The following is a 72,089-nucleotide window of genomic DNA, read 5'->3' as shown; positions in this document are numbered from 1 at the left end:
CCTTCTTAATCAATATGGAGGCTGCCCACTCCACATTACCTTCTTTTCAAGGGCCTGTTTCCCTTGCCTCCATAACTGTTGTGGGTATTGACAGCCAGGCTTCTAAACCCCTTAAAACTCCCCAACTCTGGTGCCAACTTAGAAAATACTCTTTTATGCACTTTTTTTTAGTTATCCCCACCTGCCCAGTTCCCTTTTCAGGCTGAGATATTTTAACTAAATTATCTGCTTCCCTGACTATACCTAGGCTACACCCACAGCTCATTGCTTCCTTTTCCCTGAGATCAAAGCCTCCTTCACATCCTCCCCTTGTATCTCCCCACCTTAACCCACAAGTATAAGACACCTCTACTCCCTCCTTAGTGACTCATCATGCACCCCTTACCATCCCATTAAAACCTAGTCACTCTTGCACCGCTCAATGACAATATTTAGAGGCCCTAAGAATCACAAACTATGCTCAGCTCACTCTCTATATGTCTCGTAACTTCCAAAATATATTTTCTTCCTCATGCTTGATGCATATACTTTCTGCTCCCCGGCTCCTTCAGCTGTACTCACTCTTTGTTAAGTCCCACAATTACCATTGTTCCTGGCCTGGACTTCAATTCTGGCCTCCCACATTATTCCTGTTACCACACCTAACCCCCATGACTGTATCTCTCTGATCCACTTGATATTCACCCCATTTCCCCATATTTCATTCTTTCCTGTTCCTCACACAGATCAAGCTTGATTGATGACAGGAATCCACATGACAGGCCTCTCTGCATTGACTAATATTTCTTTTGATTTCTCTCAAAGATTACTCATTGTTTACTGAATGAATTTTGCATATTTTATTACATTTATACTTAATGGATTCAATTTTATGGGTAGTATTTTAAGTGGTGTTTTAATATTTCAAATTCCAATGATTTCTATTCATTATTGCTGATATACAAAGAATCAATTGAGTTTTATCTATTGACCCTCTTCTTTGCTTCTTTTTATCTCCATTCAGGTATGGGAAGGTTGGCTCTATTTCACTTTCCCTTCCTGAGATTACCGCCTGGATTAACCCACCATGAATTTCAGAGATTTTCCCGGGCTACCACCAGAGGGTGGACAGAGCCTATGCACTGAGCCCGCAGATCCCCCAAACGAACTCTCTGAGGAGCAGGGGGTCCTCACAGTGCCTCGGACAGCGCTTCTTTCTCCTCAGGACACACCAGAGACAGGCCGTGGTTGCAGGGTACCTGGGGACACCGGTGGCACGTTCATGGTGAAGACTAACCCTACTTCATCTCAGGACCCGCCCGAGAGTTCGCGGCTTTGGCATACCCGGGGTCGCGTCCACCATGAAGATGAAACCTCTTTCTCTTCTGGACGTGTCCAGGAGTGTCCGTTGCTACAAGACTTCTGGTGCTATGACCAGGTGAGAACACAGACGTCTCCTCAGGACCTTCCCAGAAGATGACATGGCATTCAAACATCTGAGGGCCAGGTGAGGAAAAGATACCTTTTCTGCAGCACCCAGAACTGAGGAGGCACACTGTCCTGAGCCTTAATTCCCAGCCCTAGCCTCCAATTCTGACTATAAGAAAGTGTCCCTTGAGTGAGTCAGTGACCACACATTGTCACAGCTACCAAAGTGTGGTTTGCAGATCATCTGAGCTTGTTTCTAGGGGAGATTCTGTTACAGAGAAAGGAGAGGTGCTGAGTGGAACCACTATGACTGGCTGAGGACAGGGGAGAAATCACAACCTCCAACAACACTTTTTTTCGTGCTTTAATGACTAATTTTTCTTAGAGAACTAAAGTAGTTCAAACAATATAGAAAAATTTTAAAGTAGGTATATGAGAACTTGAAGTATTATTTAAGTTTAAATATATGATATATGAGTGGTTAGCAACATTTTTTCTTTTCCTGAGACAGTCATAGTTTAGCTGAGAGTGGATTTCTAATGGTGATGAAAATGTCCACTTTATGAAGATTGATATCCTACATTAGATGAGATGTACTAACAATATCAAATTTTGATATTATACCATAAATTAATTGAAGAATTCTGAGCCAAATATGAGTGACCAATGGTCCATGACACAACCCTACTCAGGAAATCCTGAGAACATGTGCCCCAGGTGGTGTGTACACAGCCTATATTTATGCATTTTAGGGAGACAGGAGACATCAACCAAACATATGTAAGAAGTACATTGGTTTGGTCGAGAAAGGATGGGACACTTCGAAATAGTGATGGTGTGGGGCTGCACTTTCAAGTTACAGGTAGATTTAAATATGTTTTCATTGGCAGTTGTCTGAAAGAGTTAAGTTATTACCTAAAATACTAAAATCAACAGATGGGAATGATTGGGTTACAATGAATAGTAAGTGCTGTAGAGACCAAAGTTCCAAACTTCTATCATGATGATGAAGACTCCATGTAGTAGGCTTGAGAGAATAAAGGTAAATATTCCTTATCAGACTTAAGGTATGTGTTGCTGTTAATGATGGTCAACTTTTTCTAAAGTTCAAAAGGGAGGAGCGTGGAATGAATCACGTGCTTTCTTGTCGGGAATTGAACCACTTTTAGAATGCCCTTGGTCAAAAGGAGGGGTCCATTCAGATGACTGTGGTGGGTGGGGGGAAGTGAGAGTTAATTTTTTTTACAAGTGTTTCACTTCTATTTACAAAAGTGTAACCTATTAAATTGTTATACATTATAATTAGACTAACAGAAAAAAGGGATTTTTTAAATCAAAAAAAAAAAAAAACACTAAAAAACCTAAGCCACCACACCTTGCCAGATTTTTCATTTTCTGTTTTTAAAGTTCTCAGGGATGATTTCCTTGTAAGTCATATACTTGACTCGTTGACCATCTGGGTATACTTCTGTTGCTTCCTCAAATATTGTACCTAGTAACCTCCCAAAATTGTTTTTAAGTAAATTTCTTAAATTGTAGCAGTAAACAAAATGAAAAGACAATACCAAAATTGTTTTTAAGTAAAGTTCTTAAATTGTAGCAGTAAACAAAATTAAAAGACAATATTAAACAATACTGAGTTTATCACAGGACATAAAATTTTCAACTTATTCATTTTCTTTTTTTTTTTTTGAGACATGGTCTCATTCTTTTTCTCAGCCTGGAGTACAGAATTTCCGTCATGGCTCACTGCAACCCCTAACTACCAACATCAACTGATCCTCCGCCTTAGACTCAGCTATCATCTCTGGCTAACATTCTGTATTTTTTCGTAGAGACAAAGGTTTGCCATGTTGCCTGGACATGTCTCAAATGTCTGGACTCAAGTGATCTGCAGGCCTTGGCCTCAAAAAATGCTGAGATTATAGGCATTAATAAAATGTTTATGTTAGTGTTAGATAAAAATCAATCTTTAGGCTAAGTTATGAACATGTATATAATGCAATTTTTATTTATGCCTAATTTTCATCATTTTCTGTGTCAACATAAGTCATTTTAAAGCCACCTTCAAGGGATAAGGCAAAATCACCTATGAATTGGCATGTTTGTTTATTTCTCTGTTTGTGAAAATGTCCTTAGTTTTTTCACAATGCAAAAGCATTTCAACTCTGTTATGCAAAACACAGAAGAGAATCTTCTTTGCAATTAATTTTATAGTTACTTTGCATACAGGAAATGTGCTGTCTATAAAAAAGGCTAACTGAACTACAGATCTTAAACATTGAAAAAAATTAAGTTTATTATAATTTATGTTATCCTATTAATCAATTGTATTTATATACAATCTTGAAAGTTTACAACCATCAACTGTTCTATGGCAGTTTCAGGTGAAATGGGAATTTAGAAATTTCTGTGCAGCTGCAGGTGTAGTGAAACAATTAGGTAAAATATGTCCATGCTTTTGGCAGCACTTGTGAAGGGATAGCTCCACATTAACCTCAGTGCTTTTCTTCTCAGCAAAATGACCTGAGCCGCTCAACATGACTTTCATTGTTGCTGATGTTCACTCATGTTCTCTTTTACCATAAATTTATGACTCTGAAGATATCCATTTGACACTGTGGCATTAGGGCTTTCAAAACCACTGTAGATTTTCTACTCTTCATCCATTATGTATTTAAGTAATTCTGCTTTGACTCCCCCAGAATTTGAGTTAGTCCCCCAGACAGTGCAGTACAGGTCCCAATATAGCAGCAGAGACTCCATTCCAAGGCCATCCTTCACAATTAGCTGCATGATCTTGTGCATTCCAGGGAAGCTGGATGACACAAAGCTTGTTGTTTTACAAATAAAATTATTGTGTTACTTTCAGTTTCATATGGTTTATTTCTAGTGTACAGAAATAGATTTTAGTGTATTGATATTTTATACTGTATGTTTGCTTAATTTGTTTACTAGATTTTATTACTTCTTGTTTTCTTATGATTTTCTGTATATGAGATCATGAGACCCATGAGTATATAGTTTTACTTTTATTTTTCCACATATGAATACCTTCATATATATTTTTCTTTTCCAATTATTTTGGATGGAACTTCTAGTACTGTATCAAATACAATGATGAAAGTGAGCATCAGTGCTGTGCTCCTCACCTTAAAGATTTTGTTCCCAACAATTCAGATGCTGATTGTTACAGGTTTTGAATAAAGACATTTTATCATGTGAAAGAAATTTGAAGCATGGTTTATTGGATGTTGTTATTATTAAATATGTTGACTAACTTTAAGTATTTTCTGTAACAGTTGAGATGAACATGTAGTGTTTTCCCATCATTTAGTTTACATGGTATGTTGAAAAGGGATGGCTTCAGAATGTTAAAAAACAAACAAACACATAAACAAAACCCCTAAATTTTCTTTCTTTTTTTATTTTGTTATTATTATGCTTTAAGTTTTAGGGTACGTGTGCACAATTTGCAGGTTAGTTACATATGTATACATGTGCCATGCTGGTGTGTTGTACCCATTAACTCATCATTTAGCATTAGGTACATCTCCTAATGCTATCCCTCCCCCCCCTACCCCCACCCCACAATAGTCCCCGGCGTGTGATATTCCCCTTCCTGTGTCCATGTGTTCTCGTTGTTCAATTCCCACCTTTGAGTGAGAATATGCGGTGTTTGGTTTTTTGTCCTTGCGATAGTTTACTGAGAATGATGATTTACAATTTCATCCATGTCCCTACAAAGGACAGGAAATCATCATTTTTTATGGCTGCATAGTATTCCATGGTGTATATATGCCACATTTTCTTAATCCAGTCTAATGTTATTGGGGATTTGGGTTGGTTCTAAGTCTTTGCTAGTGTGAATATTGTCACAATAAATATATATGTGCATGTGTCTTTATAGTAGCTTGATTTATAATCCTTTGGGTATATAACCAGTAATGGGACGGCTAGGTCAAATGGTATTTCTAGTTCTAGATTCCTGAGGAATCACCACACTGACTTCCACAATGGTTGAAGTAGTTTACAGTCCCTCCAACAGGGTAAAAGTCTTCCTATTTCTCCTCATCCTTTCCAGCACCTGTTGTTTCCTGACTTTTTAATGATTGTCATTCTAACTGTTGTGAGATGGTATCTCATTGTGGTTTTGATTTGCATTTCTTTGATGGGCAGTGATGATGGGCATTTTTTCATGTGTTTTTTGGTGGCATAAATGTCTTCTTTTGAGAAGTGTCTGTTCATGTCCTTCGTCCACTTTTTGATGTGGTTGTTTGTTTTTTTCTTGTATATTTGTTTGAGTTCATTGTAGATTCTGGATATTAGCCCTTTGTCAGTTGAGTAGGTTGCAAAAATTTTCTCCCATTTTGTAGGTTGCCTGTTCACTTTGATGTTATTTTCTTTTGCTGTGCAGAAGCTCCTTAGTTTAGTTAGATCCCATTTGTCAATTATGGCTTTTGTTTCCATTGCTTTTGGTGTTTTAGACATGAAGACCTTGCTCATGCCTATGCTCTGACTGGTAATGCCTAGGATTTCTTTGGGGTTTTTTTATGGTTTTAGGTCTGACGTTTAAGTCTTTAATCCATCATGAATTAATTTTTGTACAAGGGGTAAGGAAGGGATCCCGTTTCAGCTTTCTACATAGGGCTAGCCAGTTTTCCCAGCACTATTTATCAAATAGGGAATCCTTTCCCCTTTGCTTGTTTTTCTCAGGTTTGTCAAAGATCAGATAGTTGTAGAGATGCAGCCTTATTTCTGAGGGCTCTGTTCTGTTCCATTGATCTATATCTGTTTTGGTACCAATACCATGCTGTTTTTGTTACTGTAGCCTTGTAGTATAGTTTGGAGTCAGGTAGCAGGAAGCCTCCAGTTTGTTGTTTTGGCTTAGGATTGACTTGGTGAGGCGGGCTCTTTTTTGGTTCCAGATGAATTTAAACTATTTTTTTCCAATTCTCTGAAGAAAGTCATTGGTAGCTTGATGGGGATGGCATTGAATCCATAAATAACCCTGGACTGTATGACAATTTTCACAATATTGATTCTTCCTACCCATGAGCATGGAATGTTCTTCCATTTCTTTTTATGCTCTTTTATTTCATTGAGCAGTGGTTTGTAGTTCTCCTTGAAGAGGTCCTTCACGTCTCTTGTAAGTTGGATTCCTAGATATTTTATTCTCTTTGAAGCAATTATGAATGCGAATTCGCTCATGATTTGGCTGTGTGTTTCTCTGTTTTTGGTGTATAAGAATGCTTGTGATTTTTGTACGTTGATTTTGTATCCTGAGACTTTGCTGAAGTTGCTTATCAGATTACGGAGATTTTGGGCTGAGACAATGGGGTTTTCTAGATATACTCTCATGTCATCTGCAAACAGGGACAATTTGACTTCCTCTTTTCCTAATTGAATACTCTTTATTTCCTTCTCCTGCCTAATTTCCCTGGCCAGAACTTCCAATGCTATTTTATATTGGAGTGGTGAGAGGGAGCATCCCTATCCTGTGCCAGTTTTCAAAGGGAATGCTTCCAGTTTTTGCCCATACAGTATGATATTGGCTGAGAGTTTGTCATAGATAGCTCTTATCATTTTGAGATATGTCCTATCAATACCTAATTTATTGAGAGTTTTTAGCATGAAGTGTTGTTGAATTTTGTCAAAGGCCTTTTCTGCATCTATTGAGATAATCATGTGGTTTTTGTCTTTGGTTCTGTTTATATGCTGGATTATATTTATTGCTTTGCATATATTGAACCAGCCTTGCATCCCAGGGATGAAGCCCACTTGATCATGGAGGATAAGCTTTCTGATGTGCTACTGGATTCGGTTTGCCAGTATTGTATTGAGGATTTTTGCATCAATGTTCATCAAGGATTTTGGGCTAAAATTCTCTTTTCTGGTTGTGTCTCTGCCCTTCTTTGATATCAGGATGATGCTGGCCTCATAAAATGAGTTAGGGAGGATTCCCTCTTTTTCTATTGATTGGAATATTTTCAGAAGGAATGTTATCAGTTCCTCGTTGTTCCTCTGGTAGAATTCATCTGTGAATCCATCTGGTCCTGGCTCTTTTTGGTTGGTAAGCTATTGATTATTGCCACAATTTCAGAGCCTGTTATTGGTGTATTCAGAGATTCAACTTCTTCCTGGTTTAGTCTTGGGAGGGTGTATGTGTTGAGGAATTTATTCATTTCTTCTAGATTTTCTAGTTTATTTGTGTAGAGGTGTTTGTAGTATTCTCTGATAGTAGTTTGTATTTCTCTGGGATCAGCGGTAATGTCCCCTTTATCATTTTTTATTGTATCTATTTGATTCTTCTCTCTTTTCTTCTTTATTAGTCTTGCTAGCATTCTATCAATTTTGTTAGTGGTCTATATTTTCAAAAAACCAGCTCCTGGATTCATTGATTTTTTGAAGGGTTTTTTGTGTCTCTATTTCCATCAGTTATGTTCTGATTTTAGTTATTTCTTGCCTTCTTCTAGCTTTTGAATATGTTTGCTCTTGCTTTTCTAGTTCTTTTAATTGTGATGTTATGGGGTCAATTTTGGATCTTTCCTGCTTTCTCTTGTGGGCATTTAGTGCTATAAATATCCCTCTACACACAGCTTTGAATGACTCCCAGAGATTTTGGTATGTTGTGTCTTTTTTCTCATTGGTTTCAAAGAACATCTTTATTTCTACCTTCATTTCGTTATGTAACGAATAGTCATTCAGGAGCATGTTGTTCAGTTTCCATGTACTGGAGCAGTTTTGAGTGAGTTTCTTAATGCTGAGTTCTAGTTTGATTTCACTGTGGTCTGAGAGACAGTTTGTTATCATTTCTGTTCTTTTACACTTGCTGAGGAGAGCTTTATTTCCAACTATGTGGTCAATTTCAGAATATGTGTGGTATGGTGCTGATAAAAATGTATATTATATTGATTTGTGGTCGACAGTTCTGTAGACGTCCTTTAGGTCAGCTTGGTGCAGAGCTGAGTTTATTTCCAGGGTATCCTTGTTAAATTTCTGACTCGTTGATCTGTCTAATGTTGACGGTGGGGTGTTAAAGTCTCCCTTTATTATTGTGTGGACGTCTAAGTCTCTTTGTAGGTCACTCACGACTTGCTTTGTGAATCTGGATGCTCCTGTATTCAGTGCATATATATTTAGGATAGTTTGCTCTTCTTGTTGAATTGATAATTTTACCATTATGTAATGGCCTTCTTTGTCTTTTTTGATCTTTGTTCGTTAAAAGTCTGTTTTATCGGAAACTAGGATTGCAACCCTTGCCTTTTTTTTGTTTTCCATTTGCTTGGTAGATCTTTCTCCATCCTTTTATTTTGAACCTATGTGTTTCTTTGCACATGAGATGGGTTTCCTGAATACAGCACACTGATGGTTCTTGACTCTTTATCCAATTTGCCAGTCTGTGTCTTTTAATTGGAGCATTTAGTCCATTTACATTTAAAGTAAATACTGTTATGTTTGAATTTGATCCTGTCATTGTGATGTTAGCTGGTCATTTTGCTCATTTGTTGATGCGGTTTCTTCCTAGCCTTTATGGTCTTTACAATTTGGCATGGTTTGCAGTGGCTGGTACCGGCTGTTCCTTTCCATGTTTAGTCCTTCCTTCAGGAGCTCTTTTAGGGCAGGCCTACCCTAAAATGCTGACAAAATCTCTCAGCATTTGTTTTTCTGTAAAGCATTTCATTTCTCCTTCACTTATGATGCTTAATTTGACTGGATATGAAATTCTGCATTGAAAATTCTTTTCTTTAAGAATGTTGAATATTGGCCCCCACTCTCTTCTGACTTGTAGAGTTTCTGCCAAGAGATCCACTGTTTGTCTGATGGGCTTCCTTTTGTGGGTAACCTGACCTTTCTCTGTGGCTGCCCTTAACATTTTTTCCTTCATTTCAACTTTGGTGAATCTGACAATTATGTGTCTTGGAGTTGCTCTTCTCGAGGAGTATCTTTGTGGCATTCTCTGTATTTCCTGAATCTGATTGTTGGCCTGCCTTGCTAGATTGGGGAAGTTCTCCTGGATAATATCCTGCAGAGTGTTTTCCAACTTGGTTCCATTTTCCCTATCACATTCATGTACACCAATCAGACATAGATTTGGTCTTTTCACGTAGTCCCATATTTCTTGGAGGCTTTGTTTGTTTCTTTTCATTCTTTTTGCTCTAAACTTCCCTTCTCACTTTACCTCATTCATTTCATCTTCCATCACTGATACCCTTTCTTCCAGTTGATCTCATCAGCTCCTGAGGCTTCTGCATTCTTCACATAGTTCTCGAGCCTTCGCTTTCAGCTCCATCAGCTCCTTTAAGCACTTCTCTGTATTGGTTATTCCAGTTATACATTTGTCTAAACTTTTTTCAAAGTTTTTAGCTTCTTTGCCTTTGGTTTGAATTTCCTCCTGTAGCTCAGATTAGTTTGATCATCTGAAGCCTTCCTCTCTCAACTCGTCAAAGTCATTCTCCATCAGCTTTGTTCCATTGCTGGTGAGGAACTGCATTCCTTTCAAAGTGGAGAGGCACTCTGCTTTTTAGAGTTTCCAGTTTTTCTGCTCTGTTTTTTCCCCATCTTTGTAGTTTTATCTAGATTTGGTCTTTGATGATGGTTATGTACAGATGGGTTTTTGATGTGGATGTCCTTTCTGCTTGTTAGTTTTCCTTCCAGCAGACAGAACGCTCAGCTGCAGGTCTGTTGGAGTTATGAATGCTGCTGTCTGATCATTCTTCTGGAAGTTTTTTCTCAGAGGAGTACCCGGCCGTGTCAGGTGTCATTCTTCCCCTACTGGGGAGTGCCTCCCAGTTAGGCTGCTCTGGGTTCAGGGGTCAGGGACCAACTTGAGGAGGCAGTCTGCCCATTCTCAGATCTCCAGCTGCTTTCTGGGAGAACCACTGCTCTCTTCAATGCTGTCAGTCAGGGACATTTAAGTCTGCAGATGTTACTGCTGTCTTTTTGTCTGTGCCCTGCCCCCAGAGGTGAAGCCTTCAGAGGCAGACAGGCCTCCTTGAACTGTAGTGGGCTTCACCCAGTTGGAGCTTCCCAGCCACTTTGTTTATCTAAGCAAGCCTAGGAAATGGCAGGCACCAGTCCCCCAGCATCGCTGCTGCCTTGCAATTGGATATCAGACTGCTCTGCTAGCAATCAGCAAGCCTCTGTGGGTGTAGGACCCTCTGAGCCAGGTGTGGGATAGAACCTCCTGATGCACTGTTTTTTAAGCCCATCGGAATAGTGCTGTATTAAGTTTGGAGTGACCCATTTTTCCTGGTGCCGTCTGTCACCAGTTTCTTTGATTAGGAAAGGGAACTCCCTGACCCTTTGCATTTCCTGAGTTAGGCAATGCCTTGCCGTGCTTTGATTCACTCACGGTGCACTGCACCCACTGTCTGTGCTCACTGTCTGGCACTCCCTAGTGAGAGGAACCTGGTACCTCAGATGGAAATGCAGAAATCACTTGTCTTCTGCATTGCTCACACTGGGAGCTGTAGATTGGAGCTGTTCCTATTTGGCCATCTTGGCTGCCAGTGAGCATTCTTAAAGAAAAGAATTTTCAACCCAGAATTTCATATCCAGTCAAACTAACCTTCACAAGTGAAGGAGAAATACAATCCTTTACAGACAAGCAAATGCTGAGAGATTGTGTTACCACCAGGCCTGCCTTAAAAGAGCTCCTGAAGAAAGCACTAAACATAGAAAGGAACAATCAGTAAGAGCCACTGCAAAAACATGCCAAACTGTGAAGACCATCAATGCTATGAAAAGACTGCATCAACTAACGTGAAAAATAGCCAGCTAACATTTTAATGATGGCATCAAATTCACACTTAACAGTATTATCTTCAATATAAATGGGCTAAATGTCCCAATTAAAGGATAGACTGGCAAATTTGATAAAGTGTCAAGGCCCATGAGGGTTCTGTATTGAGGAGACCCATCTCACGTGCAAAGACACACATTGGCTCAAAATAAAGGGATGGAGGAAGACCTACCAAGCAAATGAAAAACAAACAACAACAAAAAAAGCAGGGTTTGCAATCCTAGTCTCTGATAAAACAGACCTTAATCTAACAAAGATTAAATGAGACAAAGAAGGCCATTCCATAATGGTAAAATGATCAATTCAACAAGAAGAGCTAACTATCCTAAATATATATGCACCCAATACAGAAGCACTGATACTTGTAAGGCAAATTCTTAGAGAACTAAGCAGAGACTTAAAATTCAACACAATAATAATGGGAGACTTTAAGACCACACTGTCACCATTGCACAGATCAACAAGACTGAACGTTAAAAAGGATAACCAGTACTTGAACTCAGCTGTGGACCAAGTGGACCTAATGGACATCTACAGAACTCTCCACCCCAAATCAACAGAATATACATTCTTTTCAGCACCACATCACACTTTTTCCAAAATTGACCACATACTTGGAAGTAAAGCATTCCTCAGCAAATGTAAAAGAACAGAAATTATAACAAACTATCTCTCAGACAACAATGCAATCAAATTAGAACTCAGGATTAAGAAACTCACTCAAAACCACAAAACTACATGGAAAATGAAAAACCTGCTCCTGAGTGACTACTGGGTAAGTAATGAGATGAAGACAGAGAGAAAGATGTTCTTTGAAACCAATGAGAAGAAAAGACAAAACATACCAGAATCTCAGGAACACATTTAAAGCAGTGTGTAGAGGGAAATTTATAGAACCAAATGCCCACAAAAGAAAGCAGGAAAGATCTAAAATTGACAGCCTAACATCACAATTAAAAGAACTAGAGAATCAAGAACAATCACATTCAAGAGCTAGCAGAAGATGAGAAATAACGGAGAACAAAGCAGAAATGAAGGAGATAGAGACATAAAGAAAAAAACCTGTCCAAAAATAAATGAATCCAGTAGCTGGTATTTTGGAAAGATCAACAAAATTGATAGATCGCTAACAAGGCTAATAAATAAGAAAAGAGGGAAGAAGCAAACAGATGCAATAGACATTCCCAAGGCTAAGCCAGGGAGATGTTAAATCCCTGAAAAGATCAATAACAGGATCTAAAATGGAGGCAATAATTAGAAGCCTACCAACCAAAAAAAGTCCAGGACCAGGCGGATTCACAGCTGAATTCTACCAGAGTTACAAAGAGGAGCTGACACCATTCCTTCTGAAACTATTCCAATCAATAGAAAAGGAGGGAATCCTCCATAACTCATTTTATGAGGCCAGTATCATCATGATACCAAAACCTGGCAGAGACACAACAAAAAAAGAGAATTTTAGACCAATATCCCTGATGAACATTGAAGCAATAATCCTCAATAAAATACTGGCAACCTGAATCCAGCAGCACATCAAAAAGCTTATCCTTTATAATCCAGTTGGCTTCATCCCTGGGATGCAAGGCTGGTTCAACATATGCAAAACAATAAACGTAATCCATCATATAATCAGAACCAAGACAAAAACCACATGATTGTCTCAATATATGCAGAGCAGATCTTTGACAAATTTCACAGCATTTCATGCTAAAAACTCTCAATAAACTAGGTATTGATGGGACATATCTCAAAATAATAAGAGCCATTTATGACAAACCCACAGCTAATATCATATTGAATGGGCAAAAACTGCAGCATTCACTTTGAAAACTGGCACAAGACCGGGATGTCCTCTCTCACCACTCCTATTCAGCATAGTTTTGGAAGTTCTGGCCAGGGCAATCAGGCAGGAGAAACAAATAAAAGGTATTCAATTAGGAAAAGAGGAAGTCTAATTGTCCCTCTTTGCAGATTACATGATAGTATTCTTAGAAAACTCCATTGTTTCATCCCAAAATCTACTTAAGCTCATAAGAAACTTCAGCAAAGTCTCAGGATACAAAATCAATGGGCAAAAATCACAAGCATTCCTATACACCTGTAACAGACAAGCAGGCAAATCATGAGTGAACTCCCATTCACAATTGCTTCAAAGAGGACAAAATATGTAGGAATCCAACTTATAATGGATGTGAAGGGCCTCCTCATGGAGAACAACAAAGCACTGCTCAACGAAATGAAAGAGGACACAAACAAATGGAAGAACATTTCATGCTCATGGTTCAGCAAGTTGGAAACAATCTCCTTGGAGAATCTGCAAAGGGATATTTGTAAGCCCGTTGAGGCCTTTTGGGAAAAAATGAATATCCTTAGATAAAAACAAGAAAGAAGCTACCTGTGTAACTAATTTGTGATGTGTGTATTCAACCCACAAAGTTAAAACTTTATATGGATTCAGCAGGTTGGAAATGCTCTTCGTGGAGAATCTGCAAATGGACATTTGTCAGTCCATTGAGGCCTAAGGGGAAAATAAAAATATCTCCAGAAAAACTAGAAAGAAGCTCTCTGTGAAACTGCTGTGTGATGTTTGAATTAATCTCACAGGGTTAAAATTTTCTTTTGATTCAGCAGTTTGGAAACACGCATTTTGAGGAATATGCTAAGGGACATTTGAGATCCTGTTCAGGCCTATGGGGAAAAGTCAAATATCCTGAGATAAAAATGGGAAAGAATCTCTATATGAAACTGCTTTGTGATGTGTGAATTTATCTCACAGAGGTAAACTTTTCTTTTGTGTCAGCATGTTGGAAACACTCTTTTTGAAGAAACTGCAAAGCAGCATTTGGAAGCCCACCATGTCCCATGGGGAGAAACTCAATATCCCGAGACAAAAACTAGAGGGAAGCTATCCTTGAAACTGCTATGTGATGTGGGGATTCATCTTGCAGAGTTAAACCTTTTTTTTCTGATTCAGCAGTTTGGAAACACTGTTTCTGGAAAATTTGCAAAGGGACATTTGGGAGCCACTGAGACCTAAGGGGAAAAACAGAACATCTCCAGACAAAAATTAGAAATAAGCTATCTTGAAACTGCATTGTGATGTGTGGATTCATCTCACAGAGTTAAAACTTTCTTCTGATTGAGTAGGATGGAAACACTCTTTTTGGAAAATCTGATATTTGGGTGCCCATTAGGGCCTACAAAGAAAACAGAATATCCCCTTATAAAAACTAGAAAGAAGCTATTGTGATGAAATTGCTTTGTGATGTGAGGATTCACGTCACAGAGTTAAATTTTTCTATTGATTCAGCAGGTTGGAAACACTTATTTTGGAGACTCTGTGATGGGACATTTGTGAGCCCATTGTGGCCTATGGGGAAAAACTGAACATTCCCAAATAAAAATTAGAAAGAAGCTATTGCTGAAACTGCTTTGTAATGTGAAGATTCAGCTCTTAGATTTAAACCTTTCTATTCATTTAGAATGGTGGAAACACTCTTTTTGGAGAATCTACAAAGCGACATTTGGAAGCCCATTGAGGCTAATTGTACTAAACAGTATATTCTCAGATAAAAACGAGAAAGAAGGGATCTGTGAAACTGCTTTGTGATGTGTGGATTCAGCTCACAGGGTTCTACCATTCTTTTAATTCAGCAGTTTTGAAATGCTCCTTTTGTAGAATCTGTGAAGGGACATTTTGGACTGCATTAGACCTATGTTGAAAAACCAAATATCCCACAATAAAAACTTGTAAGAAGCTGTCTGTGATACTGCTTTGTGATGTATGATTTCAGTGCACAGTGTAAACCTTTATTTTGTTTCCACAGATCAGAAACACTCCTATTTTAGAATCTACCAAGGGTCATTTAGAATATACGAAGGGTCATTTTGGAGTGCAGTAAGGCCTATGGTGAAAAACAAAATATGCCTGGAAACAAAGAGACACATTTTCTGTGAAACTGCTTTGTCTTCATTCAGCTCACAGAGTTAAACTTTTCTTTTGATTCAGCAGTTTGGAAACATTCTTAATGTAGTATCTGTAAAGGGACACTTTGAAAGACCTTGAGACCTGTAGTGAAATTCTAAATATCCTGTGATAAAAAGCATAAAGAAGCTATCTGTGGAACTGCTTTGTCATATGTGGATACAATTCACAGAGTTAAACCATTGTTTTGATTCAGCAGGTTGGAGACACTCTTTTTGTAGAATCTGCAAAGGGACATTTTGGAGCCCATTATGCCTATAGAGAAAAACAGAATATCTCATGATAAAATTTCAAAATAATCTATCTGTGAAATTGCCTTGCAATGCATGGTTTCAGCACACAAAGTTAAAATTTTATTTTTATTCAGCAGGTGTGAACACTCTTTGTGGAATATGAGAAGGGACATTTCAGAACACAGTAATGTGTACAGTAAAAAATCAAATACCCCATGATGAAAACTAAAAAGAAACTGTGAAACTACTTTGTGATGTGTTGATTCAGCTCACAGAGTTAAACCGTTCTTTTGATGCAGCAGGTTGGAAACACTCTTTTTGTACAATCTGCTAAGGAACATTTTGGAGCACAGTAAGACCTCTAGAGAATAATCGAATATCCTACGATAAAATCTTCAAAGAAGCTACATGAGGAACTATTTTGTGATGTGTGGATTCAGCTCACAAAGTTAAACCATCCTTTTCATTCAGTAGTTTGGAATCACTGTTTTGTAGAATCTGTGAAGGGACAATTCAGAGGGCAGTAAGGTCTATAGTAGAAAATCAGATATCCCTATATAAACACTAGAAAGAAGTTATTTGAGAAACTGCTTGATGATGTGTGGATTCAGCTCACAGAATTAAAACCCTCTTTCCTTCCAGCGTGTTGGAGACATTCTTTTTGTACAATCTGCTAAGAAAGACTTCAGAGCACAGTAAGGCCTATACTGAAAAATGAATATTCCATGAGAATAACAAAAGAAACTACATGTGAAACCGTTTTGTTAGGTCTGCATTCAGCTCAGAGGTTTAACCTTTCTTTTCATTCAGTAGTTTGGAAAATATTTTTTGTAGAATCTATGAAGGGACATTTCAGAGTCTACCAGGCATATAGCAGAAACTGAATAGAACATGATAAAATTTAGAAAGAAGCTATCTGTGAAACTGCTCTGTGATATATGAATTCAGCTCACAGAGTTAAAACTTTCTTTGGATTCAGCAGTTTGGAAACACTTTTTTTGTAGAATTTGCTAATGAACAACTTGGAATGCACTAAGACCTATAGTGAAAAAGCTAACATCCCACATTAAAAACTAGAAAGAAGCTGTCTGTGAAACTGCTTTGTTTTGTGTGGATTCAGCTCACAGAGTTAAATCTCTCCTTTGATTCAGCAGTTTGGAAACACTTTTTTTATAAATTTTGTGAAGGTATATTTTGGAGTGGAGTAAGGCCAGTAGTAAAAAAACTGAATACCCCACGATAAAAACTAGAAAGAAATTATGTGTGAAACTGCTCTGTCATGTGTGCATTCAGCTCAAATGGTTAAAGCATACTTTTGAATCAACAGTTTGGAAATACTCTTTTTGTGGAATCCGTGAAGGGACATTGAGGCCTATAGTGGAAAACCGGATGCCCTGTGAAAAAAACAGAAGAAAGCTATCTGTGAATTGGCTTCATGCTGTGTTGATTCAGCTCCCAGAGTTAAAACTTTCCTTTGGTTCAGCAGGTTGGAAACACTCTTTAAGTAAAACCTGCAAAGGGACATTTCAGAGTGCAGCGAGTCCTACATTGAAAACTGAATATCCCACTAAAAAACTAGAAGAATCTATCTGTGAAGCTGCTTTGTGATGTGTGGATTCAGCTCACACATTTAAACCTTTATTTTCATTCAGCAGTTTGGAAACACTTTTGTTGGAGAATCTGCAAAAGAACATTTTGAATCTCATTTTGCTTATAGGGAAAAACAGAATATCCCACAATAAAATCTAGAAGGAAGGTATCTGTGAAACTGCCTTGTGACATGTGGATACAGCTCACAGAGTTAAAATTTTGTTTTTATTCAGCAGTTTGGAAACAGTAGATTTTGTAGAATCTGCAAAGGAACATTTCAGAACACAGTAAGGCCTATAGTGAAAAACAGAATATCCAATAATAAAAACTAAAAAAAAGCAATCTGTAAAACTACTCTGTGATGTGTGGATTCAGCTCACAATTTCAAACCATTTTTTAATTCAGTGGTTTGGAAACAGACTTTTTGCAGAATCTGTGAGGGGACATATCAGAGCACAGTAAGGCCTATAGTCAAAAACTGAATATCCCATGATAAAAACTAGAAAGAAGTTATCTGCAAAAATGCTTGTCAAGTTTCCATTCAGCTCACAAGGTTAAACCATTCTTTTGATTCAGCAGTTTGCAAACACTTTTTGTGTAGAATCTGTGAAGGCACATTTCGAGACCACTAGGCCTACAGTGAAAAAGTGAACATCTCACAATGAAATCCAGAAAGAAGCTATGTGAGAAACTATTTTGCTATTTGAGGATTCAGTTCAAACAGTTAAACTGTTTTTTTGATTCTGCAGCTTGGAAACACTGTTTTTGTAGAATCTGTGAAGGTACACTTCAGGGTGCCAGGTCTACAATGAGAAATAGAATATTCCTATATAAAAACTAGAAAGAAGTTATCTGTGAAACTACTTCCTGATGTGTACATTCCACTCACAGATTTAAACCTTATTTTGATTCATCAGTTAGAAAACACTCTTCCATTAGAATCTGCAAAGAGACATTTTGGAGTGCAGTGAGCCCCATAATGATAAAGTGAATATCACATGATAAAAACTAGAAAAAAGTTGTCTTTGAAACTGTTTTGTGAATGTGCATTCAGTTCACAGAATTAAACTGTTCTTTAGATTCAGCAGTTTGAAAACACTGTTTTTGTAGGATATGTGGAGACATTTCTGAGTGTAGTAAGTTCTATGGTGAGAAACCAATAATCCCATAATAAAAATTAGAAGGAAAATAGTTTTGAGTCTCCTTTGTGATGTGTGCACTCAGTTCACAAATTTAAACCTCTCTTTCCATTAAGAAGTTACATTCAAAAACAGTTTGGAAAAACTCTTTTTGTAGAATCTGCGAATGGACACTTCTGAAGACATTGAGGCCTATAGTAAAAAAGTGACTAGCCCATGATAAAAATCAGTAAGAAGCTGTCTGTGAAACTGCTTTGTGATGTGTGGATTTGTGTGGATTCAGCTCACAGAGTTTAGCCTCTGTTTTGATTCAGTAGGTTTGTAACACTCTTCTTGTAGAATATATGAAGGGAAATTTCAGAGAAAAGTAAAACCTATAGTGAAAAACAAAAAGTCTCAGGATAGAAAGTGAAAAGAGGCTATCTGCAAAAATGCTTTATGATGTGTGCATTCAGTTCACAAAGTTAAATTTATCTTTGATTCAGCAGTTTGGAAACACTCTTTTTGTAGCATCTGCTAAGGGACATTTCACAGTGCAGTAAGAAAAAACCTGAATATCCTATGTGAAAAAGAAAGAAGCTTTCTGTGAAACTGCTTTCTGAAGTCTCCCTTCAGCTCACAGTGTTAAAATTTTCTTTTAATTCAGTGTTTGGAAACACTCTTTTTGTAGAATCTGCAAAGGGACATTTTGGAGCCCAGTAGGCCTATAGTGAAATGTACAATATCCCATGATAAAAATCCAGAAATAATCTATCTGTTAACCTGTTTTGTGAAATGTGGATTCAGCTCACAAAGTTAAACCACACAATTGATTTAGCAGTTTTAAATACTCTTTTAGTAGAATCAGAGAAGGGACATTTTGGAGTACAATAAGCCTACAATGAAAAATGAAGTATCTCTAGACAAAAACTAGAAAAAGTTATCAGTGAAATTGCTTTCTGGTGTGTACTTTCAGCTCGCACAGTGAAATCTTTCTTTTCATGTTGATTTTGCATAATTTGGAATGTATTGAGGCTTGTAGTAAAAAATTGAATATCGCATGATAAAAACTAAAAGAAGTTACCTCTGAAAATGCTTTGGATGTGTGGATTCAGCTCAAAGAAGTAAACCTTTCTTTTCATTGAGCAGTTTGGAAACACTGTTTTTTTTAGAACATGCAAAGGGGCATTTTGGTGGACATTGAGGCCTACAGTAAAAAACCTAGTAATCAACAATAAAAACTAGTAAAAAGCTGTCTGTGAAAATGCTTTGTGATGTGTGTATTCAGCTCACAAATTTAAGTCTTTCATTTGATTTGGAATGATGGAAACTTTTTTCCTAGAATATGCGAAGGGACACATCAGAGCACAAGAAGGCCAACAGTGAAAAACAGAAGATCTTGTGAAAAAAACAAAATGAAGCTATCTGCACAACTGCTTTGTGATGTGTGCATTCAGCTGAGAGAGTTAAACCTTTGTGTTGATTTAGCAGTTTGGAAACATACTTTTTGAAAAATCTGCAAAGGAACATTTCAGAGACAACCAGGCTGACAGCATCTCACCATAAAATCATAAAATCATAATAAAACAGAATATCTCACAATATAATCTTAAAGAAGCTATCTGTGAAACTTCTTTTAGAATGTCTCAATTCAGCTCACAGAGGTAAATCTTTCCTTTGATTCAGATATGGAAGCACCCTTTTGTGAAATCTGCTAAAAGATATTTCAGGGTACAGTAAAACATACAGTGAAAAACAGACTATCCCAAGACAGAAACTAAAAGGATGTTATCTGTGAAACTGCTTTGTGATATCTGCATTCAACTCACAGAATTAAACTTTTCTTTTGATTCAGCAGTTTGGGAACAATCTTTTTGTAAACTCTGCAAAGGGATATTTCAGATACAACTTGGCCTATAGTGAAAAACCTAGTATCTCACAATAAAATCTAGAAAGAAGGTATGTGTGAAACTGCTTTGTGATGTGTGGATTCACCTAACAGAGTTAAATTTTTTTTTTGATTCTGCAGGCTTGAAACACTCCTTTGGAGAATCTGAGAAGAGACATATCAGACAACATGAAGGCATTTTGTGAAAAACTGAATATTGCTGATAAAAACTAAAAAAAAAAAAAAAAAAAAACTATCTGTGAAACTGCTTGAGGTGTCTGAATTCAGCACACAGAGTTAAACTTTTCTTTTTATTCCACAGTACAGAACGACTCTTTTTGTAGAATCTAGAAGAGACATTTCAGAGCCCACCACGCCAATACAAAAAAATTGAATATCTTGTGATAAAATCTACAAAGTAGCTGTGTGTGAAACTGAATTATGAAATGTGGATTCAGCTCATAGAATTAAACTGTTTTTTTGATTCAGCAGTTTTGAAACACTCTTTTTGTAGAATTAGTGAAAGGATATTTCAGTGTATGGCAAGGCCTATAGTGAAAAGCCGAATATGCTGTGATAAAAACTAGAAAGAAGAAATCTGTGTAATTGTTTTGTGATGTGTGCATTCAATGCACAAAGTTAAATCTATCTTTTGATTCAGCAGGTGGAAACACTGTTTTTATAGAATCTGTGAGGGATATTTCAGAGAACAGCAAGGCCCATACTGAAAAACCAAATATCCCTAGATAAAAACTAGAAAGAAGTTATCTGTAAAACTGCTTTGTGATGTACGCATTCAACTCAGAGTTAAACTTTTCTTTTGATTCAGCTGTTTGGAAACACTCTTTCTGTAGAATCTGCAAAGGTACATTTCAGACAAAGGACACATGAAAAAATGCTCATCATCACGGGCCATCAGAGAAATGCAAATCAAAATCACAATGAGATACATCTCACAACAGTTAGAACAGCAATCATTAAAAAGTCAGGAAACAACAGATGCTGGAGAGGATGTGGAGAAATAGGAACACTTTTACACTGTTGGTGGGACTGTAAACTAATTCAACCATGTGGAAGTCATTGTGGCAATTCCTCAGGGATCTATAACTAGAAATGCCATTTGACCCAGCCATCCCAATACTGGGTATATACCCAAAGGACTATAAATCATGCTGCTATAAAGACACATGCACACGTATGTTTATTGTGGCACTATTCACAATAGCGAAGACTTGGAACCAACCCAAAAGTCCAACAATGATAGACTGGATTAAGAAACTGTGGCACATATACACCACAGAATACTGTGCAGCTATAAAAAATGATGAGTTCATGTCCTTTGTAGGGACATGGATGAAACTGGAAATCATCATTCTCATTAAAATATCACAGGGACAAAGAACCAAACACTGCATGTTCTCACTGATAGGTGGGAATTGAACAATGAGAACACTTGGACACAGGAAGGGGAGCATCACACACCAGGGCTTGTCATGGGGTGGAGGGAGGGGGGAGGGATAGCATTAGGAGATATACCTAATGCTAAATGATGAGTTAATGGGTGCAGCACACCAGCATGGCACATGTATACATACGTAACTAACCTGCACATTGTGCACATGTACCCTAAAACTGAAAGTATAATAATAATTAAAAAAAAGGTACATTTCAAAGTGAATTAAGGCCTATAGTGAAAAAACGAATATCCCTAGACAAAATAGAAAGAAGTTATCATAGAACTTCTTTCTGATGTGTGCATTCAGCTCACAGAGTTAAACCTTACTGTTGATTCAGCAGCTTGAGAACACTCCTTTTGTAGATTCAGCAAAGGGATATTTGGGAGGGCGTTGAAGCCTATAGTGAAACATTGAATATTCCATGATAGAAAATTGAAAGAAACTCTGTAAACTTCCTTTGTCAGGTATGGAATCAGTTTACAGATTTAAACCTTTGTTTTCATTCAACAGTTTGGAAACACTGTTTTTGTAGAATCTGTGAGAGACATTTCAGAGTGCAGTAAAACCTATAGTGAAAAAATGATTATTCCACAATACAAACTATAAAGAATTTATCTCTGAATCTGATTTATGATGTGTGTATTCAGCTCACAGAGCTAAACCATTGTTTTCATTCAGCAGTTTGGAAACACTGTTTTCTTAGACTCTACCAAGAGACATTTTGGAGTATATTGAGGTCTTCAGTGAGAAACTGAAAAGCCTGGGATAAAAACTAATAAGAAGCTATCTGTGAAACTGCTTTGTGATGTGTGCATTCAGCTCACAGAGTTAAGCCTTTGTTTTGATTCAGCACATTGGACACATTCTTTTTGTAGAATCTACAAAGTGATATTTTGGGGCAAAGTAAGGCCTACAGTGAAAAACAGAATATCTCAAAATAAAAACTAGTAAGAAGCTGTTTGTGAAACTGCTTTGTGATGTGTGCATCCAGCTCACAGAGTTAAACTTACCTTTTGATTCAACAGTTTGGGAACACTCAACAGTTTCTAGAATCTGCGAAGGGATATTTCAAAGGGCATTGAGGTCTATACTGAAAAAATGAATATGCCACTATTAAAACTAGAAAAAAATCGGCCAGGCATGGTGGCTTATGCCTGTAGTCCTAGCCTTCTGGGATGCCTCTGTGAGTGGATCATGAGGTCAGGAGTTCAAGACTAGCCTGGCAAAGATGGTGAAACCCCATCGCTAGTATAAAAACAAAAATTATCCAGGCACAGTGACAGGTGCCTAAATCTCAGCTACTTGGTTGGTTGAGGCCAGAGAATCACTTGAACCAGGGTGGCAGAGGTTGCAGTGTGCCAAGAACAAGCCTCTACACCCCAACCTGGGTGACAGAGTGAGACTTCACCTCAGAAAAAAAAAATCTAGAAAGAATCTATCTGTGAAACTGCTTTGTGATGAGTTTATTCAGCTCACAGAGTGAAACCTTTATTTTGATTCAGCAGATTGGAAACACTCTTTTTACTGTATCTATAAAGTGACATTTTGGAGCACAGTAAGGCCTACAGTGAAAAACAGAATACAGAATATCCCAAAATAACTAGTAAGAAGCTATTTGTGAAACTGCTTTGTGATGTATACATTCAGCTCAGAGAGTGAAACCTTACTTCTGATTCAGCAGCTTAGAAACACTTTTTTGGTAGAATCTGCGAAGTGACATTTAGGAGCCCACTGAGGCAAATAGTGAAAAACTGAATATCCAAAAATAAAAACTTGAAAGAAACTATCTGTGAAACTGCTTTGTGTTGTGTGTTTTCAATTCGTGGTGTACAACATCACATTTGATTCAACAATTTGAAAACACATTTTTTGTAAGGTCTGCGAAAGGATATTTCAAGGCCCAGAAGGCCTGTACTGAAAAACAGTATATCTCATGATAAAAAATAGAAAGAAGATGTCAATGAAACTGCTTTGTGATGTGTGCATTAAAGTCTTAGATGGAAACCTTTCTTTTTTTTTAATTCAGCAGTTTGGAAACACTCTTTTCATAGAATCTGAGAAGGTACATTTATGAGGGTATTGAGACCTATAGTGAAAAACCAAAAATCTTCTGATAAAAACTAGAAATACGCTATCTGTGAAACTGTTTTGTGATGTGTGGATTCAGCTCATAGACTTAAATCTTTCTTTTAATTCAGCAGTTTGGAAACCCTCACTGTGTAGAATCTGCGAAAGGACATTTGGGAATGTACTGAGGCATATAGTGAAAAACTGAATATCCCACGACAAAAATTACAAAAAAGCTACCTGTGAAACTACTTTGTGATGTGTGAATTCAGCTCGCAGAGGGAAACTTGTCCTTTGATTCAGCAAGTTGGGAACACCCTTTTTGTAGTATTTTCAAAGGGACATTTTAGAGGGCATTGAAGCCTATAATAAAAAACTGAATATACCATGATAAAAACCTAGAAGAAGCTATCTTTGAATCTGCTTTGTGATGCATGCATTCAGCTCATAGAGTGAAACCTTTTGTTTGATTCAGCAGTTTGAAAACACATTTTTTGTAGAATCTGCAAAGGGTGTTTTGGAGCTCTTTGAGGCATATAGTGAAAAGGTGAATATCTCTAGATAAAACCTAGAAAGAAGATATTTGTGAAACTGCTTTCAATGTATGCATTCAGTTCACAAAGTTGAATCTTAGTTTTGAATCAGATGTTTTTAAACGTTTCTTTATAGAGTCTTTGAGGAGACAATTTAGAGACCACAGAGCCCTATAGTGAAAAGCCAAATATCCTGAAATAAAAAGAAAGAAGACATCTGTGAACCTATTTTGTGACATGTGCTTGCAGTTCACAGAGTTAAACCTTACTTTTGATTTATTAGTTTTGAAACACTCTTTTTGTAGAATCTGCAAAGGGATATTTCTGAGCCCACTGAGAAAGAAAGTGGAAAACTGAATATCATGAAATAAAATATCCTAGAAGGAATCTACCTGCCAAACTGCTTTGTGATGTGTGCATTCAGTTCACAGAGTGAAAAATTTCTTTTGATTCAGCAGCTTGGAAACACTTTTTCTAGAATCTACAAAGGGACACTTTGGGGTACAGTAAGGCCTACAGTGAAAAACAGATCACAAAATAAAAACTAGCAAGAAGCTGTTTGTGAGACTGCTTTGTGATGTGTACATTAATGTCAAAGATTTCAACCTTACTTTTGATTCAGCAGTTTGGAAACACTCTTTTTGTAGAATCTGCAAAGTGGCATTGCAGACCCCACTGAGGCCTACAGTGAAATACTGAATATCCTGAAATAAAATCTAGAAAGAAGCTATCTGTGAAACTGCTTTGTGACATATACAGTCAGTTCACATTATTCAATGTAACATTTGATTCAACAGTTTGAAAATATTCCTCTTATAGTATCTGCAAAGAAACATTTTGGTGCCCACTGAGGCCTATAGTGAAAAAATACGTATCCTAAAATAAAAATGAGAGTGTATCTGTGAAACAGCTTTCTCATGTGTGGATTCAGCTTTCAGGGTTGAACCTTTCTTTTGATTAAGCAGTTTGGAAACACCCTTTTTGTGGAATCAGCAAGGGGACATTTCAGTCCACTGAGACCTATAGTGAAAAACAGAATATCCCATGATAAAACTAGAAAGATATCTGTGGAACTTCTTTGTGATGTGTACTTTCAGCTCACAGATTTAAGCCTTACAGCAGATTGGAATGGCTCTTTTTGTTGAATATGCAAATGGAAATTTTGGAGGGCTTTGAGTCTTATAGTAAGAAATCGAATATCCCACAACAAAAACTAGAAAGAAGCTATCCATGAAACTGCTTTGTGATGCATGGATTCAGCTCACAGAATGAAACCTTTCTTTTGATTCTTTAGTTTGGAAATATCCCACGATAAAAACTAGAAAGAAGGTATTTTTGAAACTGCTTTGTGATGTGTGCATTCAGCTTACAGAATTAATCCTTTCTTTTGATTCAGTAGTTTAAAAAGACTCTTTTTGCAGAATCTCCAAAGGGAGAATTTAAAGCCCACAGAGGGCTTAAATGAAAAACAAAATATCCCGAAATAAAAACAAGAAAGGCGATATTTGTGAACCTGTTTTGTGACGTGTGCATGCACTTTACAGAGTTAAACCTTACTTTGGATTCAGCCGTCTGGAAACACTCTTTTTGTAGAATCTGTGAAGGGACACTTCTGAGCCCACTGAAGCCTGTAGTGAAAAACTGAATATCTTGAAATAAAAACTAGAAAGAAGCTGTTTGTGAAACTGTTTTGTGATGTGTGCATTCAGCTTACAGATTTAGCCTTACTTTTGATTCAGCAGTTTGGAAACTTTCTTTTTGTAGATTGTACATTGGAACATTTCAAGGGGCATTGAGGCCTATAGTGAAAAATTGAATATGCTTTGATAAAGACTAGAAAGAAGCTACATAGGAAACTGCTTTGTGATGTGTGGATGCAGCTCACAGAATGAAACCTTTGTTTTGATTACACATGTTGAAAACACTATTTTTGTAGAATCTGCTAAGGAACTTTTCTCAGCCCACTGAGACCTATAGTGAAGCACAGAATATCAAGCCATAAAAATGGGAAAGATGCATCCGTGAATCCACTTTTTGAGGTGTGAATTCAGCTGACAAAGTTAAACCTATTTTTGATTCAGCAGGTTAGAAACAGTTTTTTGTGGAATCAACCAACGGACATTTCTCACTTCAGTGAAACCTATGGTAAAATGTCAAATACCTTGCAATACAATTTAGAAAGAAGCTATCTGTGAAACTGCTTTGTGATTTGTGGTTTCACCTCACACAGTTAAAGTTTTTTATTTGATACATTAGTTTTGAAACATTGTTTATGTAGAATCTGTGAAGAAACATTTCAGAAACCCCTGAGGCCTTTATTGAATAACTTAATATCCTGTGATAAAAACTAGAAAAATCTATCTGGGAAACCGCTTTACGATGTGTACATTCAGCTCACAGAATTAAACTTTTCTTTTATTAAGCAGTTTGGAAACACTCTTTTGTGCAATCAGCAAAGGGAGATTTTGCAATGCAGTAAGGCCTACGGTGAAAAAAATGCATATCCCATGATAAAAACTACAAAAATCTATCTGTGAATCTTCTTTGTGATGAGTCCATTCAGCTTTCTCTTGAGTCAGCTTTCTTTTGATTCCACAGGTTGGAAACTCTTTTTGTAGAATCTGTAAAGGGACATTACAAAGCTCACTGAGGCCTATAGCGAAAAACTAAATATCCTGTAATAAAAACTAGAAAGAAGCTATCTGTGAAGTTTCTTTTCTCTGTGTGTATTCAACTCACAGTGCTAACCTTACTTTTGATTCAGCTCTTTGGAAACAGTCCAAAGAATCTACAAAGGGACATTTTGGAATGCAGTGAGGCCTACAGTGAAAATCCAAATATCCCACTGTAAACACTGGAAAAAAGATATCTGTAGAACTGCTTTGGGTTCTGTGGTTTCATCTTGCAGGATGAAACCTTTCTTTTGATTAAGCAGATTGGAAATACTGTTTTTGTAGTATTGGCAAAGTGGCATTTCGAAGGTCATTAAGACCCATAGTGAAAAACATAATATCCCGTGATAAAAACTAGCAACAAACTCTGTGAAACTGCTTTGTGATGTGGGCATTCAGTTCACAGGGTTAAACCTTTCTTTTGATTCGGGAGTTTGAAAACACTCTTTTGTAGAATCCGTGAAGCTACATCTCAGAGGTCATTTTGACCTATAGTGAAAACCCGAATATTTCTTGATTAAAAACTAGAAAGAAACTATATGTGAAACTGCTTTGTGACGTGTCGATTCACCTCACAGATTTAAATGTTTCTTTTGATTCAGAAGTTTGGAAACACTCTTTATGTAGAATCTGCAAAGGGACATTTCATACTACAGTAAGGCCTATAGTGAAACATGGAATTTTACTAGATAAAAACTGGAAAGAAGCTGTCTGTGAAAATGCTTTGCCATACGTGCAAACACCTCACAGAGTTAAACTTTACTTTTGAATCAGCAGTTTGCAAATACTCTTTTTGTAGAACCTGTGAAGGGACATTTTGAGTACAGTGAGGCTTACAATGAGAAAACAAATAGCCAGCAATAAAAACAAGAAATAAGCTCTCTGTCAAACTTCTTTCCTATTTGTTGATTCAGCTCAGAGTTAAAACTTACTTTTTATTAACCATGTTTGAAACATTTGGTTTGTAGAATCTGTGAAGGGAAAATTTGAAGCCCACTGAGGCTTACAGTGCCAAACTCAATATTCAGTCACAAAAACTAGGAAGAAGTATCTGTGAAATTGTTTTGTGATTTGTGGATTCAGCTCCCATAATTAAACCTTTATTTTGATTCAGCAGGTTGGAAACACTATTTTTGTAGAATCTGCAAAGGGACATTTCTCAACCCACTGAGACTTACAGTAAAATCCCAAATGTCCAGCCATAATAACAGGAAAGATACCATCGTGAATGTGCTTTGCGAGGTGTGGATTCAGCTGACAAAGTTATACTTATCTTTTGATTCAGCACGTTAGTAACACTTTTTTTGTAGAATCTGTGCAGGGACATTTCACATCTCGCTGAGGCCTACAGTAAAAAATCGAATATCCCACCATAAAACCCAGAAAGAAGCTATCTATGATAATGCTTTATGACGTGTGTATTCTGCTCACAAAATTAAACCTTACTTTTGATTCGGCAGTTTTGGAACACTTGCTTTGTAGAATCTACAAAGGAACATTTTGGAGGGCCTTGAGACTTATAGTGAAAAACTGAATATCATGTGATAAAAACTAGAAAAAAAAACTATCTGTGAAACTTCTTTGTAATGTGTCATTTCAGCTCAGAGAGTTAAACCTTTCTTTTGAATCAGCAATTTGTAAACACTCTTTTTGTAGAATCTGCCAAGAGATATTTCAAGGTACAGTAAGGTCTATAATGAAAAACAAAATTTTCCACAATACAAACTAGAAAGAAGCTATCTGTGAAACTGCTTTGCAATGTGTGCATTCATCTCCAAGAGTGAAATCTGCTTTTGGTTCAGCAGCTCTGTAACATTCTTTTTGTAGAGTCTATGAGAGCCATTTTGCAGCCCACTGAGGCCTATATTAAAGAACCGAATATGCCACAATGAAAACTAGAAAGTTGCTATCTGTTAAACCACTTTGGAAGGCATGGCTTCAAAAAGTTAAACTGTTTTTTTTTATTCAGCAGGTTGAAAACACTGTTTTTCTAGAATCTTCTAAGGAACATTTCAGAGCCCACTGATGTCTATATTGAAATATTGAATATCCCATGATAAAAACTAGAAAGAAGCTCTCCACTTTGTGATGTGTGAATTCATCTTAAAGAGCTAAAACTTTCCTTTGATTCAGCATATTGGAAACCCTCTTTTTGAGGAATCTACAAAGGGATATTTTGCATCCCATTCAGTCCTATAGAGAAAAATGGAATATCCTTCAAAAAAACTAGAAAGAATCTAACTGTAAAACCATTTTGTGATGTGCAGATTCATTTCACCGAGATAAACATTTCTTTTGTTTCAGCATGTTGAAACCACTGTATGTATAGAATTTACGAACAGATATTTCAGAGTTTTATGAGGCCTATAGTGAAATACTGAATATCTTGTGATAAAACTACAAAGAATCCATTTGTGAAACTTCTTTGTGTGTGCGGATTTAGCTCAAAAAGTTGAACTTTCTTCTGATTCAGCTGGGTGGAAAATATCTTTTTGTGGAATCTGTGAAAGAAAATATTGGGGCCCATAATGCCTACAGTGAAAAACCGAATATCCCACGATAAAAAGTAGAAAGAAGCTATCTGTGAAATCACTTTGTGGTGTGTGGATTCAGCTCACAGATTTAAGCCTTTCTTTTGATTCAGCTGGTTGGAAACCCTCATTGTATAGAATTTGAAAAGAGGCATTTTAATTTCCAGTGAGATCTATAGTGAAAAAACAAATATTCTGTGACAAAAACAAGAAACAAACTTTCTGTTGAATTGTTTTATGATGTATGCTATTATTGCACAGAGTTAAAACTTACTTTTTATTCAACATGTTGGAAACACTCTCTTTCTAGAATCTACAATGGGATATTTTGGAGTCCATTGAGGCATATAGTGAAAAACTGAATATCTCATGATAAAAACTAGAAACAAGATATCTCTGAAACTGCTTTGCTATGTGCAGACTGATCCTATGAACTTAAAAATTTATTTTGATTCTGCAAACACTCCTCTTGTGGAATGTACAAAGGACATTTCTGAGCCCATCAAGGACTATAGTGAAAAACAGAATATCATGTGATAAAAACTCGAAACAACTTATCTGGGAAACCACTTAGCAATGTGTGAGTTCATCTAACAAAAGTAAGCCTTTCTTTGATTCAGTAGGTTGGAAACCATCTTTTTTTTAGAATCTATTAAGGGGTGGCCAGGCATGGTGGCTCTTGTCTGTAATTCTAGGATTTTGGGATGCTAAGGAGAGTGGATCACAAGGTCAGGAGCTCAAGACCATCCTCGCTAACATGGTGAAATCCCATCTGTAATTAAAAAAAAAAAAAAAAGCCAGGTATGGTGGTAGGCATTTGTAGTCCTAGCTACTTGTGAGGCTGAAGCAGGAGAATGGTGTGAACCTGGGAGTTGGAGTGTTCAGTGAGCTGAGATCATGCCACTGCACTCCAACCTGGGTGACAGAGTGAGACTCCATCTCAAAAAAAAAAGAAAAGAATCTACTAAGAGACATTTTGGAGCCCATTGAAACTTACAGTGAAAAATTGAATATCCCGCAATAGAGACTAGTAACCAGATATCTGTGAAACCACTTTATGATGTATGGCATCTCACAGAGTTAAGCCTTTCTTGTGACTCAGCCAGTTCAAAACACTCTTTTTGTAGAATCTGCAAAGGGACATTTCAGAGCCGATTGAGACCTATAGTGAAAAACTGAATATCCTGCTATGAAAACTAGAACAAGCTATCTGTGAAACATCTATGTCATATTTGGATTGATATCCAAATATGAGTTAAACTTGTCTTTTGATTCAGCAGGTTAGAAACGCTGTTTAAGTAGAATCTCTGAAGGGATATATCAAAACCCATTGAGGCCTATTTTGAAAAACTGCATATCTCGCTGTAAAAACTAGAAGCTAGGGCAGGCACTGTGGGTAAAACATGTAATCCCAGCACTTTATGAGGGTAACTCACCTGAGGTCAGGAGTTTGAGACCATTCTGACCACATGAAGAAAAATTGTCTGTACTAAAAACACAAATTGCTCTGGGCATTATGATGCATATTTATAATCCCAGCTATTTGGTAGGCTGAGGCAGGAGAATTGCTTAAACCCAGGAGGTGGAGGTTTCAGTGAGCAGAGAGCAGAGATCACACCATTACACTTTAACCTAGTCAATAAGAAAAAACTCTGTCTCAGAAAAAAAAAAAAAAATCTAGAAACAAGCTATCTGTGAAACCTTTGTGTGACGTGTGGATTTATCTCACAGAGATGGACCTTTCTTTTGATTCAGCAGTTGGAAACTTCTTTTAGTAGAGCCTAAGAAGGGACATTTTAGAGCCCATGAAGTCTATTGAAAAAAATGAGTATCCCACGATAAAAACAAGAAACAAACTACCTGTGAAGCCTCATTGTGATATGTGGATTCATCTCACAGAGATAAACTTTCTTTAGATTTAGCACACTGGAAACACTCTTTTTGTAGAATATATAAGTGGACATTTCAGAGCCCATTAAGGCCTGTTGTAAAAAACTGAATAACTGAAGATAAAAAACAGAAACAAGCTATCTGTGAAGTCAATTTGGGATTTGTAGATTTATTTCAGAGTTGAACTTTTCTTTTGATTCAGCAGGTTGGAAACACACTTTTTTTAGAATCTATGAAGGGGACATTTTGGAACTCACTGAGGCCTATAATGAAAAATTGAATATTCCATGACAGTAACTAGAAACAAGGTATCTGTAAAATTGCTTTGTGGTGTGTCCATTCATCTGACAGAGGTAAGCCTTTCTTTTGATTCAGCAGGTTGGAAACACACTTTTTTTAAAATCTATGAAGGGGACAATTTGGAACCCTTTGAGGCTTATAATGAAAAATCGAATATTCCATGGCAGTAGCTAGAAACAAGGTATCTGTGAAATTGCTTTGTGCTGTGTCCATTCATCTCACAGAGGTAAGCCTTTATTTTGATTCAGTAGATTGGAAACACTATTTCTTTGTAGAATCCACAAAGGGACATTTTGGGGCCCATTAGAGCCTACAGGGAAAAACTGAGTATCCTGCAATAAAAACAAGAAACAAGCCATCTATGAAGCCACTTAACAACGTGTGGATTCATCTCACAGAGGTAAACCTTTCCTTTGATTCAGTGGGTTTGAAAAATTCTCCTTGTAGTATCTACAATGGGACATTTCACAACCCTTCAAAGCCTATAGGGAAAAACAGAATTTCCCATGATAACAAATATAAACAAAGTATCTGTGAAACTGCTTTGTGATGCATGGATTTATATTACAGAGTTAAACCTTTCTTTTGATTCAGCAGGTTGGAAACACTCTTTTTGTAGAATCTATGAGGGGAAATTTCGGAGTCCATTGCTGCCTGTAGTGAAAAACTGAATATTCCATGATATTAGTCAGATGGGCTTCCCTTTGTGGGTGACCCGACTTTTCTCTCTGGTTGTCTTTAACATTTTTTTCTTCATTTTAACGTTGGTGACTCTGACAATTATGTATATTTCTCTGGATTCCTCTTCTCGAGGACTATCTCTGTGGTGTTCTCTGTATTTCCTGAATTTTAAGGTTGGCCTGTCTTGCTAGGTTGGGGAAGCTCTCCTGGATAATATCCTGAACAGTGTTTTCCAGCTTGGTTCCATTGTCCTTGTCACTTTTAGATTACCAATCAAATGTAGATTTGGTGGTTTCATATAGTCCCATATTTCATGGAGGCTTTGTCCTTTCCTTTTTCGTCTTCTTTCTATAATCTTGTCTTCTCACTTTATTTCATTAGGTTGATTTTTAATCTCTGATTTTTTTCCACTTGATTTATTCAGCTATTGATACTTCTGTATGCTCACAAAATTATCATGCTTTATTTTTCAGCTCCATCGGGTCATTTATGTTCTTTTCTAACCTGGTTATTCTAGTTATTAATTTGTCTAACCTTTTTTCAAAGTTCTTAGATTCCTTACATTGGGTTAGAACAAACTTTTTTTTAGCTCAGAGGAGTTTCTTATTACCCATTTTCTGAAGCCTATTTGTGTCAATTCATCAGACTCATTCTCCATCCAGTTTTGTTCCCTTCCTGGCTAGTTGTGACTTTTTTTTTTTTTTCCTGAAATGGAGTCTCACTGTATCACATGTGCTGAATTGCAGTGGTGTGATCTCGGCTCACTGCAACCTCTGCTGCCTGGGTTCAAGCAATTCTCCTATCTCAGCTTTCTAAGTAGGTGGGGTTACAGGTATTTACCACCATGCCTGCGTTACTAATTGTATTTTCATGAGAAACAGGTTTCACTATGCTGGACAGGCTGATCTTGAAGGACCTGACCTCGTGTTCCACCCATATCAGCCTCCCAAAGTGCCGGGATCACAGGCATGGACCACAATGTCTGGCACATGCTTTTTATATATGGTCAAAGAACAATCAGACCCAATCAATGGTGTGGCCAATTGCTATGCAACAATGGAGTGAGGAACTTGAAAGTTGGGGCAGGGGCAATGAAGAAGACACAGTTGTCTCAGGCTGTGTGCAGGCAGCCTCAGGTGCCCTCCTCCTTGAGGCCTCAGTTTTCAGAGTAAAAGTGTCTGCTAGGTGATGCCCAATAGCTGTACTCTCCTAGGTGGTCCCCACAACTATTCAACCAGGGCCCCTGGAAGACATAGCTTAAGTCCCCAACCATTAGATCACCTGTAATTTCCAATCAGAAATGAGAGACCGACTGGAAATTCTCAGTCAAGGTCCAAACAAAAAGAATCAGTGGCACACCCACCAGGACTAAGACAATTTTTAAAAGAATCATTTCTGTGTTTTTGGTGCAACCACGTATTTCTGTAAAACAAAATTACTTATTGTAAATGTTACATTTTTAATTCATTATGTGTACGGTCCTGTGATAGACAGACCAAGGGAATTGTCACCTCAGAGTCCATAAGACCATATGCTTACATTCTACTTCTATTTAGATTGAATTTGACAAGCCAGCCAAACACTCTGCAGTGAAACTCTCATAAAGACAAGTGAATGAGAAAGGGAAACAAAACAAAACACAACAACAACAACAAAAAAAAACAGTGCTGTGAGTGGAACTGGTTCATGCCTGTCATCCCTGCACTTTGAGGGCCTGAGGGCAGGTGGATCCCTTGATCCCAGGCAATCCAGAACAGCCTTAGCAATATGGTGAAACCTCCTCTCTACAAAAATACAAAAATTAGCTGTTTTCATAAACTTTACTCAAAATTAATAAATAAATCGATTAAAATTTAAGATAAAAAATCATAAATGCTGTATTCTCTTATTTTTCTTCCTACCCTGAGAAGAACATAATATAGCTGTTCTCTGTTTGACTGTCCATCTGTTTGTGACAGAATCTTACTCTGTCTGTCACACAGGCTGCAGTGCAGTGGCACCATTATGGCTGACTGCAGTATCAACCACCCCAGATTAGGTGAGTCTTCCAATTTGCCCTCCCGAGTAGCTGGGACAACATAGGAATGCACTTCGTGTTTTGGCTGTGTTTTCCAAGACTTGACTTGAGTTCCTGTGCTAAAGCATTCCTACCTCCTCAGCCTCCCAAAGTGTTAAGGTTGCAGGTGTTAGCCACTGCACCTGGCCTGACTTAATACATCTGGTCTCATTACACTTTGACCTATGAAGAACTCAAATCAAGGGAGAATCACACGAGACTTTCAGCATTCTTTCTCTAAAGCGGGGAGGTGAATGGTGGCCAAATGTCCTGTACTTCTGTGGATTTAGGTGGCCACGTGTAGAGGATAGATTTCAAATGTTTCTGTAGAGGCACAAGCCACAGTCGTTTGGAGCAAAGGATGGGGTTTCTGACACTGTCTTAAGGGCCAGGAAGGTCCAGGATCTGCCAAGGCCCGTGTTCCGCGGCGTTAGTGTTCTATGGAATTCAGGGTAGATGGAGCCATCGGTCCTCATTGAGTTCTATCCCTAGGCCCCACTGTGCAGATGAAGTCAGAAGGAACAATCCCTCATCCTACATGCCACATCCCTCCACTGAACTTGAAAGCGGATCAATTTTCCAAACATGAGGTGACTCTTGGTTGGAAATGGATGACAGGCGGCTAGCCTTCCCTGAGTCAGTAGGATAAAGAAATCATTCTGTGGCATAGAATGAGGTGTGGCTCGTATCTTGAATCTCCATTTAAAACCAATGAAGATGGCCAGGCGCGGTGGTTCATGCCTGTCATTCCAGCACTTTGGGAAGCTATGGCAGGCAGATCACGAGTTCAGGATTGTCAGAGCAGCCTGGCCAACATGGTGAAATCCCACTTCTATTAAAATTACAAAAATTTAGCTGGGTGTGGTGGTGCGTGCCTGTAATCCTAGCTTCTCAGGAGGCTTAGGTAGGAGAATCACTGGAACCCAAAAGGCAAAGCCACTGTAACTCCAGCCTGGGGGACGGAGTGAGACTCCATCTCAGAAACAAACAAACAAAGCCAATGAATGTGTTTAACTCAAAGTGTCACGCTAGGCTGTATTGACAGGATACATTAAGCACCGGGGAAATGTCAGGGGATAGGTTGGAAACTATTTTGTGGCCTCAAGGGAGGGTTTGAGAGGTAGTCCCACAAACCTGACAGCCCAAGGAATCCCCTGAACTCAAGAAGCGATATTCACTTCTAGTCTGTAGCCACCCATGCGGGATAATTGGGTTGTCTACAGAACTCCTAGTGAAACGTGTGGGCTCTCACTCCATTGAATGGAAATGAGAGAATCTGTTTCCTAGCATGCAGTGGCAGATGAACAATGATCCAGACACTCGCATGAGAAGAATGTCAAGCTGTACTCACACCGCGTGGTTTTGTAACCTCCAGTGTGTGTGCTGGTGGGGGGTGCTGTGGACAGAAGAGGGGAGAGAGTGGTGGTGTCCGGCATGTGCCAGAGACATGGGACATGGTTGGTTTTGTCAGAGTCTAGGGAACTCATCAACTGTCAGGATGTCTTGCCTTCTGCTCTGCTCTCTTCTCTGCCCTGCTCTCCACATCTTCACAGTGTAGTGGAGACGATGTAGGTGGAGGTTGCCGTCACATTGGACTTAAGCAAAGGAAGGCTGCCCTCCTAGGAGTTTCCCTGGAGTGGGTGCCTTGGGCAGTGAGATGGTGACAGTGAGAGGGATGCATGGTGGAGGCCACAGGCCAATGTAGAGGTAGGCATTTGACCTCTTTGTGTGTGGTCAGCTTTGTGGAGTCCCATGCATTCTTCCAGAGAGTCATTCAGTGCTAGCAATCATGGTCTCCAGGATCACAGTTCCTAGCAGAGGCACTTTTGTTCACACAGAATCCTGGGAAGGAAAGTTCTCAGCAGGCTTAGAACTCCTATCCAAGAAGCTGAAACAACTTCTGGGAGGTTTTCCAAAGAGTCAGTGGTTCCACAAGGGGACATGGGAGTTCTGGAAATTGAGAGAATTGTTTGGAGATATATATTTTAGACACAATGGACAGAGCTTGGTCACGAGCTGTTTAGGACATGGGGGATACAGATTGAGAAAACCCTCCTAGCTTCCTATGTGAAAAGAAGTACGATTTATTGAGACAGAATGTCTGGGTCACAGCCGAGGCAAGTGAAAACAAACCCAGATTTTAGGGTTGGATTTTCACTAGTATGTAATATCTATGAGATATCCAAGCCCAGAAATGAACTCTCCAATTCTGTACAATTTTCCGTATCAAAATCAAACCTGGGATTTCTAAAGTTAAGAATTCAGCCTTGGTAATAGATTAGATTAGATCAACCTGAGCCTATACTAGAAAAAAGACAGGGAGTGAAGAATAGGACAGAGAAAGAATGACACAAAAAGAGAGAGAGAGGCAGAAAGAGACAGAGACACCAAAAAGAAAGAGAAAAAGAGAGAGACATAGAGAAAGAGGGAGACAGATGGACAGACAAAGAGAATGACAAAGAGAGACACACTGAGAGAGACAGAGAGAGACATGGATGAAGAAAGAATGACAGAGGACAGAAAGACAGACTGAGAGAAACAGAGACAGAAAGAGAGAGACACAGAGAGAGATGGAGAGAGAGATAGACAAGGAAAGAGACAGAGTGAGAGAGACGAGAGAGAGAGAGACAGAGAGGGAGAGAGAGAGGGAGAGAGAGAGAGGAAGAGGAACGGGGTACTCAAGAATTAACTACATGTATTTTATAATGCTCTGATGCCATAAACGGTGGCCGGAGTATGCTTTGAAAACAAGAACATCAAAAGCAACAGCGGCAGCAGCAACACTCACTTACAGATTTTTAGAAAGTAAGATGTTATGAATTATAGTTTACATCAACTCGTTCTCACCATACGTTGAGAGATTTGCAAAAGTGCTAGTTAACAACAGAAGAAAACAGCAGTTAAAATGTCCTGGGGAAAATATACATCTTCCTAAAAATTGGTGAATTCTACTTCAGCTGTAAATAAACATGAAAAGGAAAAAACGCAAACAAAACAAAACAAGCAAACAAACACGGGCCAAAGCATTGTCTCATGAAATCTTAAACCAGCAAAATTCTTTGTAGAAAGCATTTCTATTTTGGGCAAATACTAATAGGCCCAGGGTAGAGCTATGAGGCCCTTCCCATTTTGAAAATATGCTGGCCCGAGAGAGGAGAAAATAAAAAATAAAACATCCAGATAAAAGGTGATTGAGACCCAGCCCGGATGTAGCTTTCCTAGGGAGAGAGGCCTGAGGAGCAAAGGGGGAAAAAACTCATAACTGCAGTCTGCCCCACCTGCTGGTCCAGTTGTCCACGTGGGTCAAGCTTTATGCCATTGATCCAAGCTGCCTCTAGGGAAGTGGGACTGTGCCGTCCCCATCTTCAAAAACTGTGGCCAATGAGTGAAGCCTGACCACCAATGCAAATGTCAGCCTCGTGAGAATGAGATCACTGGCGAGGGGTCGGGGAAGGGGAGAGAAGACGGAGGCACACCCGGGTGACTCTAGATCGTTTCCAAGCAAGGTGTGGGAGTTGTGGGGGTTGGGGGAAACCCACCTAATGCTAAATTAAGGTAAAATGGCTTGGGGGTCCGGGTGGTGACTTAAAAATTAAAGTCACCCCACATGAAGCCAAAGTGGAAGAGCCTATTAGCATTAAAGAAACCAACACATGAAGAAAAAATAATGCGCTGATAAAAGAACAGGGGCCCCGCCAGGGCGGAAGTTCCCTAGAACGAGGGAGAGAGTGAGGAGCCTTCAGAAGGGAGGGAGGGAAGCCAGTTGCTCCAGGCTCTGTGAAGTCGGCCAGACCTCCCACCGTGCTACCTCGACTTTCAATAACAGAGGCCGCTAGGTGATGCCTGAAGACAACCGAGGCTTGCAAGTGTGAGACAGCACGGAAAAGAAAGGAATGATGCATCCTTCTGGGTCAGGGTGGAGGTTGGGGAGGAGGGGCGGAAGAGGCACACGCCAGTCACTGGCCTCTTCCAGATCCCTCTCACATCAGGTTGTTTCCGGTCCCAGGGAGTACTCCCAGGCAATGCCCATGACAAGGCGACCACAGCCCCACCGAGGACACAGCCTACGTTCCTGCCCATGGAATCTTCTGGAACTTCCATTCCCCCAGAGAGAAAAGTGGACCATGGGGTCACAGGTGTGAGGATGGAGGCTAGGGCTGGAGGTGGGGCCTATCTAAGGCCATTCCATAGCGTTTCAGGTTATACTCCAGACCCAGGACCTCAGAGTGTCTATACCTGTCACAGTGGAACAAAGTCCATGAAATCCACGCTCCCAGACACAGCCTGGATTTCCCGGAGAGGACAGCTTATACCACATTCCCTCCTGTCCTGGGGCCAGTTTTCACTCCTGAAGTACCCATTTCTCAATCGTGTTCCCCAAAGGCCACTCTGTCGTGAATCAGTCAAAAATCTAGTTCGGTGAATCCCGGAGCATCCACATCCGACCAATAATATCGGAGTCCGCACACTACACATCACTCCCAGCAGTGTCTCTCCACGAGACCATCACCGCCATATTAGCCTGGCAGCGATACAGTGCCATTTACTAGAAATCACTCAAAAGTTTCACTCTTGTTGCCCAGGCTAGAGTTCAGTGGCACAACCTGTGCTCACTGCAACCTCTGCTTCCCAGGTTCAACCGATTTTCCTGCCTCAGACTCCTGAGTACAAGGGATTATAGGCATAACGCCACCACCCACGGTTAATTTTGTATTTTCAGTACACGCAAGATTTCTCCATATGTGTCTGGCTGGTTTTGAACTCCCGACCTCAGGTGATCCGCCCACTTCGGCCTCCCAAAGTGCTGGGATTGCAGGCATTAGCCACCGTGCCCCACCAAGTGCACAGAATTTTATGCAACAATAATGAGATTTCTTCCTCATTGCCTTCACAATTGGTTTCACTAAATAAGATTTTGTTTAACCGTTTATTTTTAAACTGAGGAGTTGTCAGGGAAATACCAGAAGCAGACTCCATAAGAGACAGGGGGAAAACTCTGAACATGCTCCTTCCATCCAAGTGCAGACCTGGCCTCGACCTCCCGAAATCATACACCAAGTGGGGAAGCCCAGCACGGCCTGTCTGTCTAGATTTCTCTCATCCTCTCTAAGCATGGCACTCCTTCCTTTGGTGGAAGGTGCGGGGCCCTCCCCAGAATGGGGATACTGAAGACCTACAGTCAAACAAAACACACCCTGTGAAACTCAAGCATAGACATGGACAATTTCCCCATCCTCTTGGGGCCTTCGTTCTGTAGACCCCCGTGAAGACAGGTCCCAGAAACATGTCTGCCTATTCTTTTATTCATCTGCCTGTGACAAGTTGAGGTTTCAGATAAACCTTCAGTGGGAGGAAGACAAAGCACTCTCCCTGCCCCCACGTGATCTTTTTTGTGAGCAGTGAAAAATGACAGTCTCCCAAGGCAAAAGTCTCTAGATACCCTGATCCATTTCTCCCTTCCCAGTGGGATTCTAACTTGGGGTGACACACAGTCTGCTAGCCCCCGACAACAGCTGTGGTAACCACACCATCTAAAAGCCAAGAAGATAGAAAACAAAACAAAACATAACATAACTAACTTAGTTAAATGAGTAACTAACGAGGAGAGGGAACTAAGGGAGTCAACCTATAGCAGAAATGACACACCATTCACAACATAAGGTCCACAGTGAAAGGTGGCAAAACATGTGCTTTTAAAGGCTGAAATCTCGGCGGCTCACACCTGTCATGCCAGCATTTTGGGAGGGCCAGGAGACTTGAAGTCAGGAGTTCGAGACAAGCCTGGCCACCATGGCAAAACCCCGTCTCTACTAAAAATACCCAAATTAGCTGGTTTTGTCTGTGTGCATCTGTAATCCCAGCTACTGAAGACTGAAGCATGAGAATCACTGGAACCTGGGAGGCAGAGGTTTCAGTAAGCCGAGATAGTGCCACTGCACCCCAGACTGCACAGCAGAGAAAGAGACTCAGTCTCAAAAAAAAAAAAAAAAAAAAGGAAAAGACTACTGAAATGCCCGCCTGTCTTCCTTCCCTTTTCCCCTTTAGAACCTACGGTTATTTACAGTTTCTGATCCCTTAAGTGGCAGAATATGTTGCATGGGGCTAACTGTGGCTTTCTTACATTGTCACTGAATGTCCCCTACAAGGCCGGATAACCCCTGTCTCAGGTCAATGAGGTGGTGTTTGGTTTTGTTTCTCTCTCTTTCTCAACATTTATTTCTTGTTCAAGCATACATGTGCAAGATTGTTATATAAGTAACTTCTGACTGGGGGGTTCAGAGTGCAGATTATTTCATCACCTGGGTACTCAGTGCAATACCAGACGGTTTTCATGTTTTAATTTGAACCTGTCTCTCCTACCACTCCTCCTCCCTCAAGTAAGGCCCCATGTCTGTTGTCGCCCTTTTTCTGCCCACGTGTTCTCATTATGTAATTCCCACTTACAGATGAGAACATGCAGTATTTAGTGTATTGCTGGTTTCTTATACAGTGATGGTGATAAAAGAGGCATGAGAGTAAATCAATCCTTAGGACACTCCCCTATATCCTCAGCACACAAATCCCTCCCCACACACACTCTCACCCCTGGATCCCTTACTCAAGCCCAAGAAACGAAGAAAGACATAAAGTAAAGTAAGAGGTCAGCCTCCAAGGTGGTGGAGGTGGGTGATCTCAAAGGGTGAGTAAGTGGTGAGGGGGAGGGGATGTTGTGGCCAAGCTAGAAAAGGTGGGAGACTGAATTTCTATCCCCATCCCACCGCCCAGTCTTTGGGTGGGGTGGCTCCTGCAAAAGCTTCTGAATGGAGAGAAGCTTGAAGCAATGGAAGTCACCAGCTAGGAATTCAGGAAGGGAATAAAGCTTTGTGCATGTGAATGGGACTTTGGAACACAGTACTGTGGCTTCCAAGGTGATGCTCCTCGCCTTGCACAGAGCAAGACTCTGTCAGAAAGAAGGAAAGAAAGAAAGAAAGAAAGAAAGAAAGAAAGAAAGAAAGAAAGAAAGAAAGAAAGAAAGAAAGAAAGAAAGGAAGGAAGGAAGGAAAGAAAGGGAAAGAAAGAAAGAAAAAGAAAGAAAGAAAGAAAGAAAGAAAGAAAGAAAGAAAGAAAGAAAGAAAGAAAGAAAGAAAGAAAGAAAGAAAGAAGAAAAGAAAGGAAAAAGAAAAATCAGTACACTAGTCATGGTTGTGATTACCGGGAGGCCAGGCAAATTGGCTCACACCCATCATTCCAGCACTCTGAAACGCTGGTACAGGAGGATTGCAATGATGTGATGAGACTCTGTAGAAAAAATTTAAAAATAATCTGGGCACAGTGGCGTGTGCCTCTGGTCCCAGTTACTTTACTCTGCAGGCTGAGGAGGAGGGATTGCTTGAGCTAACGTGTGTCCAGGCTGCAGTGCATGAGCCATGCTGGTACCACTGCACTCCAGCCAGGATGACAGAGTGAGACGCTGTCTCTGAATCAATCAATCAATCAAATCACTGAAAGGACCTCTCTATTTCTTACTTTCAATGGATATCTCTTTAGGACAATTAGGCATGGTGGTTCATCCCAGCAATCCCAGCATTTAGGGAGGCCAAGGTGGGAAGATTAAAATAAAGAAAAAAAGAAAAAAAAGAAAAATGTGGGGGAAAGTGTATCTCCTTGTCTGGTGACCAAAATTACACAAACCCAACAAGGAAGGAACGTGTGTAGAATTCGATAAATGCATCCTGTTTTCTTAAACTACTGTACAGTGTTGTCATCTTAAAGATGAGTGTGGCTGGGGGTGGGGGTGGCTCACGTTTGTAATCCCAGAACTTTGGGAGGCTGAAGTGGGTGGACCATGAGGCCAGGAGTTCAAGACCAGCCTGGCCAAGGTGGTGAAGCCATGTCTTTACTAAAAATACAATATCAGCAGGGTGCAGTGTTGGGAACCTGTAATCCCTGCTACTGGGGAGGCTGAGGCAGGAGAATCACTTGAACCCAGGAGGTGGGGGTTTCAGTGTGCCAAGATCAGGACACTACAATTTTGCTCCAGGTGACAGAGCAAGAATCCATCTCAAAAAAAAAAAAAAAAAAAAAAAGGATGGGTGGATCAGCCTGGCCAACATGGCTAATCCCCATTCATCTCTACTAAAAATGCAAATATCAGCCAGGCATGGTGGCACACACCTGTGATCCCAGACACTCAGAAAGCTGAGGCAAAAGGATCACTTGAACCTGGGAGGCGGAGGAGCTCACACTAATGCATTCAAGCCTGGGTGACAGTGGGAGACTCCATCTCAAAAAAAAAAAAAAAAAAGATGGAAATTATAGATCTCAGAGTTGACAAATGGGTAGATCCACTATGAGATGCACAAGGGATGGCGGCCAAGCTTGAATTGCAGTTTTCTTTTTATTATTTTTCATTTTTATTTTTATTTCTTTTTATTTTTTTTAGCTCTGTCACCAGGCTGGAGTGCTGTGGTGTGATGTCAGCTCACTGCAATCTTCGTATCCCCGGTTCAAGTGATTTTCCTACCTCAGCCCCCCGAGTAGCTGAATTTACAGGCACACGCCAACATTCCCAGCTAATTTTGTATTTTTAGTAGAGACAGAGTTTCACCATGTTGGTCAGGATGATCCTGATCTCCTGACCTCGTGATCTGCCCGCATTTGTTTCTTTCTCTCTTTCTTTCTTTCCTTCTTCCTTCCTTTCTTCCTTTCATCCTTTCCTTCTTTCCTTCTTTCTTTTCTGTATTTCTCACAGGATTGCCCAAGTTAGAGTGGGTCATGACTGACTGCAGCCTTAAACTTTCAGGCCTCAAGTGATCTTCTCCTTTTCTCAGACTCCTGAGTAGCTGGGATTACTGGCATGAACCACCACACCTAGCTAATCTTTTTATCATTTTTATTATTATTGTTATTTTGAGACAAAGTCTCACTCTAACACCTAGGCTGGAGAGCCGTGGCATAATTTCAGCTTACTGCAACCTCTGCCTCCCTGGTTCAAGCGACTCACCAACCCCAGCCTCCTGAGTTTTTGCCATGTTGGCCAAGGCTGGTCTCAAACTCTTGGCCTTAAGTCCATCCACCTGTCTTGTCCTCCTGATGTGCTGGGATTACAGGCATGAGCCACTGCACCTAAATGAATTTTATCCACTCTGTCTCATATATTCTCAAAGAAATTGCTTGGAAGTAGACGCTAGCATAATCCCCAATGTGCATATATTTCAGGGCTGGAGAGACTTGAAACAGAGTGATTCTTTTATGGTCACAGAAATGAGAAGAAAATGAATTTTCTAATCCAGCTCTGTTCTCTCAAACCTGGGGCCCTGGCTGTATTTAGATATTTTCAGGGGGTAAGGGGCTGTGTGTTTGCATAATTGCATACAGATGAAGAGTTGACATGGATAGGAAGGTGAGTAATCAGCAGCTGTGCAGAGACTTTGCATACATTTATAGAAGAAAAGGGCTCAGGGGATGATGGAAACTTGAAGAACTAACACACTCCTCTTGTGAAACTTTGAAAACTAGACACCCACATTCTAGAGACAGCCCTGTACATAGCTCATTTCATGGGATATGCTTAAGAGAACACTATGTTCTTATTTCATGGTGACATTCGTAAGCTGTTGCCTTAGAAGGGTCCAAAGTGAGAGCCTTTTAAAATAATACAGGTATTGGCTGAGCCCACATCCTTGATACCTGTGTCCATTTGGCAAGAGGCACCCACAGGTAATGCAGTGTAGCCCAGAGCAGATATGTCCATGCCAGACCTCTTTTGTCATCTAATCTGAGAAACCCCATCTGGCCCCCCATAACCATGTGTTGCATGGGGAATAGGAAGGGAAGGGGCTTTTCCTGGCAGGTGCAGGTTGTCAGGTGTTGGAACTCTGGTGAGTCTGTCATGTCCACACCCAGGTCATGGCTGGTTGAATAAAAATCTGAGTGTTGGGGACCAAGTGTGTCTACTCAGATGTGAATCCCAAGGCTTTAGCTGTCCTCTGGTTTTTTCATGTGCTGTGAGTCTATGAAGATGTTCCTATGTGCCTGATCTGGGGAACAGAATTTATTTTGAGACAGAATCTTACTTTGTCACCAGGCTGGAGTGCAGTGGCTCAATATCCACTCACTGTAAGCTCTGCTTCCTGGGTTCATGCCATTCTCCTGCCTCAGCCTCCCAAGTAGCTGGGACTACAGGCTCCTGCCACCACATTCAGCTATTTTTTTTTTTTTGTATTTTTAATAGAGACAGGGTTTCACCGTGTTGGCCAGGATGGTCTCAGTCCACTGACCTTGTGATCCACCCGCCTCAGCTTCCCAAACTGCTGGAACTACAGGCGTGAGCCACCACACCCAGCTGGGAGCAAAATTTACAATGGGGATGTCACCTTGTGGTAAAAACAAGGGAGACCATTATATATATATTTTTTTTTGGCTTGGCTTGGCTGCTGGGCATTCTCTTTAATGAAATGTGTCAAAATCAATGAGAAGCTGTGTGATGAGTTCAAGTCCCCATCACCTTGGACAAGGGGCAATTTCACCTTACCACCAAGAATGTCTCACAGAGAGCTATGGTGAGAACAGGCACATGGGAATGTCTACAGACAGGGGCCTGACAAGGCCAGGATGGGTCCAAAACCCAGACACAAATATGGACTGTCTCTGGGCTCTGTCTTAGAGCTTTTTTCTCAGAGTGACCCAAAGTTCTGCTGCCAAAAATGTGGCCTTCATTAGTCCCAATGGCAACTTTGTTAGATGTAAATTCCCTGTTCATATACTTCTAGAAATACCAGAGGAGGCCTTTGTGTTGTTTTTACTTTACACTAGGCTATATTTATTCTTGTTGCTACAGTTTGTATTGTTTTAATTATTTACCCCAGTTATCATCTGTAGCAGGCAGCTTCACTGTATTGCCAGACTTTCTCTGAGACTTAAAAGCCACCACTATTCCTAGGGAGGTTTTTACACAAAAATAGGGAAGAGGTTACATGAAAAAGAGGTTACTTTGTTTCCTGCATTTGCCTGCAATGTGTCACGTCAGATAGCTCATCCCTGTAGGCCTTTAGTGTAGAAGCTGTGCTTTCACATGTCTTTGTAATGTTCTATAAAAGAAGGTCATTCCCCAGAGTGGCTTAGCCTTTCAATGTTGTTAGAACCTGCCATGATAACATTCTATTTTCATTTTAGCTGTAATGAAGAAAACGTCTCTGTGTGTCACGATTGGCTGTAGCAGTTTGCTTGGGCTTCCATAATCCAGTACCATGTACTGGAAACTGAGTTTCTCAATGGAAACTGAGTTTCTCATAATTCTGGAGGCTAGAAATTGAACAACAAGCTATTGGCTGAAGTGGTTTCTCTAATGCCTCTTTCTACTTGAGATTAATTGACCACCTTCTGTTTATGTTTTCAAAGGGTCTTCTCTTGAGCCTCTGTGTCTTTACTCTTTTTAAAAGGACTCCAGTCATGTTAGATTACGGTCCACTTTACTGAACTTACTTAATCATAGTCACCTCTTTAAAAATTATATGTCCAAACACACATTCACTCACAATTTGAGGCTAACTACATTATATATGCCTTAGAATGTCAACATATAAATATTAGAATATCAACATATAAATTTGAGAGAAGGGACAAAATTAAGAACATGATATGTATTAATGGTAGATTGCCAGGAAACTGATTACTGGGTAAAAGGAAATACATGTGTAAAATTTTAAAAGCTTCAGCCAGATAAATTTCCACAAGGTCTATGGCAAGTACATTGTCATCGACAGTCCCTGAATAAAGCTGCTTCTCTGAACCCAGCCTCTCCTAGATATTAACATTCTTTTAATTTTCTGACAATCTCATGTCTGTGGTGCCAATAAAAACACAGTTTCTTTTATTTCCATTTTTCCAACTGATATGTTTAAGTCACTTATTAGTTGTTATTTTAAATATAGATATGGATTTTCTGTATTTGACTCTGTCATCAATCTTGCAGTCTCCCAGCAGTTATCTTCTTACCAGGTCTGAAAATGTTGTGTCTCTTTCTTAAGATTTTTTTTAATATTAACAAAGGGAGGGCCAGGCATGGTGGCTCATGCCTGTAATCCCAGCACTTTGGGAGGCTGATGTGGGCAAATCACGAGGTCAGGAGATCGAGATCATCCTTGTTAACACGGTGAAACCTCGTCTCTAATAAAGATACAAAAAATTACCCGGGAGTAGTGGCAGGCTCCAGTAGTCCCAGCTACACAGGAAGCTGAGGCAGAAAAATGGCATGAACCCAGGAGGCTGAGCTTGCAGTGAACAGAGATCCTGCCACTGCACTCCAACCTGGGTGACAGTGCGAGACTCTGTCTCAAAAAAAAAAAAAAAAAGGAAGAAAAAATTGTTGATTTAATTCTTTCTAAGCTGTCTTGCCCTGTTCACTGTCTCCAAAATGGAGAGGAAATATGGCTTCTCCAGTTTCTTGCACTCAATGTCAGAAGCTTCTGTGTTTCAGGTAATTTAGAGGAAATTTCATGCAGCCCTCTCTGGAAGGTTCTTAGGTCTGACCCACGTGCTGTTCAGCAGCCTTTTGAAATTGCATAGCCTGTGTTTTCTCATCTCTACACTGAGGGCTTTTTGGAGAACTCAGTGTAAAAATGCACTTCATATACGCTATTAATGCTGATGGATGCTGTTGCTTAACAGTTCACAAAATTACATGAGGATTTCTTGTAGCTAGTAGTGGTTAGATTACCCTCAAACCCATATCAAAATTTTTAAAAAGTCTAAAATTTTTTGTCAGGGACATGCATGTCCTCCACATTCACAAGAAGGAATGTTTGTGGCCAGGTGCGGTGGCTCATGCCTGTCATCTCAGCATTGTGTGGGGCCAAGTCAGGCAGAGCACTTGAGGTCAGGAGTTCAAATGCAGTCTGAACAACATGGACATACCCCATTTCTACTAAAAATGCAAAATTAGTTGGGCATGGAAACATATGCCTGTAATCCAAGCTACTAAGGAGGCTGAGGCAAGAGAATCACTTGAACCTGGGAGGCAGAGGTTGCAGTGAGCTGAGATCGTGCCATTGAACTCCAGCCTGGGCAACAAGAGTGAAACCACATCCCCCCCGCCAAAAGAAAGGAATGTTTTGTACATTTACACACGACAGTTCTTTCTCCTTCTCAATATAGCATGGTGCATGTAGGAGTGGACTCCCAACTCCTGGCTTCAGAATGCTCAAAGACATGGTGGTGTACTTTGAATGACAGATTGGTTTGGCTGAGACCAACTGTAATAAAAGAAAATGAATCTTGAGAAAAGGTTTGAGAGAACTTCAGAATTTCTAGGCCAACCAGTTGTGTCAGATTCTCTCAGAACAAAGCCTCTATGTAAAAACTGTGACCAGTGATTATATTAAATGGCCAAGTTTAATGGACATATATAATGTAATATAATATAATCAGCCAAAAATTACAACATATACAAAGTATTAGGGTAATATAACAAAATAATATTAAAAAAAGATAAATACACAGAAATCTACCATAAAGAAATAGAGAGGTATAAATTACATACAAAATTTTAAAATAATTATCTAAATGGTGCTCAGTGAGCAAAATGTGAGCACAGACAATGAAATAAAATCAGGAAAATAAGAACATAAACAATAACATAAAAATATTAAAGAGCAAATTATGGAGTTGAAGAATATAAAAAGAAAAAAATGCCTGGGAAATTATCAAGCTTAAGTAAAAAACACAAAAATTAAAAAGTTCAACAAATTTTAACTAGGATAAACACAAAAAGATTCCTAATGAGAAAAATTATAAGCAAAGTTTTGAAAGTCACAGACTAGTAGATAATCTTGAAAGCCAAAAAAGAAAAGCTATGTGTCTTTTATATGGGTGCTTCTATGAGATAATCAGTGAATCTAGCTGCAGGAATCTTGCCAGCCAGAAGGGACATGGGTAATATTGTCAATGTGCTGAAAGAACAAATAATTTTAAGCAATAATACTATATCCAGATATACTATTTATCAAAATGAAGAAAAAGTAAAGTCTTTTTGTGATGACCACATACTGCAATAGCATATCACCACTAGGACTGCACTACAAGAAATGCTAAAGAGAGATTTTCTCATGACAAAAATGAAGTGATGATAAATAGCATCACAAAATTAGATGAAAGTACATAACTCTCTGGAAAAGAAATATGCAGGCACAAAAATAAGATTCTGATGAATTCAAATGATGGTTCAGAAAACATATGTAATTATGAAATATAATTTTAAAAAGCCTAAAAATAAGTAAAAATATTTGTTAATGATATATAATTTAAAAAGATATTAGTGACATCAATAATATTAATTTGAGGTGGATGGAAAGAGAAAGAATGTTTGTATGCAATTAAAATTAGTGTTACTGGCCAGGCATGGTGGCTCATGCCTGTAATCACAGCACATTAGGAAGGAGAGATAGGCAAATCATGAAGTCAGGAGATAGACACCAGCCTGCTCAACATGGTGAAACTCCCCGTCTCTACTAAAAATACAAAAAATTATCCAAGCATGGTGGTGGTGCCCTGTAATCCCAGGCCCTGGGGAGGCTGATGCAGGAGAATCATTTGAACTCAGGAAGCAGAGGTTGCTGTGAGCTGACATCGCACCATTGCAGTCCAACCTGAGCAACAGTGTCAGATTCCATCTCCAAAAAAAAAAAAAAAAAAGTTTTATGAAATCCCCATGGTAACCGCAAGAAAAATATTTACAGAGATACATACAGCACACAAATACATTAAAGCATGTCACTACAAAAATCAACACAAAAGGGAAGATTAAAAGGAGTAGGTAAAGTGGACCACATAGCTGTAAAAATCAGATTAAACAATGACAATAAGTTCTTCAATTTCAAAAACATAACTTTATATTTATGAACTTAACTTTTCAATCAAAACATGTAAATTGAAGAGAGGGATTAATAAACAACAACAACAACAACAACAGCACAACTTTATCCTCTCCGTAATTGACTCACTTTAGCTTTAATATCAAAACTAAGCTGAAAGTAGTAAGATCAAAATCGACTTTTGATGTAAATGGAAATCAAATGAGAGCAGTGCTGGTCACATCTATGTTAGGCAAAACACATTTTAGTCATAGTTCATGAAACAAACTTTAAGTCAGCTGGGTATGGTGGCTCATGCCTGTAATCCCAACATTTTGAAAGGCCAAGGTTGGCGGATGACGAGATCAGGAGATGGAAACTATCCTGGCTAACACGGTGAAACCTCACCTCTACTAAAAATACAAAAAGATAGCTAGGAGTGGTTGTGGGCGCCTGTAGTCTCAGCTACCCAAGAGGAAAGGCAGGAGAATGGTGTGAACCCAGCAGATGGAGCTTGCAGTGGGCTGAGATTGTGCCACTGCACTCCAGCCTGGGCAATAGAGTGAGACTGTTTCTCAAAAATAAAAATAAACCTTTAGTCTAAACTGTCACAGAAGACAAGGAAGGCCATTAAATAATAATAAGAGGGCTCATTCACTTAGAACTTATGAAATTTTATTATATATATGTGTCTGTATATATATATACATAAATTTTTCACACCAGTGTTTCCAAATGCACAAAGCAAACATTGAAATAATTATTACAATAGACAGAAAAATAATAATAGTAGAATACTTCAATTCAAATTTTAAATAATAAATAGTAAAGCTAGCCTAAATATTAATAAGGAAACAGAAATTATGAAAACATTAGAAAAAAATTAGACCTAATGAGAATATACAGAATACACAACAACAGAACACAATTTTCTCAATAGTTCATAAAACATTCTCCTAGATACACCACCTATGAGGCCACAAAACAAGACTTCACAATTTTTTAAGAATAGAAATATTAAAGACTATTATTTCTGATCAAAATGGAATAAAACTAGAAATCAACAACAGAAGAAAACAAAAATATCAACACAAATGGAAATTAAACAACTCACTTTTGAGCATGATTGTGTTCAAAGTTTGTAAGGCTTCATCTTGTGAAAATCTTCATACTTCCTAGTGAACTGCAGATTCAATGCAATCCCTTTTAAATTAACTTTTTTTTTTTTAAGAAATAGAAAAAATAACCAACAAATTATATGGAATCTCAAGGGATAAAAAAGAGCCCAAAAATGTTTTAAAAAAGAAATAATGTTATTGATGTCACCTTTTCTTATTTTAAAGCACATTACAAAGCTACAGTAATAAAAATAGTTTTGTTCTAGCATAAAGACAGACGTTTTCCAATAAAACACAATGTAGCACAGATGAAAACCTTGCACATATGAGCAAATAGTTACTGGAACACCTATACATATTGAAACATTATTCACAAAGGCAAATATTTGAAAGCAAAACAAATTTTTCTCACCAAATAAATGAATAAATACAATTTGTGATATAAAAGTAATGGAAAACTACTCAGCCTTTAAGAGGAGAAAATCTTGAAACATCCAAAATAAAGATAAACCTTGAGCACATGATGCTAAGTAAACTTAGCCACAATAAAACAGATACTCTATGATTCCACTTACATGTAATATCTAAAGTATTGAAACGGTTTTCATCAGGAGCCAGGCGGTAAAATAAAAATGGGTATTATTTATTTATATTGAGCTTTAGTTTTGCAACAGAAAAAAGTTCTACAGATATGTTTCATAGCAATGTAAATATGCTCAACATGGCTAAACTGTATAAGAAATATATTTAAGATTCTCAATTTTATGTTATGTATTTTTACTACAATTAAAATTAACAACCACACCTAAGGGTAGGTGGCTCAGGTCTGTAATCCCAACACTCTGGGAGGCCAAGGTATTCCCATCACTTGAGATTAAAAATTCAAGATCAGCCTGGCCCCATTTCTACTAAAAATACAAAACTTAGCCAGGCATGGTGCATGCTTTTAATCCCAGCTATTCTGGAGGCTGAAGCAAGAGAATTGCTTTAACTGGGGAGGTGGAGGTTGCAGTGAGCTGAGATTGTGCCACTGCACTTTGGGTGACAGAGCAAGACTCTGTCTTAAAAATAAATAAGACAGCTAACAGAGATAGGGCTACAAACTTTCTAAAAATTTACCATCAAACCACAAAATAGTTTCTTTCACACTAAGATATTATAAGATAAAGATGTTGAAATTAAGACAATTTCCATGAATATCACCTAGACAGAATCAATTGTTGGCCACCAGCCAAGAAGAAAAATATACAAATCATAAACAAAATAGTGGTAATGTTTAAACACGCAAACACTTAGATAATTATATTGACAAAGGAAGTAGACCTGATTCATACTTGACTTTTGCCTCACACTGTATTAAGATGTACAGAGTTGACAATTGTCATACAAAATTATAGAATATAAATTAAAACTAAAAACAGTAAACTGATGTATGGTGGCCAGCCCTAAAAAAATGAAACAGATACAAAATTGCAAACAAAGTTGAAATTAACATTAACCCCCAAAATTCTGATTTGAATACTGCAATTCAAAACCATAATAAATAGGTAGAAACTAGAAACACAACTGATGTGAGGCAGGCTACTCTGAAAAATACAGAAATATAAAATACAAAATTAATGAAGAGCAACTTTAACCCATAAAATCCTCAATAAACAAAGAAAAAATTCTAGATAACTACAATTTTCAACTCTAACTGTGCATCCATTAAAAGCATTAATTTTGAATTGTTTCATACAGTTAAGGCAACAACATTTCAAAGAAAACCCATCATAATTATTTATAAGGAGCTTTGATGAGAAAGTTTTTAAAAAAGCATTTAAGTAATACTAAAGACACTTTTAAATTATGCTTCTGATACATTGATTTGTTGCTGCTTTGTTTTCCCTTTTTTTTTTTTTTTTTTGAGATAGAGTTTTACTCTAGTTTCCCAGGCTGGAGGGCAATGATCTTATCTCGCCACAACCTCCACCTCCCAGGTTCAAGCTACTCTCCTGCCTCAGCCTCCTGAGCAGCTGGAATTAGAGACATGTGCCACCACACTCAGCTAATTTTGTATTTCTAGTACAGATGCGGTTTCTCCATGTTGGTCAGGCTGCTTGTCTCAAACTTCTGACCTCAGGTGATCCGCCTGGCTTGGCCTCCCAAAGTGCTGGGATTACAGGAATAAGGCACCATGCCCGGCCCTTTGCTGCTTTTCTTACAAAATAATAAGGCTGTAATCTAGCCTTTAGAAGAAAAGTCTTACATTTCTAGATATAATAATTATATATGTTTTAAATACAGTATAAAGAATTGATATATAAAATACAATTGGGAATAAGTTTTGCTCTTATTCAGGTAAAAGTTGAGGAAACTGGAAGAAAATGCTAGTAATAACATTGTGCCTAATGTCAATGAAACTTACAAGACAAATATTTTAATAAGTTACATAATTATATACAATATATATATTTGAGAATGTTTCATTGTTTTATTTATGTATTCATTTTTTTTGAGGCAGAACCTCACTGCTGCCCAGGCTGGTGTGCAATGGAAGGATCTTGGCTCATTGCAAACTCCACCTCCCAGTTTCAAGTGATTCTCTTTCCTCAGCCTCTCAAGTAACTATGATTAAAGGTGCATGCCACCACATCTGGCTAATTTTTGTACTTTTAGTAGAGTTGGGGTTTCACTATGTTGGCCAGGCTGGTCTCAAACTCTTGGCCTCATGATTTGCCCACCTCTGCCTCCCAAAATGCTGGGATTAAATGCATGAGCCACCATGCCAGGCCTTGAGCATGCTATTGTAGAACTGAAACTAAGATTACAGACAAATTACAGACATATGACAATTCAGAAAGTGACAACACAGTTATGATAATCTTAATGTTAAAGAAGACAGAATCACAAAATAATAAGTGAGAAATAAGATAATAATTGGAAATTCAATGTATGTAGAGCAATGTTCTAATTTCCCCAGTGGGAAAAGTTTTTGTAAGAAATCCATAAAATGAATACATACAATAAACCGTATTACATTACAGTAGATACTATTGGCATGTAGAGTTTAAATTTTTAAGATTAGGTCCTGATAAGAAAAAAGAATTCTCCATAAAATAATTTTCTTATATTTAACAAGATACTTTTGCACATAAAGATTTTCCATCAACTTTTTTTGTAGAATTATGTTTTAAACCTTCATAGGATGTGAAATTATAAAGCAGAAACGTGTCATCTCTCTCTAGTGTTCCTGAAATTTCATTTTTTATTGTATAATCCCATTTATATGAAATATCCAGAATATGCAAATCCATAGAGACAGAAAGCAGACTAGTAACTGCAAAGGGAGGAGTAGGAAAGAATTGAGAGTGACTGCTAAAGCGTATAGGATTTTCCTTTATCATCACTGCCTCCCCCACTGTGTTGACAGTCATAACCTTGCTAGTAAGCTAAAAATCAATGGATTGTATATTTCATTTGTTTGTTTTTAGAGTCTAAAGTCTCACTATGTTGCCTAGGCTGTTCTTGAACTCCTGCCTCAAGCAATTCTCCACCTCAGCCTCCCCAGCTGCTGGGATTATGGGCATAAGCCACCATATCCAGTTCTGAATCACTTCAAAATTGTAAATTTTATTGTATGATATGTATATCTCAGCTAAAAATAAAAGAGAACAGGGAGTTCTGTACTGATATGATATAATCTACAAATATATTAATTAAAAAATGAGAGGTACAGAATAGTGTGTGCCATGTACTACTATATTCTTAAAAAAATTATACACACATATATATATATATATACACTGTCCTGGCATAAAAACTCTCAAAAGACATATGGGAAACCAGTAACATTATTTCCTAAAGCGAAGGATCCTGGCATGCCTGTGGATATTGTGATCTGGAAGGGAGACCTAACTTTTCAACTTGCTCTTTTGTACCTTTTAAATTTTGCATAGAGTACTACACTTCCATTATTTTTTAATTTATGGAAAGAAAAAAGGAATACTCTGATGCTTTCTCTTTAGTCTTTGGTTTTATTTTAAGAGATCATCTGCATTTTTTTCTGTAATAAACTTAACATATCCACCCATTTTGTCAGATTTATTTATTCCTTAGTGATGTGTTTTAAAAGTACAGCTTTTGTCTCAATCCTTAATAATACTATATTCATTGTATTTCAGGTGTTTGGGTTTCTCATGGAGAAAAAGAAACACAGGCATAAACCTCTATACTATCAACCTGCTAGTCCTGCACATGATTTGAATAAAGTGTTACTGATACTTGAACAATTTCTATGATGTCCGCAGAGTAATATCAACAAGAATCATTATAAAGTAGCTGGCCTTATAAGTCAAGAGTTATGATATTTGACCACTGTTAATCCATTTCTAGATCTGATCTAGATTATTTTCTTAATTATTTATTTATTTATTTATTTTTATTTCTTTTGTGAAGGAGTCTCACTCAGTTGCCCAGGCTGGATTGCAATGGTGCGATCTCAGCTCACTGCAAGCTACGCATCCCTGGTTCATGCCATTCTCCTGCTTCAGCCTCCTGAGAAGCTAGGACTATAGGCACCCACCACCATGCCCCGGCTAATTTTTTTTTTTTTTTGTATTTCTACTAGAGATGGAGTTACACCGTGTCAGCCAGGATAGTCTTGATCTCTTGACCTGGTGATCCACCCACTTGGGCTCCCAAAGTGTGAGGATTACAGGCTTTAGCTACTGCACCCATCCAATCTGATCTACATTATTTTCTGGCTCTTCTGGTATATTGCTGGGCAACTGATGCACGATTTCTTCCTTGTGGGATGTTGTGGCTTCTTCATAAAGGACTTGAATAATCTCACACTGAATATTGTCTGTTAGAGTCTTCTCATTATAACCCCTTGTTTCAAGTCTTTCATACAATACATTGGTATCCGTCCTCAGCACAAAAACTACATGAAACCAGCATTTAGGGAAGAAATCAAAACAGTGGTAATCAACAATAACTCCACCTTCTCTCATTTGGTTATCTAACTCATCAACTACTCTGTTTTCATCTAAAATGTGACAATCATACTCTTCATCATAGCCATCATACAGTTGCTCCTATCAAGATAAATCACCCACATCAATGTATTTCAGTCCTGATATTGATGCAAGTTCTTTGCCTACTATGGTTCTTCCAACCCGTGGGGTACTGGTAAGCAGGATGCTGAGAAGCAATGACGGCTTGCCGCGATGGCTCTGAGTGCCTTGCTCACATGTCCTTTGCACTATTGTTCTTGGAATTTCCAAACGAAATCCCAATGCCTCTCAATACCTCCACAACACCCTTCACACATCTTTGACTTGAGAAACCACATATTTATTTAAAAATTACATAACATAGAGGTCTCCAGAAATGTGCGCAGATTTCTCCAGATTCCCAAAACTAATGAAAACTAGTCAGATCATGTAGGTTCTTACAGATTCTGGGAGGACTTTGGTTTTCAGTGTGAATGCACTGGAAGATTCTGGGAGGGAGAAAGGAAGCCATAGAAGATTGAAGAGCATAGTAAGCATGGGACAGGAACATGTTTCTCTGTGACAGCAAGAAAAATAAAATTAGGCTTTTCTAAAACAATTTCCATTAGAACAGAGATGACCAAACCATATTTAAACTCTGGCTTTCTCTGTGACCTTTGGACCTCTCCCATGGTTTACATGCTCATTTTTTTTCACCTTGCTTTGTATATGGTTGTTGCCTCCTCTCTTTTCACAATGCAGGAATTTTTTCTTTGCTACAGACTATCCACCAGAGTTTTTTTTTCTTCCCCACAATAGTAATTGGGCTCACCAGAAAATGCCAAACTCCCAGCATCTTCATCAGGAAAGAATTAAAGCTGTAGTGTATGTGTTGAAATGTTTTTCCTTTCAAGAGATTGCCTAATGAATAGACATGGAGTGCTGAAGGACATGATGGAGTCATACAGACAACAGTTGTGTCTGATGAGAAGAAAGAAAACTGCAGCACTAGAGAGGCTGCAATACCACAGACAGTCAACTGGGGAAGAAAATAGGTAATCAATCTAAAAACAATGAAACAAATTATCTTTAACTGAGAACTACACCCAGATTTATAGAAGACATACCGAGAATGCATCTGTGAAGTGCCCAGAATCTATAGCCTGGCTGATTGCTGTCAATATCCCCCTTTACTAAGGTAGGGTTTTTTTTTTTTTTTTTTTTTTGAGAAAGAGTTTTGCTATGTAGCCCAGGCTGGAGTACAGTGGAGCAATCTCAGCTCACTGCAACCTCCATCTCCTGGGTTCAAGCGATTCTCTTGTCTCAGTCTCCTTAATGGCTGGGATGAGAGTTGCACACCACAATGCCCAGCTAATTTGTTTGTATTTTCAGTAGAGACGGGTTTTGCTATGTTAGCCAGGCTGGTCTCAAAATTCTGGCCTCAAGTATCTGCACGTCTTGGACCCCAAAGTGCTGGGATAACAGGATGAGCTACTGTGCCCAGCCATGGCAGGCTTTAAATGCTAGATTTGATGTACATTGTATAATTTTCCAGATCTTATAAAAAAATTACAATTCATATGAAGAAGGTGGGAAATACTCTTCACTGGAAGAAACAGAATAAATATCCAAAAGTTGACTCTTAAGAAATGAAGATTTTTGCATATCTGATAAAGAATTAAAAACAATTAAAAGTTCTTAGTGAACAAAAATAAAACAAAAATAAACAATTGAATAATATTTAAAAATAATAAATGACCAAAATGTGATATCAACAAAGAGATGAAACCTTTTTCTAAAAACCCAACAGAAATTGTGGCATTGAAGGATCTAATAACTGGCATTTACAAATTCACTACAGAGACACAATAGCAAAAAATGGAGCAAAAAAAGAATCAGAAAATTAAACATATATTATTCACAAATATTTAGGCCTGGAAACTAGTTTTTGGAAAAAAATGAGTGTGAAATATGAGACTTACTGGACATCATCAAGTAAACCAATATATTCAGGGAAAGAGTCTTATAAAAAGAATATAGGAAGAAAATGACATAAATGTTATTTGGGAGAAAAAGAGGGGATGCTGAGAACCTTACATGTTTCTGTGATGAAACAAAAAATACTAGTAACCAAGAATAATTGATCTGGAAAACACTGTACTTCAAAAATTAGAAAAAATAAAACGTTTTTAAGTTTAAAATAAAAAATCTAAGGTTGCTTACTACTAGAATAACCCTAGAAAAAAATGCTTAGGATAGTCAATTATGTTGAAACATTAAATGATGCTGGACAGCATCATAAAGCCATAAGAAAATATAAAGCTTTCTGTTAAATATAAATATATACACTGATATAAAATTTGCTGTTGTAATAATAATGGTGTATAAAATTCTTAAATCTCTGTGAAAATACACACAATATATAGCGATATAATTTGTAACATTAGTAAGAGAGTGGTGGAAGTTAAAATCAATGTATTTTGTATGCTGTTAGCTTGAAGTTGAAGGCAAAAGCTGTTTGCCCTGGGGACCTTAACACTGGGCAAGGGATGAGATAAAGCTGCCATTTTGTCTCCCTTAGTTTTTCCATCACCCTCTATTCTGCATAGGGATTTTTCTTGGTCTGCAAGAATAGTCAGTGTGGCCAGGCTCTGTTCTGCACAGACAGACAGGTGTAGGTAGGCATGGCATGTATAGAGGGGGCCTGGGATTCTAAAAAGAATTAAATACTCAAAAAATGGAAAACTGAGAATTTTGGGAAAGATTCTCAGGGCTTTGGGCTGGGGAAATCGCAAGTCCTTGCTTCCAGCCATGCGGTTTCTTATCAGAGTTGTTGGGGCCATCTGCCTGCAGGTGTGCCTTAGGGAGACGTTGCAGGAGATTTAGCCAGTGCTTATTGTCCATGAAGAAATGTGTCACTGCACCTGCTTCTCACTGCAAGTGAACAGCAACATGCCAAAACACTTCCCAGGGCTGCAAAACAGTGAGGAGCTGCAGGAGGTCTTGGGGCTGTGTATGAGGGAAGGCTGGATTGGAAGTTGGGTAGAATGCCCAGAGGAGGGACCCCTAAAGAAGGGCCAGGCAGCACTTCCCCAATCCTTGGAGGTCTTGTGTCACAGATAAGCATGTGAATGTAGGGTTGGAGCACAGACCTCCTTCTCAGCCTGTCACACCAACACCTTATAACTTCATAGCCCACAAGTTAAAGAGCGGAGTTGTGATTCTAAAAAAATCCGGCAGTACCAAGCCAGGCTTGATATCAGCCCAATCAAATTCTGTAAAGATAAATGATGTCTTGTGGGGAAAAAAAAAAACTTAAAAAGATTCACAGTATTTGAGTGAAGAAATCTGCCCAGTACAGCACCAATTGCTGTGGTGAGATTCACCTGGTTGTAAAGCAAAATCTCTCATGTACTCATATTCCCTGGGGAAAAGCCACTCATGTTCCCAGGGTTTACCTGCTTGCTAAGAGGAATTGTGGAAAAGATTTGTAGCTCAATGGTGCCCGTAGTTGATCACAGAACCTTTCTTCTTTCCCAAAACAGCCACCATTAAAATTCAGTGAAACACACACTGGAAGATAGTCCTGAAGTTGGAGGCCCTGGGGAGTCCTCAGCACACCCCTGCATTAGGGCTGCCCAAAAAGGCAGCTCTAAATACTCCACCTACCCAAGACACTAGTGGACAAAAAGCAATTAGCCTTGTCTGCTCCTCAAGACCCACATGTGATTCAGAGGGATTTGGCAGAAGATTCTTCATAAGAAAGGATCTCTGCCCACCAGCAGACAGGAGAGTGTGTTTCTGTGAGAGTGTGTGTGTGTGTGTGTGTGTTGAAATTAGAACCCCAACTAATGTGTCCGTTATGGAATTTGAAAATGGAAGCCTAAAGTTGAAAATTAAAATCACCCAAGAAAGCATCTTGCAAACTATCTGTGCTAGATGCGATGTTTTAGGGTACAGGGCACTGGTAACATCCTGCATCCCTCTCCCTGAAAGAGCTACACACACTATTCAAGGCCTGCTTCCACATAAGCCACTTCCAAGAGCAGCTTAAGAGCCTGGACCCATCTGCCAACTTCAGCAGGGCTGACTAAACTGCTTGTTTTTCCCGAGTATCTTCTCCAATGACCTGAGAGGTGGGGGAGACATTGGGGCCAGGATTGAAAAGAGGGAAGGGGAGCATGGAGGCCAGAGGCTGAGGACCAGGTTTTCCCACCTGGAGGGGTCTGGCCTAGAGGCACTCAAACCAGGGTCAAATTTAGGTGGAGACAGCTGGCCTTGGGTGGCCCTGTGCTACCACCAGCCTTGAGTCCCTCAAACAGTAGGAAGTGAAAGAATGGCTTGGAGATGAGCCTCACTGACTGTGTGCCTCCTGAGTACATCCTGCCAGTGACCCAGGAGGGACCATGGTGTCTCCAGAGCCAAGACTGGAAGGTGGAACTCCCAAAGGGAGCAAAGAAGAGGGTCCTAGGTGAGATGAAGGGCTTATTTCTACTTGACCATTCTTGAAGCGCTTTCAGTGCCAAAAAGTGATTAGCATGAGCATCTGGAAACCACTTTCTGGAAACTGCAAGATGCAAGGGGATTTCATGTACCTCTTTGTAATTACAGACTAGTACAAGAAGGGCCCCATCACTGCATCCACATGGGGCTTTTACTGGGTCCAGTAAGTCTCTGCCAGCTCCCCACAAACTCCTGGGATGTCATTTTTTCTGGGTCTGTGGACACACAACCAGGGCACTTGCTCAGTGCCCACTTCCTCCTTGTAGGCCTACAGCCAATTGCTCAACCCCAAACCCACTAGCCCTTGCTTCCTAAGCCATTCCCCACTGGAGCTGCTCAAGTACCACAGCCTGAACTTCATAAAACACTTTGTCATGCCAAGAAAGAAAAGGTAAGGCTGCCAGGTATGGTGTCTCATGCCTGTAATCCCAAAACTTTGGAAGGCCAAGGTGGGCAGATCACAAGGTCAGGAGTTTAATATCAGCCTGGCCAATACAATGAAACTCCATCTCTACTAAGAATGCAAAAATTAGCTGGGCATGGTGATGCATGCCTGTAGTCCCAGCTGCTCGGAGGCTGAGGCAGAAGAATTTCTTGAACCCGGGGGGTGAAGGTTGCAGTGAGCTAAAATCATGTTGTTTCACTCCATTCTGGGTGACAGAGTGAGGATTCTTCTCAAAGAATAGAATAGAATAGAAGAGAAGAGAAGAGAAGAGAAGAGAAGAGAAGAGAAGAGAAGAGAAGAGAAGAGAATAGAATAGAATAGAATAGAATAGAATAGAATAGACAAAATAAAATAGAGTAAAATATAAAATAAAATATAAAATAAAATAAAATAAAATGTAATGTCACTGTTTCATCTCCCCCTGATATGTGTCAAGTTACAGGGGCTTATGGGATGAACCAGCCAGCCAAAACTCCAGAGTTTCTGCCAAACAATCTACCCCCACTGCTTGATTTCCCTCTAGGGAGCTGTCAGTATGACAGGGGGCATCCCTGAGAGTGGTGGCCATTTGCTTCTATCTGACCTCAGTGCAGATTATCGGGGCAAGAAGATCCTACAGCAGATGGAAGTCTCAGAGAAGTAGCTTATGGCAGTGTTCTGGGCTCAGTGGGCTGTGTATCTCCCTCTCCCCTAATTGTCACGAATTCCAGAACCACACACTCACCCAGATCACTGCTCCATTGCATGTGTGCAGCTGGATGGCTCCCCAGGCAGAGGCTGCCATAGACCGCATGCACACAGAGAATGCCTACACCTTGAGGCTGTACTATGAGGAGAACATTCCTGAACAGGGTCATGCAGACTGATCCTGCCCTCAGTGTCTAGTACCCCCTTCCTCCTGTGTACCAGACAGAATTCTGTGCACTTTCCTGGAGGCTCCATGCTGGGTCTGTTCATTTGGAAGTTTGAGGTTGTCCATAGGCAGGTAACAAAAGAGACTTCTCCTCCATTTGGAAAAAAAAAGAAAGAAAGAGAAGGGAGACTTCTCAGAGCACATTGTGGGGCACAGGCTGAGCCTTTGCCTCCCTCCCTTGTCCCTCTATGGTCCCAGGACTGAAACAAGGAGCTGCAGACAATGAGGGAACTGCTCTGCAAGAACTAGCCTGAGTGGCTGCTTCAAAAAAGAACCACAATCAAAGTGCCTACAGACTCTAGTGACTGACTGGCAGCCTCAGTCCCACCTACCATCTGCAGGCAGGTTTTCTTGCTGACAGAATGAAACCAAGGAAAGCAGGAATGAATCCAGCCTTCTCAGTCACCCCGAAGGCTGTCTGGGGTTCCCTGCAAGGCCTTCTAGCTTTCTGCTTCTTGGAAGACCACCCAAGCATCTCTTTCTGGCCTTGGAGACTTTGATTCTCTGGAAGGAGAAGGCCCTACATTTCACTAGGCTAAGCGGCCAGGTCCATCCAGCTCTCCCCCTTCAATAACAACCAATGGGCTCTCACCTGGGCACACACTGCCCAACCTTGGCCCTTCTAAGGCAGGAGATCATTTGTCTTACAGGTTCAGCTTACTAGGGCATAAAAGTTATCAGTGCTGTTATTAAGATTGAGAAATTAGGGGGAAAGAGTTGCCTTGAAAAATTTCCCCTAATCTTACCTTGGAGATCATCAGCACAGGTGACAGCATAGGCAGGGCTGCTGAGGATGCTGGGGGAGAGTGCCCAGCCTGTCCAGTAAGCTGGTCCTTGCCAGAGGTGGCTCATGACCCAGGCCCTGAAAGAAGCAGACAGACATCCCAGCAAGGAGCTGGGGTGTATAGATCAGGGCAGCCCAGGCACACTGATGGTGGCTTGGCACTACCTCCCATCAAGAGGTGTCACCACAGCTGACCCTTGGAGCCAGGGGGTGATTTTCAATGTGTGCAAGGCAGTCAGCTCCATCAGCTGTACAGCCTTCAGCACTCACTTCACCTTGGACATCTCACCAGAAAGCAGTGGGTACCGGCCAATGGAGAAGCTTTGCAAAGTGGGACAGAGCATCATGGGTTAGGGGATCTGGGGCTGCCTGCTCATCTGAGCATTGCTTCCTGAGGGTGTGCTTTGCAACCAAACAGTGACTGTTTTCATGTTGTCTATTTATTTATGGGTTTAAAGTATCCTAATATTTCATTTATACTAGTTTCAGGCTTGTATTTGTGTATTTGTAAACATTTTATTAGAAGAAAGATGGCTTCAGACAACAAAATTTTAGAAGATCTTAAGGTGGCATAGACTTTCATGACACAACAGCTACTGTTGACCTCTTTTTGCTACCTTTGTGCAACGTATACACAGAAAGTGCAGCCAGAGGTGATGAGGCCAAGTGTCTAGAGCAGAACTGCCTGGGCTTGCTTGCTTGTCTGCCATCAGATGGACTCTGGCTGTGAGGCGGTGCCCACCCTGGATCTACACCCCCCACCCCCTCTCCTGAGTAACCAACACAAGGCAGTGCTAATTAGCGGGTGAGTGATGGGCATCAGGCACCCCAATACCATCTGGGAAGATTTGAACATCATCTAGGCTGGGGCTGTGGGGGGCAGGAGCTGTGGCTCTCTTCACTTGTTATGGCACCACCCACAGATGCATCTGCCCTGTGCTGTTTCTCCAGGAATCAGCTGCCCGTGGTCCTGAGCCTGTCATGCCATGCCTGCTACCTCACACTGCTTGTGTTTGAAAAAAACATCCTGAGATGGTACTGCTGGATGTGAGCACTGGCAAGAGGACAGCACCTATGTCCTGGGGGATTAGGAGCTGACCAGATAGCTCCAGAATGCCTCTAGAACAAGTGGGGGCTGGTTCTGCAATTAACGACATCTCCCAAAAGATGTGTTGGCAATGGCTCAAGGAATATTTGATGCAGAGGTCTAAATGAAGACACATGAATGGAGTGTGTGGATATCAGTTAGCAGCTGGCAAACAGGTGCCTCCAAAGCCTCATCCTCCAACAACTGTGGAACATGCCCAAGCCATGAGTGTATACACCTAGAGTGAATACATCTGGCTGCTGCTTTTGCTGCCATTATCCCCAAGCTCAATCTCGCTTAAAATTTGGATTTTAAATAGAAAAGATAAGAGGCTTTTCTGTGTTCTGGAATAGGAAGCCAGGGATCTGTGTAGGGGTGGCACTAGGTGCACATTAGTTTTGTGACAGGATGAGAGTTGCAGTGGTTTTTTTAATCATGATAGGCCTGGTCTGGTTGTAACTCTGAGTGATAGGGAGGGAGTCAGCAGTGGTGGACATGTAGACATCTATGTGCCCAACCCTGGCCTGCCTGCCCTCAGACATATCAAGAGGCACCACCACAGGCTCTGACTTGTCTCCTTACTCCTTGTATATCAGATGGGAATACCCAGAAGCTACTGTCTGAATGTATTATTCTCCCATTTGGACCTGAGCCACCTAACACACAGTGAGGGTGGGTGGGTGAAGGGCCCAGGGGAAAGCAGGGCTGGATCATGGATCCTGGTGGAAATTTAGAGATACAGGAGTGGTTGTCACCTCTCTGTGGAGCCCAGCTCCATACCTGATCCTTGCCACACAGCCCCATCTACAGAGACCAGCTCTGGCAAGTTTAGGGATCCCTAAGGCCCGAGGCTGCTCCCTGTCACCCCTGTCTGTGCTCCTTATCTTTCCTGCTGTCAGAGCCCAACATGAAGGGAGAGGTTGATGCCCTGTGAGCCTGAAGGAGTTGTTTCTGTCTGGGGTTTTGCATAGAGTTACTTATGAATATGCTCTGTCCAGATACAATATTTCAAAGGAAGTGAGCATGAACTAGCAAGTGCAGCAACCCCATACTTGATAAATAAATTTTTCTTGTCTTTAAACCATCACATTTTCATTTCACATTGGAATAAGGGAAGTGAAACCTGCTGCAGCAGCCTCACCCATGTGCTCTGTAACCCAGACTCATTTGGTTGTGAGGGCTGTTGTCAGAAATGTTATAAAAAGAAGAATATGTATAAATTTAATCAAATGTAAAATTATGCTTATAATGTCATTTATGTGGGAGATAAGAGGGTGGAGTAACAGGCACTTAGTAGGAGTTTACCCAACTGTCACTTACCAGGCTCATGAGTGTGGCTCTGGGGAACCTCACCTGACATTGGTGACAGAAGAGAAAAAGCCAGCATGAAGGCTAGGTGGGGGAGAGGTGCCAGGTTGTGGGGCTAGGCCCTGGGCATGCTGAGCCTGTTAGGTCACTGGACATCTAACTGCCCAGGCACTGGCCCTTGACACATGAGTTGAGGTAAGAGGATTGGGCAGCACTCTTCAGGAGTCACACTGTGCTGGGAGAATGGAGGAGAATCTACAACTGGCCATCCTAGGGTAGGTTTTAGAGTGATCTGGACACTCTTGGAGAGCTAATGAGATGGGAGGAAGGCAGTCCCTCAGGTGCATCTGATGACTGGAGCCTATGGTGCTCGGGGGGGAGGGGGTGTCTGTGGGGGTGGCATGACCCTATGAGAGGAAGAGTTTACAGCTTTTACAGCTGGTGGCTGTTGCTCAGCAGTCCCTCCTCAGAGCAAGCATGTCATCAGCCACGTGTATAAGTGAATGTCTTTTGAAGTGTTTAGAGAGTGCTCTATGTCTTAGAAATTCCTTTCCCCTGGCCTTGTCCAGTGAACACAGTTCACACAGCTAACACCTGTTCTTGAGATGTCTTCACCATGCAAATCTGAGAATGGATTGGGTTTAGTTACCATTCTGCCTTCTCCTCACCTGAGAGGCCTATTTTCTTTGGTTGATTCCTTAAGTGTATTACTGTCGGTCACCTTTTGACAACTCCTATGACAAGTGGCTGTTGTTTCATTAAAAAAAAAAAAGAAGGCTATGAATGTGAAACCCTCCTCTTCTACTCTCTTTCTCTTAGGTGAAAGATTTTCTTTTTTAAAAAAGGGTACATAGTGGTATCCCAGCAGGCGTAGTGTGAGAACTGACTTGTGCTAGGCTATGGTGTCATTGTGGATGGGCACTTCTTCAAGATGGAAAACCAAGTCTCACTGAGTTGCAAGAGCCATACTAGCCTTTCTCCACATACCCCACTGTGGGCTTTCACTTATCTCCCATGATTGAATTTTTTAACATACATATTTTTATATATATACACACACACATACATACAAATACAGGTCTCACTCTGTCACCCAGGCTGCAGTGCAGTGGCTGAATCATGGGACACTGTAGCCTCAAACTCTTCAGCTCAAGTGATGCTTCCACCTCAGCCTCTCAAGTAGCTAGGACTGCAGGCAAGCAACGCTACACCCAGACAATTTGTAAATCTTTTTCTAGAGACTGAGCATACTTATGTTGCCCAGAATAGTCTTGAACTTCCGGGATCAAGCAATCATCCCACATTCAACTCCCAAAGTTTTTAGATTGCAGCTGTGAGCTACCAAACTCAGCCAAAAATATATTTTTTAAAGAACCGTTACATCCAAATTATGAGTTATGATCGCACCACTGCTCTCCAGCCTGGGCACCAGAGCAAGACCTTATATCCAAAAACAAAGCAAAATGAAACAAAAAAAATACTTACAACAAAATTAAACTTTGAAGATTGTGTCATCTGTGTGTAGCCCTGCCCTCCAAGCTATCAGAGTTAAATATAATGATTATTGAGAAAACAGTTAGATAGTATTAAGAAATTTCTGTATATTCTCCAGCTGAGACTGAGGTATTCTAAATGTGGCCCAAATATTTTCTCACCACTACCTTCAGAATCTAACCTAGCAAGTCAAATCAGAGAACCTGCAGAGGACAGTTGGTCATTTTCAAGTAGAAAGAGAATTATCCCCTCGACGAGTTGGTGGGTGCAGCACACCAGCATAGCACATGTATACATATGTAACTTACTTGCACATTGCGCACATGTACCATAGAGTCTAAAGTATAATAATAATAAAGGAAAAAAGAAAGAGAATTACCCCCATTAGTAAGAGTAATACAGTGATTCTCAAAAACAGAAATCAAACTGAGATGCAGCACAGTCAGGTCACAACTACCGTGGCATAACCTCCTCACACAGAATGGTTGAGGAGCCTTTCTTAGATTTACAAATTTGGGCAATATAATTCTCGCTTATTTATTCCCAGCCCTTGCTTCCCACCTGATTCCCTATGGCCACCTCACGATGTGGTCAGCAATGGTGTGCAGTGTGGTAAGAGAGGGGCTCAGGGATGGGACCAGGGTCTTTACTACCTTATCAAAATGCTTAAAAAGTTGTGAAAAAAGTGTCCAAATGTTCTACTTCCTACCTTTAAATAGCTGCTAAGATGTGTTATGCAACAGATCAAGGAAGGGGAAGAACAAATGCATTTCAAGTCTCAGCTCACTTCTTAATTAGCTGTGATACTCTGGACATGTGACTCCAACTATTTGAGCCTGTTTGCCTGTTCACCCAAGACAATCCTAAGCAAAAATAACAAAGCTTGAGTCATCATGCTACCCAACTTCAAACTATATTACAAAGCTATAACAGCCAAAACAACATGGTACTAGTACAAAACAGATATATAGACCAATGGAACAGAACAGACACCTCAGAAATAGCACCATGCATCTACAACCATCTGATCTTTAATAAACCTGACCAAAACAAACAAAGTGGGAAAGAAATTCCTATTTAACAAATGGCGCTGAAAAAACCAGCTAGGAATATGCAGAAAACCGAAACTGGACCCCTTTCTTACATCTTATACAAAGATTAACTCAAGATGGATTAAAGTTTTTTGTTTCGTGGGTTTTTTTTTGAGATGGAGTCTCACTTTTTTGTCCAGGCTGGAGTAGAGTGGATTGATCTCTGCTCAATGCAACCTCCATTTTCAAATAGAAAGGGAAATACCTTTCTAGCAATTCTCCTGCCTCAGCCTCCTTAGTAGCTGAGATTACAGGCACCCACCCCTACATCTAGATAAATTTTTGTATTTTTAGTAGAAACAGAGTTGCACCATGTTGACCAGGCTGGTCTCGAACTCCTGACCTTGTGATTCGCTTGCCTCAGCCTCCTAAAGTGCTCAGATTACAAGGGTGAACCACTGCACCTGGCTGGATTAAAGTCTTAAATGTAAAAACCCAACCCATAAAAACTCTAGAAGAAAACCTAGGCAATACCATTCAGGACATAGTCATGGACAAAGACTTCATGACTAAAATATTGAAAGCAATTGTAACAAAGAAAAATTGACAAATTAGATCCAATTAAACTAAAGAGCTTCTGCACTGCCAAAGAAGCTGTCATCAGTGTGAACAGGCAGCCTACAGAATGGGAGAAAATTTTTGCAGTCTATCCATCTGACAGAGGTTGAATATCCAGAATCTAGAAGGAACATAAACAAATTCACAAGAAAAAAACAAACAAACAATACCAGGAGAAAGTGGGCAAGGGATATTAAGACTCTTCTCAAAAGAAGACATTTGGCTGGGTGAGGTGTCTCGGGCCTGTAATCCCAGCACTCTGGGAGGCTGAGGCAGGAGAACCGCTTGAAGCTGGTAAGCGGACATTGCGGTGAGCTGAGATCCCACCACTGCACTGCAGCCTGGGTAACAGAGCAACACTTCGTCTAAATAAATAAATAAGTAAATAAATAATAAAAAAGATATTTACATGACCAAAAAACATAAACCTTATTTTCACTGGTCATTAGAGAAATTCAAATCAAAACCACAATGAGATACCATCTCATGCCAGTTAGAATGGCAAGTATTTAAAAGTCAGGAACCAGCAGATGCTGGTGAGGCTGTGGAGAAATAGATATGCTTTTACACTGTTAGTGGGAGTGTAAATTAGTTCAACCATTGTGGAAGACATTGTGACAATTTCTCAAAGATCTAGGAAAAGAAATATCATTTGACCCAGCAATCCCATTACTGGGTATATACCCAAAGCATTATAAATCGTTCTACTATAAAGACACATGCACACATATGTTTATTGCAGGATTGTTTACAATAGCAAAGACTTGGAACCAACCCAAATGCCCATCAATGATAGACTGAAGAAAGAAAATTAGGCACATATACACTATAGAATATTCTGTAGCCATAAAAAGATGAGTTCATGTCCTTTGCTGGGTCATAGATGAAACTGGAAATCATCGTCCTTAGCAAACTAACACAGGAACAGGAAATCCAACACCACATGTTCTCATTCATAAGTAGAAGTTGAACAGTGAAAACACATGGACACAAGGAGGGAAACATCACACACTGGGGCCTGTCTGAGAATGGTCAAGGAAAGGGACAGCATTAGGAGAAACAGCTAAAATATGTGAGGCTTAAAACACAGATGGCGGATTGATAGGTGCAGTAGAGGTGAACGGTGGCTCATGCCTGCAATCCCAGCACTTTCTGAGGAGGAGGTGGGTGGGCCATCTGAGGTCAAGAGTTTGAGATAGGTGCAGCAAACTACTATGGCACATGTAAACTTATGGAACAAACCTGCACGTTTTGCACATGTATCCCAGATTTTAATTAAAAAAAAAAAAAAAAGCACTAAGGTTGATGGGGAGTGGGGGTAGGGGAAAGCGTGGGGGTAGGGGCGGGAGTGGGTGTGCCCTGGAACTTTATCCAGTCAGTGTAGGTGGCGTGGCAACCGCCCAATCAGGCACGCAGTTGGAGAGGAAGGGAGGGCGTGGCTTCCGGCGTTTGGCAGGAACTTTTTCTCTCTCTTGTACGGGAACTTGGGAATCTTCTCCACGTTGGCAGCTCCAGGAGACTTCCTCACAGTCTCTGTTAATAGCCTACAGTCTCTGTGATGCATAGCTAAGATACGAGGACATCCTGCAAGCTGTGAAATGGTGAGTACGGGGGTTCGGCATCCCAAGAGAAGAGATCAGGCTGTGAAACCGGCAGTACATGCTCCTCCACAGTCATCTCCGAGTCATCCGTGCAGCTTGGCGGTCAGTCCCCTGTGGCCGCAAGATGGTGGCTGGGCTAGCAGCGGGGGTCCCCGCATCCCACCTCGTGCAGTCCTGTCCTCTCCCTGTGCGGAGTTCTGCTGTGCGTCCACAGCCCCGAATACTCTCCAGATTGTTCAGGGATCCCAGTGGGTCATAAAGGCAGAAAAACCGACTCCGAGTGTGCGTGGGAGGAGCTGCGGCCCCAGGGATCTCCATTCTGTCTTATTAAAAATTAAAGGGAGTCCAGCCAGGAGCCGTGGTTCACGCCTGTAATCCCAGCACTTTGGGGGAATGAGGCAGGCGGATCACGAGGTCAGGAGATCTAGCCCATGCTGGGTAACACAGTGAAACCCCATCTCTATACATGTATGGATATATTTCCTGACCCTTAATTATATTCCATTAATGTGTATATATTGATCTCTTTTCTACAACTTGGCAGAATTTGATTATTAGTGTTAACAGTTTTATTATTACTTAGGATTTTAATTATATATGTAAAATTATAACATCTATGTGTAGAAATAAGCTTATTTATTTTCCAATTGAAATGTTTCTTTTCTTGTATTGCTCAATTATTCTCACCTGATTTGTATTGCAATTTTGATCAGAAGTAATGAACGCAGCTATGCTTGTCTTGTTCCTGATCTTAAGGAGAAAGCTTTTAGTCTTTCACCATTGCATGTAATGGTAGTTTCGAGGTTTTTTTTGGTACTTTTTAATGTTAAGGAAGTTTTAGTCTATATCTAGTTTACTAGATGCTCTTATAAAAACCTTTCGGATTATGTCAATTTTTTTCTCCATCAATTGAGATGATAATTTCTTTTTCCTAAAAATCATTCTACTGAGTTGGTATATTGCATTGACTAACTGCAGTTGTTAGAGTGAGAAAAATTGGTTTACGTCTTTTAATGTTTAAAACAATTCATCAGTGAAGCCATCTGATTCTCGACTTTTCTTGTTAGTATGATTTTGATAATTTATGCAGTCTTTTGCTAGTTACAGTTTGTATTAGACTTATTCAGGGAAATAGAAGGAATAGAACAAATATCTACCTCTATGTCAATAACTATGTCTGTGTTAATATATGGGACAGAGCCCTTTTGGGTTGTCATGGCGGTGTCTGCGCAGGGGGCCTTTCTCAGTGATCTCTGGGCTGGTTTAGAGAACCCTCTGTTCTTCCACTCACCTCATTTCAGTGCTGGCCCTTGTTGGCAACAGCAAGCTTCTGCCCTGCACCAGAGGAAACAGAGTGTGACTGGATTAAAACTTTTTTGTCAATCTCCTGTGTGGAGCTCTGCAAAGACAGTAACTGGCAGCCAGATTTGGAAGACTTAGAGCTATTTCTGGCCATCAGTGATACTCCTTATAACCCATGCAACCTTCTGCTCCCCAGATGAGGCATAGACTTATGTCTGCACAGACCTTCAGCCTTGGAAGTCACCAGATAACAGCTCCAGGGCACAGAACAATCAATTCAGGTGGATGAGTACCACAGCTGCCTTTGCCTTCCTCCTTTACCAACCATGACCTGGTTTGTAAACGTGAGCTATCAGTATTCTAACAACCCAACAATCTGCTCCTCCTCAGAATGGGACAGCCTCATATGACATTCCCCTACACACAAAATTTGACATTAAATAGTTATCCTTTTGTATTTGGCTTGTTTTATGTAGTATAATGTCTTCAAGTTTCATCCATATAGTAGCATGTATCAGCATTGCATTTTTTTTTTTTTTTTTGAGATGGTGTCTCTTTTTTCACCCAGACTGGAGTGCACAGCAATGCAATCATGACTCACTGCTGCGTCAATCTCCCCAGGCTCAAGCGATCCTTCTGATTCACATGGACCTCCCCTGTGGCTGGGACTCTAGGCACACCCCACCAAGGCCAGCAAACTTTTGTACTATTTGTAGAGATGGAATTTTGCTATATTGCTCAGGCTGGTCTCAAATTCCCAGGCTCAAGACATCCTCTCATCTTTGCCTCCCAAAGTCCTGAGATTATAAGCATGAACCACCATGCCCAGCAGCATTGCATTCATGTTTAGGCTAAATAATATTCCGTTGTGTATCTATACCACTTTTTTTATCTGTTTATCTCTTAGAAGATATCTGGATTTGTTTTTACATTTTGTACTGTAAATGATACCGCTATAAAAATAGGTGTGAAAGTATCAGTGCATGAGTGAATAAAATTTAAAAACCCAAACACATCTGTGCATGCAGTTCTTAAATTGAATAACAGAGGTCAGGCATGGTGGCTCACACCTGTAATCCCAAAAGTTTGGGAGGCTGAGATGGGCACATCACTTAAGCTCAGGAGTTCAAGGCCAGCCTGGGCAACGTGGAAAAATCCTGTCTCCACTAAAAATTTAAAAATTAGCTGGGCATGGTGGTGCATCCTTGTAGTCCCAGCTATTCTGGAAACTGAGGAATGAGAATCACTTAAGCCCCAGAGGCAGAGGTTGCAGATTAAGTCTTTGCATTTAATTATTTTGGATACACCTGTAGTTGAAACATATGGAAGTGGTCACGTGTTGCTGAAACATACAGTAATTCTATATGGAAATTTCTGATATACTGCCAAGCTATTGATCACAGTTGATAAACCATTGGTCACAGTTGATAAACCATTCTCACTAGCCATGCACCAGGGTTCCACTTCACCCATATCCTAGCCAGCATCTTTTTCGTTTTTGTTGTTTTGGTTTTTATATAGCCACCCTAATAGATGTAACGTGGTACCTTATTGTGGTACTGATGTGCATGTCCCTCAGGACCGGTGATGCTGAGCATTTTTCTGTAGGCTTATTGACACAATATAGATTCAAGTCCTCTTCCTTTTTATAAATACTGTTGTTTTTTTTTGTTGTTGAGTCTTAGAAGTTCTTTATATTTTCTGCTTATTATATTACACCTTATGTACCTAGTCAGATACATGATTTGCAAATCTTTTCTCCCAGTTGCTAGTTGTCTTTTCACTCTGTTGTTCATGCTTTTTGTACCAAATTTTAGTAGTAGTGAGTTTTTTTTTTTGGTATCAAAATACATGAACAACAGAGTGTT

General features: G+C 39.7%; 1 protein-coding gene across 1 annotated transcript; it reads right to left on the bottom strand.

Moving 5' to 3' along the window:
• Positions 1 to 54,865: 54,865 nt before the first annotated feature.
• On the bottom strand, positions 54,866 to 68,995 carry LOC129025777 (adenylate kinase isoenzyme 6-like). Its single transcript, XM_054473368.1, is given in 2 exon segments — positions 54,866 to 55,412; positions 68,928 to 68,995. Coding segments are annotated over 2 exon segments (615 nt in total).
• Between the last annotated feature and the right edge of the window lie 3,094 nt (positions 68,996 to 72,089).

Source organism: Pongo pygmaeus, chromosome Y (assembly GCF_028885625.2).
Source record: "Pongo pygmaeus isolate AG05252 chromosome Y, NHGRI_mPonPyg2-v2.0_pri, whole genome shotgun sequence".
NCBI lineage: Eukaryota > Metazoa > Chordata > Mammalia > Primates > Hominidae > Pongo > Pongo pygmaeus.
Note: the sequence above shows the minus strand (reverse complement) of the source record. Positions and strands in the feature narration are given on the sequence as shown.